At 39.9% G+C, this 72,089-nt stretch overlaps 2 protein-coding genes across 2 annotated transcripts; both read left to right on the top strand.

The window, feature by feature from the left end:
• Positions 1-681: 681 nt before the first annotated feature.
• On the top strand, positions 682-21,491 carry LOC310964673 (cytosolic phospholipase A2 gamma-like). The gene is made up of 13 exons (XM_083937890.1): positions 682-891; positions 2,196-2,306; positions 4,265-4,407; positions 6,689-6,875; positions 6,983-7,088; positions 8,365-8,505; positions 11,286-11,351; positions 11,482-11,622; positions 12,612-12,755; positions 12,873-12,956; positions 15,161-15,315; positions 17,089-17,260; positions 20,565-21,491. Exons 1-13 carry the CDS (start codon positions 784-786, stop codon positions 20,735-20,737), a joined length of 1,731 nt encoding a protein of 576 aa, XP_083794016.1. The 5' UTR covers positions 682-783; the 3' UTR covers positions 20,738-21,491.
• Positions 21,492-62,636: 41,145 nt separating this feature from the next.
• LOC310964875 (uromodulin-like) lies at positions 62,637-69,271 on the top strand. Its single transcript, XM_083938174.1, has 7 exons — positions 62,637-62,756; positions 63,230-63,417; positions 66,924-67,078; positions 67,186-67,431; positions 67,520-67,682; positions 68,517-68,626; positions 68,896-69,271. The coding sequence occupies exons 2-6, from the start codon at positions 63,247-63,249 to the stop codon at positions 68,610-68,612; spliced, it is 831 nt and encodes a 276-aa protein (XP_083794300.1). The 5' UTR covers positions 62,637-62,756; positions 63,230-63,246; the 3' UTR covers positions 68,613-68,626; positions 68,896-69,271.
• The last annotated feature ends 2,818 nt before the right edge of the window (positions 69,272-72,089 follow it).

Raw genomic sequence — 72,089 nt, forward strand, 5'->3', positions numbered from 1 at the left:
TTATTAAAATGGACTTTTCGGCACTAACATACATCAAGACATCGAGACAGTTTTTTTCGTGTAACAATTATTCTCTCTTGCTAACAGCCGGACATGGCTAACGCTGATTAGCTTGGAGCAGTAGTATGGTGATGGCATTAAAACTTCTTTTTTAATCACTAATACTGCTCAAAATAACGTCAAACCTCTGCAGTAGAACGATAAGAGTCCCTACACATAAAACTAATCACCAATGGGCTCCTTCCTTTTGGATTGACTTTGGTAATCCACTTGAATGGACTTTACTATGCGAGGAGCTGGTACCTGGGGCAGTTGATTAGGCTTTTCAAAACACTCTTTTCATTATCTGCTACGTCTCACACCCGTAAAACATAGACATAGAGATTGATGAGGCAGACCCACTGTTGGGTCAGGGGGTAAGCCTTGCCTAGCATACTGCAAAATTAACTGATTTAACAGTTTCATACAACACACTGCCGACCAACGCAATATACAGTAAGCACTGCATACTGTGTTGGTCTGTGAGCTGTAAACGTAGACATAACCCTGCAAGGCTATTGCTGAGGTATGCTTTTATGTTCAGGATTCAGGATTGTCTGAGTGCTACTGTGATCTGTACTTGGGTTCAGCCTGGCCCAGTCGTGTCCGTGCACGCCGGTGTCTGCCCATGTGACTGAAGCCTGAGCAGCTTACATCACAGAAATGTAACTGCGGAGAAGTCAGAACACAGGATTTACCTGTAGCATTTCCTTTAATAGTGAGGGTTGCTTCCACACCCTGAACATGAAGACTGGAAGTACACGCTTTTCAGCCTTGGTGATTTGGCTTCTGATTTCCGTAGTGCTTGCAAAAGTGGATGACAACATGGACGGGAATACAGTCATTTCTAAGGTGAGATTTAGGATATATAATAGTATATATCAACTGCCTCTCTCATGTACTTTACCGGGAAGTTGCATCATAGGTTCCCCTACACTGATAACATGTGTGTTTACTTAGTACTTGTCTATAAAATGGGAAATAAACTTTTGTCTTTTTAATAAAGAAACCAGGAAGTACTTGGCCTTCTTTCCTCATTCTGTGAGCGACTGTTTAAGCGCCCTTAAATCCCTCAGTGGCATGCAGTGTGGCAGGGTGAATACAGTTCAAAATGTCTAACTGTAACACATTGAAATGCTGTAATTTTACTTGGTTTCTGCAAGAAAACCATCAATTTACCATTTGCATATTCATTTATTTCATCTTAAAGGTTGAATATGTATAATCATTATTAAAAGCTATATTTAAAATAATAAAAATACACCCATTGGGCGTTTTAAGTGGTACAGAATGAAAGTATTGCTTTATATTTGGTCTGAATTGATATATGTTTTTAATTAATTAATTTTTGTTTGACAATGACTTTCTATCGTGTTCTGTTCACATTGTAGCAGCCAATAAAATTGGGCATTGCTGGTTGCCAGGGTTGTCTGTTGTTGCTACAGAAAGAAGGAATAATTTTGAGTTTAGAGCTAGCTAATACTTCCAGTTGAAGACTGACTAACTCTAGTTAGTCAATTACTGTTGGAAAATTAATTGATCAGTCCAAATGAGTCTTTGCCCAATATGACTCATCATTGACATGGTGCAGGCTGATCGCTGACACACTCGGCAACCAACCTGGCAACCCGACTGCTGACATTTTTAGAATTTATTATGTTTCACAGTTGGATATTTTATTGTGCTGAATTGTGTCTATTTTAGTTTAGTTTACTGTTTATTTGACGGGGACAATGCACAATGTTACACATGTACCAGAGTTAGCTAACCGCTATTTTGCATCTGCAGTCCCTGAGCAGACAGAAAAACAACAATAAATACGCCATTAAAAACACAACAATGTGTAAAAAAAACATTGGACAGGCAGACAAAGAAAGTAAATACAAAATACAAACAGGACAATACATCAAGTAATTAATATGTATGGGGTATATATGTAAGATATGTGTATTACATATGTTCAGATCTATTTGAAATCTTGGATATTTGTTTCAATGAGTGTAGACGTGTTTTGTCCTGATGTGTATTATTCTGGTTTACTGTGTGAAACTGACTCTGGACTCTGAATAGGAAATAATGATAATCAATAATACAGATTACTTACAAGACACTTTCAAAACAGTTTAAATCAGTTCGCTGTCTTTGATCATTTCCAGAAACCCATCCGTCAGTCTTGGACTCTGTGTGCTGGTGAACAGGAGTATGTTCTCAAGAGAAAACAAGTAGTTCTGGAGTCATTCAGCAGGCTTGGAATCAACTGCACTGCAGTAAGAAAGAAAGACAACGTGTCTTGTCCCTTTGTTTCTTTCACTGAAGGCAATTCTTTTCCTTTAGGAGTGTGTCATTGTGTTGTCCTCGATATTTGCAACGTGTTCTCGTGGACACGTTCGCAGCAAATCCTATGTAAAGTTGTAGGAAATTTGTATGCAAAGAAACACGCTAACGGACTGCAGGACCGGACTGGAAGTGAAAAGACGCGAAACCGCAAGTGCAACAACGCACAAAAAACAACATAACGAGACTGATTTTAGCAAAAGAAATTAAAAGCTCGAGGGCCATGCCATTAATTATTCATAAACTTTAACCTCCAATAAAATAAAAACTAGCCTGGTACAAAGACATGTACTCACCTCAGTGTTGTCATGGAGATATGACTTAAACATACAGACCAGAATGGTTCTTTGTACCAGGCCTTAAATAGGTTTAATTATGCTGTGAAACGGTCTGTTTAACATTGGGGTCAATGAGAAACTGCTCTATTATGAAACCTGAGAACACTCTCTACACTCAGAGAACTGCAATTTTTGGCACTTCCTTATTGGATCAACCAGGAAGTTGCTGTCATTTGGGTTTGGGTTAGGTATGGTTAGGATTAGAAAAAAAAAGCCGTAATGGACCAGAAGTCGTCCGCCGAAAAGGGAGTGCATCAATGCACAAAAAAACAACGATTTAGGGGTGGCCGGTGGAACAGTGGTTAGGGTGGTCGCCCCATGTAAAGATGCTGAAGGTCCTTGAGGCAGTAGACGCGGGCTTGACTCCAACATGTGGCCCTTTGCTGTCTCCCCCTCTCTCTCTCACCCCATCTCCTGTCTGTTCTATATAATAAAGGCTAAAAAAATCGGTATAAACGATTATAGCGAAAAAAAAGGAGACGGTTATGGTTAGGCATGAAAAAGTTGGTTAGGGTTAGAAAAAAGGCCATGATCAATACATACCCATGGTGCTATCAAAAGGCATACGATACAACAAAACAACAGCCCTGAGAGGATGGACATATTATAGTATGGTCAATTTACCGAAAAAAATGGCGCCCATTCATTCCTATGAAAGCTGCTCAGTGGCGGGTGGTTGCTTTAGTGCGTTGCCACTTCCTGGTTGTGTGGTGTTTTCTCGTAGTGCGGGAGTACTGACCAGATGTAGAAATGTTCACGTTCCTGAGCCCATGCCCGAGTAACCCGACGTCCCCAAATGGATTGATTGATTGATTGATGGGAACTCTTGTTTGGAAATATTTTGGGAAGGGGCGGAAATACTGGTTACTGATTGGATAAACCATCTGTCTATCACCAACATACAAGCCAAATCAACCAATCAGATCAACAAACTGTATAACATACTAACAGCATAAACAGCGTAAACAACATGTTGGCAAAGGATATTTGCCGTTTGTGTAGGATAATGCCCGAACCTCAAGCATGAAACAACACAAAAAACAATAGAAAAAACCTTGGACACGATGCACAAAAAATGTGAGCAGAAGAGTTGTGGTTCTGCAGGAGCCTTGCACTTGGCTCTATGGAGACAGGACCTAAGCTGCTGGAAGTGTTTCACTATGGTCTTTTTAGCTGCGCATCCTCCTTCTCATGCCCATAACTCCATTTTGGTAGGGTCTAAAATTATGCTCACCTCTGTTTTTTTAGTACAGGGTCTCAAGATAATTATGAGCCTTTGATTTGTTTCCAGAATTTTTTTCAGAGGTGAAAACACGTTTAACAAGATGGCTCGATAGCACTCCTGACAAAATTTCAACCAACTAACCCTTTGTCCGCTACATTTCACCACTACACCAGCATGTATCATGTCCTGACTTTTAAAAAAGCCTATTGGAGCCATACACTAAACACAACAGGAAGTCAGCCATTTTGGATTTACTGTGCAATTAAAAAAAAACTTTTTTCCCAACGTGCTGTACGTGATTATCTATCTCAACCATGTTTCCAACAAGGATTCGGTTCCCCACATCGCTCTGTTGGCATCAGGTGGGGGTCAAAGGGCAGCTGTGGGTCTGGTAGGCTCCCTCTACCAGATGGAAAAGGAAGATCTGTTGGACACTCTGCTCTACCTGGGAGGAGTTTCTGGTTCAACATGGTAACAATATTCTCACAATCCCACATACAACATGAGTGCATGATTGATAGCTGAAGCCAGAACAATGAGCAGAAGAAATGCTTGGATTCCATTCTGAGATTTATTTACTGGGAAGTAAGACAGTACTGTATTCAACTGAATAGAAGACAGTGTATTTTTCCCCTAAAATTCGCCTGAAAAAGGGGAGTGGTCATATTTTTGGGGTCTAGATTTCGATGGCCAAGTAAGTGCTTCTATAGACAGAGTCACTGATTCACAGTGTAAGAGTTACATGTCAATATACAGTCAAAACAGCAGATGACGCCAAAAATCTGTTAAACGAGTTCCTTTCAATGCCTGTCAATCACAACACAGTTTACAGAGAAACTTTTTACAGAGACAACTAGCTTACCTGGGGCCTGTTTCACAAAGCAGGTTTAGTGAAAACTCTGAGTCTGTTAACCCTGAAATGAGGGAAACTCTGAGTTTTCCGTTTAACAAAGGGAGGTAACTCAAACCAGAGACAGAGGGGTAACTCTAGCCTGTTTCACAAAGAGAGGTAACTTAACTTCTCGGTCAGTTACCATGGTAACATGCTCTCTGAAACTAACCTGGTCGGGACCAGGTTTTTCTCAGAAAACCTTGAGTTTCTCTCTGTCTCCGCCCTCTTTCAGCCACACACGGTGTTTGATTTCCTCATTCATTCAGTCAGCGGGCAAGTTTTGGCGTAGTATAGTTATGTCACTGCAAAAATCATTCAGTAGGCCTACATTAGAAGTTATATTCGGTAGTGACTATTTTACTACCATGGCATGTGCTTTTGATAACGATCCTGTGGATGAAGGTGCAGCAATACTGCACAGATATTTAAATATTCGTCGGGAGATGATTATCAGATCGCGTATAGATGTCCTTAATGTACTGCAGCCATAATTACAAAATGAATTAAATGGATTGTTTCCTAAATATAATCCCAGCTTTTCTTGCAATTCATAGGTTCAAAAGTGTGTGCTTTTAATTTGGTTACCGCTATATAAACTACCCCTATACAGCCTTCTGATCCAGAATATCACCTATAATGCGAGGGGGTGCATTTCACGGCAGGGGTTCGGGATACGCACAACCCCGTTTTATGTCACAGACTATCATTTACATACAGAGCCTCATCCGTCCTTATATTTCCAACATTAACAACCAAAGTAATGCTCTCACATCCCAGCAGATATTGTATGTTGCGCTGCGTTTTTTTGCAAATGGGAGTTTTTTATAGAGAGAACAAAGTTTCCTATCTCAGAGTAGATCAATTCAGAGTTCAGTGTTAGACTCAGAGTTTGGTGAACCTGCTTTGTGAAACAGACCCCTGGACAGGACCATGAGACACGGAGAGACACAGGGATGTCCCCCCAAAAAAGTCAAACAGCTGTCAAGCAGCCGAGAAACAGGAGAGTACCTATGTCCCCCGCTTTGTATGTGACCGAAGAAGTCAAAACCCTTTTTTTTTTTTTTTTTTTAAAGGTGAGATGTTATCTGCTTTTCACAGAAAAGGTCAGATGTTCCCCGGTCTGTCATTTTTTCCACAAATAGTGCCGAATTCCATGGGAAATAGGCCTATTACTACCCCCTAACCCTGACCCTACCCCTTAACCCCTAACCCTAACCCTAACAAAATGCTATTGGTCATGAAGAAAGACTCATTTTGTTTTGGTCGTTGCAATGGTGGGTTTGAAATCATTGGATTACTCATTCGATACTGAATGAATGAATGAATGAATGAATGCTTTATTTCAAACATATGAAAAAAAAAATAATTACACTTGAAACACGAGTCATTAAAAAACACATACTAGTTTTTTTGTCTTGGATCTGGTCTTCAAAAATTATTTTTCTGAAAATTATTCCTAAAAAGGGAGGAATGTCTTATATTCGGGCCAATACGGTATATAACCAATGATACTTGTCGTACTCATACATGGAATGCCATATTGCAAATATGTGTAAAAACTTTATTTGTATTAACCCTGATATAGTTTGCAAGCTGATAGTGACCATAGGTGCAATAGTATTTTGTATGAAGGTATTATAACTAAGGTTCAGGAACAAGACACCTCTCTCTCTCTCACACTAATTAAATCTACTTCACAGTTAGATCTGGTTACCTCACTGTGGGCTGGTTCTCAACCCTTTGTAAAGAGATCTTTTTGATGATCGATCCACGGCCCCTGAACCATCTCTTTCCATAGTCCCCTCCATGCCGTGAATGACCTGCATGACCCTTTCTTTTGACCTACGTCTCCTGTCATAGGTCCATGTCCTCCATCTACAGCGACCCGCAGTGGAGCAACAGCATGGACACAGCATTGTCCAAGCTGTCAGGTCCTGGGGTTGAGTTGGAGGAGGCTTTGGCCTGGTTGAGTGAGAGGGCAAAGGAGGAGCACTTCTCTCTCTCCGATGTCTGGGGAGTTTTGACCTCTGCTGGGATCATGAAACAGGTACCAGGGCAAAGATGCACACACTTGTACTCTTAATAAGTCCCATCTAATATCTGCTCTGTTATGAAAAAGTGAAGCTTTTCAGAGAAGAATCTGTGTTTCATCAGATGGACCTACGTCATCTTTCAGATGAGGCCAGCAGAAATGCCACCAACCCTTACCCCATCTACAGCGCCATAGAGAAGCACTGCTACTCAGATGGACTCATAGAAGGTAAACCCATGCATATGCACTTGTCACATTAGGACCTTAAATGAATACTTTACCAGTTTGCATTAAGCTTTATGTCTTTAGAAACCGAGTCATCTTTTTGAACGGTCATGCATCAATCCCTCATTTCCCCCTGAGACGAAAGAGAGGCGTATCTACCTCTAACACTTCCTGCTTTAAATGCCGTCAAAATTTAAATTGTGCACCATTTTAAGCAGAAGTGTTACCGCGCATTCACACCCAGAGTGATGGAGGTGATTAAATCGCCTGGAGTGTCGCCTTGCTTGATCACATTTGTCACATTTTTGATCATCGCTCCATTGCTTCAATCGCAGGTAGCAGCCGAGGCGGCTAGCTAACTGAAGCTACCCCCGGCTCAGCCTACTCTGCTAAATAGGAAGTTATGCTAGTGCTAACCAGGGATCTGAATGCTTTTAAAAGAACACAAATGAACTTTCAGATGAAGTGTGTGTCTCTTCAAAGAGTCGTTGTCTTGTAGTGAGATGAGGCCGTCAGTGATTTAACCTCTGAAGCCATACAGGTGCTGCCCGGTCTACTGTAGATCAAACCAGGATACACTTCACTCTGCACTGACAGCTTTCTTCTTCTTCTTCTGGCTTTCCAGTACTATAGAGGCCAAAGGGCACCATTATATTATAACCATAACAGTCTGGTTTCCCCCAAGTACTGCAACACTAATGGCTTTGATGACCCCTTGGATGTATCACAGAGAACCTTGTTGAGGCTTACCGCAATCTCAACGCTGATTGGCTGTTGCGGCACAGGGTCACGCAATGCCAGCGTTGAGGTCTTCATAGGCCTATTTGCCGAGATATTCGTCAGTGATTGTGGAAAAAATAACAGACTGGGGAAGAGTCTGTTATTTTTATACATACAAAGCAGGGAATATAGGACCTGGGGAACATAGGACCCGGGAACATAGGACTTGCGGAACAAAGGTCACGGGAAACAATGGACTCTGGGAACATAGGACCCGGTGAACATAGGTACGCTCCAGAAGGGAGGCGTCTACTGCGGCTGCTACAGCCAAGGCAGAGGACATGCCTGAGGATGTGGTGCATTATGGGAGTTGTTGTTTTGCTGCCATAAAGTCACTTTTTGCCTTTTCTCAGTCAAGAAGGCACCATTTTAGAAACTTATGTTACATTTTCGACTCCATTTATGACCCACTTTCAACACAGATTAATGTTTGCACCAGTGAAGTATTCCTTTGATGTGTTATTGACTTGCAAGTGTAAAGAGACTTTCTGTCCTTTAGGGAAATGGTTCGAGGTGAGCCCTCATGAGGCTGGTTTCACAGAGCTGGGTCTCTTCATTGAAACTTCTCTCCTGGGCAGCAAGTTGGAGAATGGAGAGCTGCTGGAGGAGAAGCCAGAGATGGACATGGTCAAACTTCAAGGTTTGTGTTCACGGAGAAGTATGGACATGCAGCAACTCAAGACATGAAAGCCAATTAATACCTGGATTTTATTTTTTAAGGCACAATGAGTAGGATTATCCCCAAAAATACAACATAATGTATCAACTCATGCAAAAATAATCCCTCTAAACTATGATCCACTGGAAGTGTGTGGTAGTCCCTATTGTATTATTTTGCGGGTTTTTTTTATTAGGAAGTTTCTGGGTATCAACCTCTGTGAAAATGTAGTAACCGGTTAAGTTAAGTTAAGAAAATTGCAGACAGTGCAGGGAAAAAGTGTATATTTATATATTTATTTATATATATTTTGTCCACTTAGGGCGTTTTCATCTTAGGTAACATACCAAGTCAGTTCAGACCAAAGATTTGCATCAAAACTTGCAACTACCTGCAATGTGCAGGTCTGCCAACGTTCTGAAACCTGCCAGTTCACACCAATGCGACGAGGTAAGACGATGTATAACTCTATAGCAACTCTCTCTGTTCTTTAGTTCTGACTTTTCAGGTTTTTTTGTAACTGTATATAATTTGTCGCATCATTAAATGTAAATGAGGACAGAGATACTGAGATATTTGCTACATCTGCATTTCTATTTGTGATGAAACATAGAAAATACAGTTTTCTTTACCTGATTGACTGCTTTGTCCTCGATTACGGCACTCCCTCTTCTCATATTTTCTCTAGCTAACTCAACCCTCTCTCTCTCTGTCTCGTTTTCTTTCTCTCTCATGCGCTTGCTGAGCCAGTTTAAAACCGCCATATTGACCAGCTGACAGTTTGTAAGTGACTTTACCAGCTGACTTTGCTACAATCTGATTGGCTGTTGAAACAGGTGACGTTCCTTACATTTTAAAACCAGCTGCTGGTAACTTGAGGAGCTGAGTCGCAGGCGACATCGTCTTTTGGCCTAAGTCAAAACGAAAACAGTTTAGTCCCATCGCCAATCTTTGGTCTGAACTGGGCCGTGTCCAGAAAGGAAGCGATAGATGTGATAAAAGCAGAGTCCAATGCCTCCGAGGTGTGAGTACAGAATATTGAACTTTTCAGCCTAATCACGTGATGCTGTGGCAGTGTCAGCCAATCAGAAGGGAGGAGGGGGTGAGGAGGAGATGCAAGTGATGTGATTCCTCTGCCAGCAGAAGCACTACTTGTCAACAATGGAGGAGACGTATCCCGGACTTCCACAACAGGTTGAATGCAGCAACGGTGGTTAGCTAAACCATGAGAAAAAGGAAACAGTGGGTGAAAAATGTTAAAATAGGCGGGTTCTAGGGCTGCCCCCAAATAGTCGACCAAGCACTGGTTGATCAAAAATTATTAGCTGAGCAAAATGTCATTGGTCCATTGGTCGCAGGAAAAAAAACCATTTGGATTCATGCCATGTCAAAATTATGTGAAAATAGATGTGACTGGTGGCTAGTATTGAGCCTAAAAGGCTGGAGGGCTTTAATTTGAAGGACCAGATACAGGAAGCCTTGGCAGTCAGTCACTGTCAGTGTTCCTGACAGTGTCCCTTCGACATCGGGCTTATTATTATTAGTTAATAATTAATAGCCAATCATGTCGGCAAAGCCGTCTAAAATATGGGATCACTTTGAAAAGAACAAGGATGACCCCAAGAAGGTCACATGCAAACTTTGCAAGAAAAACTTAGCCTCACTCGTCCACGACAAACATGACCTCCCATCTCAACATGTAAGTAACGTTAGCCTAGCCTAGCTACCTGCCAATGTTGCGACAGTCTCCTTGCTGTTTTTTTCGGACACATTTAGAAATAGAATCTGAAGTAATTTGCCGGTGTCATTAACAGGAGGCAGACTTATAGCTCGCGGCTGTGCTCACTTGGTCGACCAAGAAAATCCTTGGTTGGGGGCAGCCCTAGTGGGTTCGCATCATCATCACGTGGATGGCGCAATTGGCACATTTGGGAGACACTAACTGGGAGACAAAAGTTCAGAAAACTCTCAATTTGATTGAAATGAAAAACAATCTACCAGCTGTCATTAGATTTGGATTTAAATACTGTTGAATTTTTAATTAGCTCCACCCACTTTAAGCTTGTGAAATAACCAACATGGTGGGAGAAAATAGTGTTCATTTATTATAAAAAAACAGCAAAGGATAGTCTATTTGGCCAAGGGGTCTCTCTTGGGTCAGAAATCACAGTCATCCTGTGAATCAGCAAAGCTGTTGCTGCAGCCAATGAGCCAGAAAGAGCCCAGAGCCCTCCCTTTACGAAGGATTTATACAGCAATAAAGTTCACTGGGTTATTGTGATTGGTTCAGAATGTTGCTGAGGCAGTCCCTGGTCCAGGCTTTAGACTTTCCATAACTAGACTTAGACTTTCTCATTCGTTCACACCCTACTTTGAAACTTTTCATTTCCAGCCGCAGATCCCCTCTCATCTTAACATGGAGCTTATCTGCAACATCCTTTAATTATGACATCTTTGTTACATTGATAATAATGTGAAAGCATGCTAAATCGTTTTAATTTAACTTCTATATTTACACAGTGAGTAATAACAAAACTAGTTATATTGTGACAAAAATAAACTATTCATGTATACAAATCTCCACAAAGCTCAGTGAGAGAATGTTTTTTTTTTTTTTTTTTTAAATGGTGCAGTTAGTGTCTTTTTATGCTTTTGCATCACAGACTACACATAGAATATCTGCAGGAATTCATTCGGTAGATTGTTGATCATGTGTGCATATTAATCCCAATTGTCAAACTGTGTGTGTTTAAACCATGCAGGTGTTCTAGGTTGTGCGTTGGCTCATGAGGAGGCAATCAGAGAGTTCATCCCTCCCTGGCTGAATGGTGATCACAGTTTGACGCTGTCATACGTAAAATGTATTTTTAGAAGATAAGATACAATAACATAAAACTCTTGCTGTGTGTGTGTGTGTGTGTGTGTGTGTGTGTGTGTGTGTTTGTGTGTTTGCCTCAGTACCGGGACAGATAGACAGTGCTGCTGAAGACTACCTGATTGTATACATTGCCCTTGATACACTTGTAGGCCTCACCAGAAGCAACATTAAGGATCCTACTGCTCTGTCTGACCTGGACAAGCTGCAGGAAATACTAAAAGGTAGTGGCAATGATGAAGTTAAGTATTCTAGTTGTTTCTGTAGATGCAATCTAAGGTTACGTCTACGCGATTGAAAACAACTTTTTTTCCCTCCGTCGTTCTTAAAAGGTTTCCCGTCCACACAGCCTCGGCTCATGAAATACCTGCATCCACAGGAAACCAGTGATACTGACTCAAAACGCTGTAGTACACATGCCAGGCCTGGATGTGGCGCTTTAACTGCAACAACTACACAACAGAGAAGAAGAGACGCTTTGTAGAATACAAACACCGAGAGCTTCTCTCCAAATCTGGAGACTTCAGAAATCCACCTCCATCCTAGAGAGAAATCTGTCGACCGTTTCTGGTGTTATTGGAGACTTTTGGGCTGTTTTGGAGTCTGATGCACGAATCACTCTGCAGTTATTGTCCTCACCGAGCAGAGGGTCCTGCTGTGAGCCCCTTCCTCGTCCCAAAGCACTCACTAGATTTAAAGACTTTTCACACCTTCTTAGCAACTTTATTTATAAAAAGTGACTAGCGACCAATTTAGCACAGAGCATCAGAGTAAAGGAGAAATATATGGTTGGCCTAATTCATTCCCATGCATGTGGCTCAGAATCCAGTTCAGTAAACAGTCTATGGGTCTGTCTCGTTCCTCTCACGCAGCAGCACTGTTTTTGTTATGTGACACCATGGGGTTAGAGGTGAGAGAGATGGGGAGATGACGGGATCGTTTAACAAAGTATGAGGTTTCACCGTCCAGACGACAACGCCACTGGGGGCGGTTCACTCTTGGACCCGGTTTCAAACGATCCCGTTTTCAGGCTCCGATAACGCCGGCTGTGTGCAGATGGTCGGCCATAGCGTTACTAAAGTTGTGCGTTTCAGGAAAACGTGTCTCTGTGCGGACGGGCCCTAATATTGTAGCTACTCTTAAATATTTTATTCCCATTTGCATATCTGTGAAGAAATAATGTCAGTTTTCACTAGTTTATTTTCTTTTCCAGAGAAGGTAACTCATGAGTCAGCGTGGCGCGAGTCAAATAGTTCAGACGATAGAAAAGGTCTTTCTCAGCAGTGGAGTCTCGAGCTGCTGGCAGCAGTAGAGACCTGGAGCCAGAGTCTGGAAGACGGAGCTTTCAAAACACATGGTCAGTGAATTGGAGATTAACAGCCTGGCCGGTCAAAGTTGTTGACGCACACATCCACTCTATTTAAATGAGTTGTAAACACGTCTTGTGTGATTCTTTTCAATGTATTTTCTCCAGTCTCTCTGCTTACTAAGCAAGTCCTTCCCATGATCATGAAATGGGAGTGGGGAACGACCAGAAACTTCCTCTACCAATACCAAGGTGAGAACACACACCTCTTCAGAAATAGTAGCAATGAAAAAAGTAATAATACTTGACATTTTGGATATAAAATTTCCTCACATTCTTGTCGCAATTTAGATTAGAAGGTCGATACTGTCCGGTCTCTACAGTTAAAATGAAGCTATCGAACTTTTTTAAAGTTGTAAACATAAACATTCTACATGTCTCCCGGTTTATTTCCTGTTGCAATGAATATTGTACTGTCATGACAATGATGCTGTTGGTTTATCTTCTATGTTTCATCTTCAAAACTGCACTATAAAAATGTGACACTAAATTTGAAACAGAACATTGTAATTTCTGCATCTATTATTGATTTACTGTGTGTGCCCCTAAAATTTCAGGTTGTGCCCCTAAAATTTTTAGTTGGGGCACACAGTGCTCCTGAGGTCTATAGCCAGCAGCTGATTGGCGTAGCTTAAAGAGGACCTATAATGCTTTTCTGTCTTTTCTGATCTATGAATGTAGTAATAATGTTTTATAGTCATGTTAAATAAAACCAAAGTGTCAAATAATGAAGTCCTTGCATGTAGACGAAAGCCCTGCCGATTGTCTGGGTTGGCTGTATTCAGCTCCGAATGGGAGCGTACCTATGTTCCCCGGGTCCTATGTTCAGTGCTGAGTCCTTTTTTTAAAGAGAGTCAGATGCGGGCATGACCCATATCAGGGCTAAGCCCCAGATTTTCACAATGTCTGGCTCTGCCCCTGGTCTGTCGGTATGAAAACTCTGATTATACGGTGGATATCAGAATTAGAGAACACTTTTAGATCCCTCCTAGTTATTGGCGTTAATCTGGCCTTAGGGCGCACTCACATCCGTACCGTGCCCAAGCATGTCTCACGGTACTGTGCCTAGGTACGCTTGCCGGCCACGGCCCGTTTGGGAGAGGTGGGCTTTTGTAAAGCACGTTTGCACATGTACAAGCACGAGCACGAGGCCTACGGCGATTCTGACATAATTTTATGTGCGCCTGTTCAGACATAGAAAAAAAGAAGGACTGACCATGCGCGGACATTTGAAACAGTGGCGGCGAAAGGAGATGGAGTGTTTACTGCAGACTTGGTCGGATGAAAATATTCAAAAACAGTTGGACAAGACGCACAAAAACTCTGAGGTCTATGGAAAGATTTGTAAACAAAGCGACGCATCGCGATGACGTCAATCAATGCGTGTACCGTGTTACGGCTTGATGACATATAGGCACGCAAAAAGCATTAGCGCGAGGCCTTGGTAGTGTGAGTACAAACGGGCATGGCCCGCGGGGGTAGAGGGAGGGGGGGACAAGTACCCTAAAGCACGGGGCACGGTACGGATGGACAGTGTGAGTGCGCCCTTAATTGTTAGACACATCCTGGCAGCTCTCCTGGTTACTTTGCAAGATGGCGAGCTGTTTTAAGGTGACTAAAACCCTGAGACAGCAGGTTGTCCAGATGAAGGCCAAAGGGATGACCCTCTCAGCCATCAGAGAGAGATTGAGCGTTCACAGTCTGTGATTTCAAGAAAATTTAAACTTTACAAGGACACAGATTCAGTCCCTCAAAAAGGCCGGTCGTCCACGTAAAACACGAGAGGACAGTATTATCATAAGACTATCAATGGGGAATTGGCTCAACACTGCAGCTGGAGTTGGTCCCCAGTTCAGTTCTGAACAGGGCAAGGATCTGTCTCTGCACAGTATCTTGTGGTTTAAGATTTTTTGGACCACTCTGCAGTGACCAAACCTCTTATCAGCAGAAATAATAAAAAGGCTAGACTTGCCTTTGCTGAGGAGCATGTTGTTTGGACAGAGGAGAGCTGGTCCAGAGTGACTTCAGTGATGAGAGGACGTTCAGTTTATTTGGCTCTGATGGACACATTGTTTCGGCGTAGGACTGAGGAAGGACTGAACCCAAAGTGTGTGAAGAAGTCAGTTACAAGTGTCATGGTTTGGGGGATGTTTTCTGCAGCAGGAGTTGGGCCTCTTGTGGCAGGGTGAATGCAAATATTTATGTGAACCCCCTTCAGCGACATGCAATACCACCACTGCAACTGTCTCTCAATCAGCTGCCATTTTCATGCAACACAATGTCTCCTGTCATAGAAGAAAAGAAAATGATAAGTAAGTGAATGAATGATTAAGTTAAAACAAGCTTGCCTGAAGTTTGGTTGATTTGAAAAAATGTTAAATTGTGTTGCTGGGCAGATTCCACGGTTCCACCTTGCCTCCGCTCTAAAGAAAGAGTCCAACTGGTAGATGCCGGGCTGCTGATTAACGTAGCCTACCCTCCATTTCTGGGAGACAAGAGAGACATCGACCTCATTATCGCACCAGAGTACAGTGCTGGAAACATTTTTGAGGTACTGTAGTGTCTGTGTCAATCAAATCAAAGTTACTACAACTATTGTACTATTATAATCTATTTTACTGGATATAATGAAACCAGGTCTATGGTTAATTTTAGATGCTTTAATGAAAACCCTTTGCACCAGTGTCCTCACACCATGGCTCTTCCCTACGAAACTATGCAACTTTCTTTCAAATTTAGAGACTGAAATGCATATGTATTTTAATGCGCAAATGTTTTGTTTCGTCTGTACGCCACCTTTGACTTGAATCTTACGCACAGTTTTATAAACGAGGCCCCAAAGTGTAAGCCTGGGGCTACATTTACACGTGGCTGTGGCTATTTTCACAAATGGACATTTCGCTTAATTTTAATTTTTTTCATTTTAAAAAATATCGTGCACACCTGTCCGTTTTCAGAAACATTTTTGTCTACACTAATTTGTGTTCATATGACGTCAAGAATCCGGAGTGTCAATCGTCCGGAGTTTTTCAAAATCTCTATTCTGGCCGGAGTTTTCAGAAAGAATCGTTTTCAGAAAGAATCGTTTTTAGAAAGAATCGTTTTTAGAAAGAATTGTTTTCAGAAATAATCGAGGAGAATTCGGGAGCCTACCTATGTTTCCGAGCTAATCAATGTTAGCCACGTGCGGCTAACATTGAAAGTGAAAATGGGCGCAGATCTGAGCGCAGAATTGGTCGTATGACAGGACACACGTGTGATTTATGAAACATTTGTATCTGACCAATCTCAGCGTATGAATGAGCGGGCCTTGATAAATGCGGCAGCTGAATTCGATCTTCATTAACATGTTACGCCCTTAAATATTCCTGGTTCGGAGGCCTCGCCCACTGAGGTCAAACATGGAGAGGAGAAACGCTGGTACGAAAAGAAACATTTCCGACACACAGATCTGCATCCTGACATCCGAGATGGAGCAAAATAAAGATGTGCTTTTTGGCAGTCTTAAGAGTGGAATAAAAGGGGCCCATAAAATGCTGTATGAAAAAAGAATAATGGAGGCAGTCAACCCTAAGCAGCGCTCCACTGTGACCCGTGTGCATGTGTGCGCACTGTTGAACCTGCGCTCCTGCTCTGTAGCGGGGTTTGCCAGCGGGGTTATTAGGTATTCCGTTAGGGGATAACCTTTTTCACCTAGAAGAACCATACCAAAATGTTAATCATCTGATAACTTGTTTGATTTAATGCAATTTATCAAGGGTAGCCACTAACCAAAGAGATGACTTTGGCTCTGCAGTGCGCTTTCCTGCAGCCGCGTGCCATTCAATTTCATTCATTCATTCATTCATCTTCAACCGCTTGTCCCTGTCGGGGTCGCGGGGGCTGGAGCCGGGATGTTTTAAAAGCGATAGCTTGGCATCACAAATCACCTGTACATTTATCGAGTGGTAGTTTTTGCGATTGATGAATGCGTAATCATTCATGGATGGTGCCTTCAGACGCACATGAGTACAATCAATTGCTCCAACCACAATTTTTTATTTTTTTTTATTCGTTTTAAGACTCCGTTTTGATCTGTTTTAATATGTGACTGCTTATGCTTAATGACAGCTGAGGTTTGTTCATTATGTTCGTAGCTCCCACTCACGTCCAAATTGATAAATGCCGAAGTTTTCTTGGAAATGGTCGTAAGCACGTTTTTCTGCCGTACGTTCGTTTGATGAATGAGGGCCATTGTGTCTAACTCAAGTGTGATTTATCGCCCAGATGCGGTTCCAGAGCAAGAAAGCTGTGAAACAACGCTCACCCTTTGCTCTCTTCACAGACTCTGACTCTTGCCAGAGACTATGCAGCCAAGGTGAAAAAGGCTTTCCCAGAGATAGATGAGAAAATCCTGCAGGAGCGAGACTGGCCAAAGGACTGCTACGTGTTCGAGGGAAAAGAGAATGAGCCCTGGATCATTTACATGCCGCTCTTCAACAGACGCAACTGCAAAGGTCTGTTACACACCAAGATTTTGTATGACTTTTCTTCTCAGAAGCAGATTTGCTTTGGAGGCAAAAATCATTAAGGGACCATTCAAGTTAGGCAAGACAAATAGAAAACATACAATTGTGTCAATCAATGCATTCTCCTCAGGGCTTGACAATAACTTTTTTACTCACCAGCCACTGTGGCTAGTAGTTTTCAAAAGTTACTAGTCACTCAGCATTCTCACTAGCCACAAATTTGTATATATAGTATATTAAGAACAAAATACCCTACATAAAGGGCAGCTTCTTATCCATATTGAAAAAAATGTTACAGGGATGTAGAAGATTAATTAGAGTGAAAACCTGGCAAGATGAATACTTTCTGATTAAATACATAATTTATCTATAACAATAAACACTGAAGCCTAATGCAATTCAAATACATATAATTCATAAAACATAGAAGATTTAAATATTTGTAATTGAAAGCCGCAGTAATTACTCTATATACAGGATATCTAAGCAGCAATAACGTACAGGTGCATCTCAAAACATTAGACCATCATACACATATATTAGATGAGTTACTGAAACTTCAAGTTCTTTTACAGTTTCAAATTTGAAGTTTGTTTTAGAAATCACAAACTAAACCCCTTTTTTTCCCTGCTGTAAGAAGATCCAATCTGCGCAGTACTTCGTTTTCCTAATGCCATCATATGTCAGCCTCTCTCTACCTGCCTTCCACTTGTCGTTGAAGACTCTTTTCTCTTTCCATCACATATCGGTAGTTGCTATTCACGGCTGGATCTACTTCTCTAGTTGATTCTCAACTTACCTGTTTTTTTGTCCATGCAACACGGAAGTGTTGTATCACTTTGCCAACAGTTTATTAATTCGGGTGACCTTTGACTACAATTAAATTCAACCAGCCAAAGTGGCTAGTAGGAGCAACTGTTTTACCTGCCACAGCTGAAATGGGCGGGTGTTCATGTCAAGCTATGCTTCTCTTTGTACCCAGGTGTCGGTAGCAGAGGTGTTTTCTTGTTTCTAGTTTTGTCATCTAAACCTAACCAAGTAGTTTAGTTGTCTAAATCTAACCAAGTAGTTTGTATGTCTAAACCTAACCAAATAGTTTTTATGTCTAAACCTAACCAAGTAGTGTTTATGTCTAAACCTAACCAAGTGGTTTTTATGTCTAAACCTAACCAAGTAGTTTTGTCGTCTAAATCTAACAAAGTAGTTTTGTCGTCTAAACCTAACCAAGTAGTTTTGTTGTCTAAACCTAACCAAATAATGTTGTTGTCTAAACCTAAACCAAGTATTTTTTTTTGTCTAAACCTAACCAAGTAGTTTTGCTGTCTAAACCCTACCAAGTAGTTCTGTCTTCTATCCTAACCAAGTGTGATCAGTAATTCTAAATGTATGGTCACAGGCGTTTTTTTTCCACAAGTGAAATATATTGAAACAGGTCTGTAATACATTTGCTTACACAAATCAATCAATCAATTGATGTGTTGTGTACCGTAGATCAGACTTTTTTTCATGCATGTTGCAAATTAAGTTCTGGGTTGTCGTTTTTTTGTGTTTATGTAACACAGAGGTCTAAAATTCTCAATAAAGGGACTTAACACACTGGAGTTCCTTTCAAATGCATATCTCAAGATCATCTGGAAAGGCAACAGGCGAGTACACAATCAATATTAGAGTTTGATATGAATAGTAGAAGACTGCACTAATTTAAATCCGGGAGTAAGAAAATAAGGGTGCTGTCACACTAGGGACCTGGGACTGTTCCAGGGCAAGATTGCCCCCAAAGTCCGGATTATATAGTTAGTGTGAACACTGTGTTCCGTTCAAGATTCAAGATTCAAGATTCAAGAAGCTTTATGTATCCAGAGGGAAAGTTGGGAAAGGATCATAGTAACAATAAGCTAACATAATCAAATCAAAATAAAGCTAACATGAAATAAATCAAACAATTCACCAGGTGTGACAGAGTGCAACAGACATTGTGGTTAAGCGTAGGTATATACAATATACAACAATACGCAGCGTGCAGTTTAGCAGCATACTGAAATAAAATAAGTACAAACTAAATAAGTGAGAAGGAGCGATAAGTGATAACAGTGTTAAAAATGTAGCAGCATTTCCTACAGAACTAAATGACAGTATGGCACAGTGAAGTGTAGCAGCATTTCTTACTGAAGTAAGTTAGTTACAGTAAAATACAGTGAAGTGTAGCAGCCTTTCTTACTGAAGTAAGTTACAGTAAGTTACAGTAAAGTACAGTGAAGTGTAGCAGCCTTTCTTACTGAAGTAAGTTACAGTCAGTTACAGTAGAGTACAGTGTAGCAGCGTTTAACTGAGATACGTTAAAGTAAACCACAGTGAAATGTAGCAGCATTTCCTACAGAACTAGGTTACAGAAAAGCACAGTAAAGTGTAGCAGCAGTAAGTTACAGTACCCCTAAATAAAGGTATGTAGTGGTGATATAAAGTGACAGAGTAAAGTGTAGCAGCATTTCTTACTGAAGTAAGTGACAGTACAACTGAATAAAGTGGTGCAGTTATGATATAAAGTGAAAGTTCTCAGGATACAGTGTCTCCACTGTTCCTTACCTGACCGGGGGAGATGAATTATAAAGTTTGATGGCCACCGGAAGAAAAGACTTCCTCCGGCGTTCAGTATTACACCGGGGGAGAATGAGTCTGTGGCTGATCACCGGTCCATGCCCGGGACCACTTGAAAAGTTGGTCCAGGGAATAGTTCAGGGGAATTCGGGCACAGAATGATGCAAGTGTGAGCACAACTCACCAAAGCAGGAGGAGTGCTGTGACAGCGTGACATGATGACATCTGTCCGGTCCAAAACAGCGGCGAAAACATTCAATCACACCTGGACAGCACTCACAAAAACGTATAGATTCACAGTCTAATAAGAGAATATTTGTTTGTGCGTGGGTTCAACAGTACAACTGAACAGCGCCGTGCCAACTAAAGAAACTGAAATTAGACAAAGGGCGACTACCTATTGCTCTGACGACTTGTCCCGTACAACGTAACTGTACCAACTCTAGGGTTCACTGACGAATCACTGGTGTGCTCTGAAACAGAACAGAACAGCAGGTAATGTGCAAGCTGGCTGGCATTGGAGTGGGGGGTGGGGGGGGTGGGGGGATCGTTCTCTGGAACGGAGAAGGAAGGCAACAGTTCCTAACACCCTAAGTACTCATCTCTGCTCATTTTTCCAGAAGAAACTTTAAGCGCTAGTTCTCAAGAAGAAGAACAGGTGATTGGAGCCTAAACAGCTCTTCACTGTTTTTTATAGATGCAGAGGAGGTCAAAGCAAAGATGGCGGAGTTATCCACCTTCCAGCGTCCCTTCAGCCAGGAGAAGATTGAGTTTGTGTTGGAGACGGCCAAAGCCAATATCAATAACAACAAGGGGACTTTGCTGAGGGAGATTGACAAGGCTGTTCTTCGCCGAACAAACAAGAAGTAGGGACTGTTGTGGCACAGTTAATGTAGTTTAATCCAGGGTCTCACATCTGTGTACAGCATGTAACCTGTGGGCTCACTGTCTTCATCTCTCTGAGTTTATGTAATATAATATCATTTGTTGGTGTGAAAGAGCGAGATATCGATGGCTGGTGGATAAAATTGGACATGTCTCTCTTCTCTTTGCTTCCCATCTCCCGATCTACACTTGCTATATAATGGGCAACAATTTGCAGAAAGCCCCTGTACCTAACAATAGTGCCTTGTAAACTTTTCTAATTTGTACAACTAACTAAAGCTATGGTCTACATTCTGAAAATCAAACCCCTCCCCTCTATGTTCCACGATTTCTCCCCCTGAGCTTGTATCACCCTACCTCTCCTCCTAACGACACACCCCCTCTGGCTGAGCAAGAAGTGTTTAAAATAACATGGCTAACGTATGCTAACATGTGTTCACATTCACAGTCATAAGCCAGTATTGGCACCGACTAATGGAGGCTATTTATGTAACATCTACCACAATAAAACGCAAAAATGACCTGTTGAATAAAAAGTCTGCTTTCTCAGCATCTGTTTTCAGTCCCAAATCCTGGCATAGCATTCTCCACCGCTCAAAGGAATCCCCGATTTTGACTCATCTTTGGTTCCTACATAGGTCACATCCTCTTGGTTTCTGCCTTCGAACTCACTCCACTTACGTTTTCTCTACCCTTCTCCGTTCGGGCGAGCAGAGGCCTCTTCTTGGTATTGGTCTTTTCCTTCTCCATGGTAACAAAAGCTCTGGTAGCTGAGCTGCTACGCTTATCACTAGCCACTCAGAGTTTACAGTGAGGGAATGGGAGTTGGAGGAGATGAGGAGCAGGGGGGACGAGGGGATTTGATGGAGGGTACAAGCCAATGGGAGCCTCCCATGATGGATGGCCCATTGTTCAATTTCTATGCAGGCCTACGGCTGATGGACTAAATGGATTTTTTGGTTCTTTTTTGCTATTCATATTGTGTAGATCGGACTACAGGACCACAATCAATGTATAAACGTTGTTCATAATAATTACCAATATTCCAAATGGTAGACCATAGCTTTAATCATCATTATGAGGTGTAGTTTATGAATATAAGTCCTCCTCTGGTAACAAATATATTTTTCTTTTTGTTCCTTCACTTTGATGTTTGAGCTTCATTAGATGCTGTTACATAATTCTTCAAACCAATTGAAATCATTCTGATAAAAATATTTAATACTTCCGGGGGAGATTACCGCTGTCAGGCTGCAGCAGCACTCTGTCCTTGACCATGTGGCTGAGGTGAAGGCGCTGAGGCTGGAGAACAAGGAGAAGGACAAGAAGATCATGTTCTTGGAGAGCAAAGTAGCCGACCTGGAGCGATACACAAGAATGAATGATGTGATTATAACGGGGCTACAAATCAAACCTTGTTAATTTGTACGGGGAGTCACCACTCGCACGTAAGCACAGGCCACAACACCTGACCGCAAGGAGCAGCACGGTGAGTTTACCGAGGCTGTGGAACATCAAGTGGCAGCATTCTTTCAGTCAAAGGGAATCAACTTTGACTGCAACACTATCGAAGCTTGTCACCCTCTGCCCCGCAAAAGCAACACGACAAACCGGCCGTAATAATGAGGTTTGTGAACCGCAAACACAAAATCGCACTACTAAAACAAGGCATGCAGCTGAAGGGGACAGACATCTACATCAACGAACACCTTACAAAACGAAACGCAGATATTGCCAAGAAAGCACGATTCATCAAGAAGCTAAATAAAATACAATCCACTTGGACCACCAACTGCAAAATCTTCATAAAGCTGAATGGAACACCGGAGGAGGCCAAAGTGATGGTGATCAAAGACATTGTTTCAATAAGGCCGACGTGGAATCACAAGTGAGTAAAAACCCTACACAACCATGACACACTCTCAAGGAAATCATTCATCTACATCTGGAGACATTATACCGGTGCCTATAACTTAAATGATTGCTGATAATGAGCATCTGGAACCGAAAACATTTGAATTCAAAGAGCACAATTTGCAAGACATCGAATACAATATTGACCTGGAAAAAAACTTCTTCTTATACATCAGTGAAGACTGTAGCTATTACACAGATGAACAGTACAATAACACCATTAAGGCAGATCAGAAGCTATCATTCATTCTAACAGTAGAAGTCTGTATGCAAATTTTCACATTAAGGAATATTTATGTCAATTTGCACAACCATTTAACATAATTGCAATATCAGAAACTTGGATCAACACGGAAAAGGGTGTGGACTTTTAATTACATGGCTATGAACTCAACTACAAGAACAAAGAGAACAAGACTGGAGGATATGTGGCTATGTATGTGGACAAAAATCTTAATTGCAAGGTGGTAGAAGGAATGACAATTGCATTCGGAAATTTATTTAAATGTTAAACTGTTGAAATCTGCATGGAAAAAAAAACGTAATTGTTAGTTGTATATAGAGCACAGAGTTCCAATATATTCAGGGACTGGATGGAAGAAACACAAGGTCTAATCAAAAAGGTCATTTTCATCTGTGGGGATTTTAATATAGATTTGCTTAATCCGAATAACCACAAACCAACTGAAGACTTTATCAATACAATGTACAGTCTAAGCCTCTACCCAACAATCACCCGACCCAGCAGGATTACGTCTCACTGTGCAACATTGATTGATAACATATTTACAAACCTTATAGACAATAATGCAATACGTGGATTAATGATCAATGACATCAGTGACCATCTGCCAGTGTTTATAGTTTTCAATAATGACTACAAGAAGGAAAAACAGGGGCGTGCATTCAAGTACAGAAGAGTACGGACAGAAGAGTCAATAAATGCTTTAAATAAAGAATTAACAAATCAAAATTGGGAAATATTATATAAAGAAGAAAACATTGACCAGGCTGAAATGTGAAATGTTCTTAGGGACATTTAAATTGTTGAATGATAAACACTGTCCAATAAAGGAAATCAAATTGAAATTTAAATATTCAGATAGTGCGTGGATAACTAAGGGATTAAAAAAATGACTGCAAAAAGAAAGAATCACTACATAAAGAATTCATAAAACTTAAAACCAAAGATGCTGAAAATTAATATAAGAAATATAAAAGTAAGCTAACTATTTTTATGAGAAACAGAAGGAAAGAATATTCCATTAATTTATTAGATAATAATAAAACAATATTAAAGTTCTATGGGATATATTAAATTGTGTTATTGGTAATGGTGCTAGACAAATCAATTATCCACATGACTTTATTAATAATGATATAACTATTGATAACATGGACAATGCAGTTAATGGCTTCAATAATTATTTTTTGAATGTTGGACCAATACTGACTGAGAAAATCCCTGTTTCGATGAGCTCTGAAGACAGGAATGAGGATTTCATAGACATGAATCCAAAATCAATGTTTCTTAGTGTCATGAACGGTACAGGTATATAACACAAAGAGAGTGGACCCAAATGCAGACACGGACACAGGATGAAAGTAAAAACAAACGTTTAATATAAACGACAAACAAAACGTTAAACACTACAGGGTAACAGGAATACTAGGGACTAGACGGTCGAGGAAAACAGGAACGAGGAAACCACGGACGATCAGGGTACAGGACGAGGAGACAGGAACACGGGAAACTACGGAGAAACAAAAGACAACAACGATAAATACAATTAACGACGAGGAGCGCAAAAACCACAAACGAGTAACGGGAGCCAATCCGGGGGAAACAGTTTACCAAGGGAAGCATAACAACGGTCCGGTGCTGCATGGATGTCAGCTCAGGGTATAAGTACTCCATCAGGTGATTAGTGAAACAGGCTGCAGCTGGAGGGAACACGCCTACCGGACCTGGACGACAAAACATAAGAGAGAGACACATTCAGGGAAATACAGTCAGAGCAATACAAACTCACACAAACGGGAGAGAGGAGGGTACTGACAGAACCGACTCTTGACACTTATAGCTGTGGAAGAGAGTGAAATTATAGAGATTGTTCATAAACAAAACTTCTACTGACTACTCACTGACTTCTACTGACTATAATGACATGGAAGACTGTAGATGGACTTAAATGTTAAGAGGAGGATTTTGAATTCAATACGGAACTTGATTGGGAGCCAGTGCAGCTGTTGTAGGACGGGGTTGATGTGGTGGATGGAGGGAGTCCTTGTGATGATGCGGGGAGCTGAGTTCTGGACTAACTGGAGTTTATGGAGGGATTTTTGAGTGATACTGGAGAGGAGAGAATTGCAGGAATCGAGGCTAGAGGTGACAAGGCTATGAACAAGAATAGAAGTGGTATGGGGGGTGAGGGAGGGGCGGAGGCGGTTGATGTTGCGTAGGTGAAAATAAGCAGACTGAGTAATGTTATTGATATGAGAGTGAAAAAGATAAAGTACTGTCGAGGATGACACCCAGACTCTTGAGGGGAGGGGGAGACGGTGGAGGTGGGTTTACTGGAGAGATAGAGCTGGGTGTCATCCGCATAACAGTGGAAACTGATGTACTTAAGGAAGATATTGCAGAGGGGAATAAGGTAAATGATGAAAAGGGCACACCTGAAGTGACGGGGGGATGCTGGGATGTGAAGGATTTGAGTTGTATGAACTGAGTGCGGCCTGAAAGGTAGGATCGGAACCACTTTAGTGGAGTGTGGGTGATGCCGATGGAATGTAATCTATTGAGGAGGGTCCGGTGGCTGATGGTATCAAAGGCCGCACTCAGGTCGAGGAGGATAAGCATAGTGAGTAGACCAGAATCAGCTGTAATGAGGAGGAATTATTGTAGTTGGTAGGATCTGCACCAGGTTTTTCAGGATTTGGGTAATTGCAGCGGTTTTGAATGATGCAGGAACAGTTTCAGTGGTGAGAGAGGAGTGGATGATGGCAGAAATGAGGCGGACCAGAGAGGGGAGGCAGGATTTAACCAGAACTCTGGGGAGGGGGTCGAGCTAACATGTGGTGGGCTTGGACATATGGAAGTAGGTCGGAGATCTCTGAGAGGGTGGGGAGCTTGAAAGAGGAGAAGGGGTGGGCAGGTAGGTGGAGGTCAGAAGTGACCCTGGAGGAGTTTGAACCGAGTTCCTGGTGGATTGTCTGGATTTTGGTGTTGAAGAAATACATAAGAGAGTTACAGAAGGCAGTTGAATACAAGTGGGGTGGTAAAGAAACTGGGGATCGGGTGATATTGTTAAACAGTGAAAAGAGTGACTTGGTGTTACCAACATTTGAACAGATTATGCTGGAGTAATAGTTTGATTTGGATTTAGTAATACAGTCCTGGAAGTGCAGAAAATTATTTTTGTGAACAGTCAATCCAGTTTTATGGTGAAGCCGTTCAAGCTGCCTGCCTTTGTCTTTCATAAGCTGGAGTTCAGGCTTAAACCAGGGAGCAGAGAGGGAGAAAGAGACAGATATGGTTTTTAGTGGAGCCAGGGAGTTGAGGATATCATGAAGTCCAGTGTAATAGTATGAAACCAGCTGGTCAGGGGTCAGTAATTCTTCAATGTCCATGAAATTTTCAATATTAGAGGAGAGAGAGTCCGTGTTTATGCCTTTAATATTGCGAAAGGAGATGAGACGAGGGGACTTAGTGATGGAGTGATGGAGTGAGGTCGATGTTGAATGAGAGGAGGAAGTGGTCGGTGATGGGTAGTTCAGCTGCTGCACAGTCAGTAGGGGTGACACCAGAGCAGCATATTAAATCAAGGATTTGTCCTTTGGAGTGTGTGGGAATATGGGTGTGCTGCTGAAATCCGGCGCTCTCAAGGCAGGATGCAAAGTCTCTGGTAAGAGGATGGTTTATATTGTCAATGTGTATGTTAAAATATCCCAGCAATATAGTGTTCGGTGAGAGAGTGGAAAGGTGTGCGAGAAAAGCAGCAAGGTAATTTAAAAACTCGCTATTTGGTTTCGGGGGTGGTAAACTACAATAGTTGTAGGAGTAGGTCAAGGCAGTTGGCAGACAGTGGATTCGAAGGAGCTGAAGGCAGGGACAGACAGCGGCGAGACCGGTAAATTATCGCAAGACCTCCCCGTCCAGAACAGGGGGGTTTACAGATGTAAACAAACCCCGGAGGAGTTGAGTCTTTGAGTTGGGAAAAGTTGTTGGGCTGTTGCCATGTCTCAGTTAAACAGATAAAATCAAACTTCCGATTACTGAGGAGATCCTGGATGAGATGCCCCTTGCTTGTGAGTGAGCGGATGTTTAGCAGGCCCGAGTTGACGGTGGTGGTGCCGTACTTGTTGGCAACACAGCCGGTGTTGGATGGAGAGCGACGGGAGTTTGACCAGATGGACTCTCGGAAACTTCGGCGGGACCCCCGGTGGATATATCTCCAACGGGGCAGGAAAGCGATGTCAGGGTGGAGGTGTAGTGGAGTCGGCGGAGGCTCGAGCAGCTGGCGTCATCGAGCCAACTGAAAAAATCACAAATTCCCTTGACAAAAAGAATTATGCAGCTGTTGTTTTTATTGATCTAAAAAAACATTTGATACAATAAATCATGACAGATTAATTAATAAATTAGAACGGTATGTTATCATGGGGGTTATATTAAACTGGCTGTGGAGCTTTCTACAAAACAGGCAACAGTTAGTGCAGATGGGTGAATACATGTCATCTTGTTTGGACATTGCTTGTGGTGTCCTCCAGGGGTCAGTGTTGGGGACAATTATTTTTATTCTCTACATAAATGATATATGTAAAACCTCAAATATTCTACAATTTGTGTTATTTGCAGATGACACAAATATTTTTTTGTACGGGAGAGGATTTGCAGCAGCTTCTGGAGTTAATTTCATCTGGAATGAGCAAACTAAAAAGGTGGTTTGACAATATTAGATTATCCTTGAATTTAAGCAAAACAAAAATCATGCTGTTTGGAAATTGGGATTTAAATAATGACGTAAATGTTAAGATAGACGGTGTTAATATTGAAAGAGTATATGTAAATAAATTCCTAGGTGTGACAATCGACCCCAAGCTCTGCTGGAAACCTCACATAAAACATGTTAAATCTGTCACGTAGCATCTCAGTCCTATGCAAAGTAAAGTATATACTGGATCAGAAATCATTGCATATTCTCTACTGTTCAATGATCTTACCTTATTTAAATGACTGTGTGGAGATCTGGGGGACCACTTACAAAAGCTCACTGCTACCACTAGTCGCACTTCAAATACGACCATTAGAACAATCTATAAAGCTGGTTATTATGATCACACCAACCTCCTGTTTTTACATACAAACTGTTACCAGATAATATTCAACCACTTTTTTTTGACAGAGAGGTGGGTTATAATTTGAGCGAAAAATTTAATTTTAAGACGCCAGCAGTTCGCACGACTTTAAAAAGTCAATGCATTTCAATGGCTGGTGTGAAACTGTGGAATGTAATGAGCACGGAGCTAAAGCAATGTCCAAACATGGTCAAGTCTATCGCAGGGGGCAAAACTATTACCCACAGAAGAAAAATAAATAAAATGAAAAGTAGTATAAAGTCACCAATCAGTGCCAATGTCTCATGTTAGCTGGATTCTGTTTTGGAAACTGTTTCATTGGCACATTTTGATCCTTCAGTTTGACAACGGTTTGTTTATAATAGTGTAATATGTAAATATGACATATTTTTCACTTTTCTTGTTGACCTATTTAATGCAATTTGATGTTTGAGTTGTTTGAGAACTCACTTAATGACTTGAGATGGAAACTTTTACAACAAATCGGGGGCGATGATCGGTGCCCAGTTGCATAAACTCCATTAAGTTTTAAACTTAAAGTGTAATTCCGGCGTTAATCATCCCATGGTCTTTTTCGGCACTAACATACATCAAATAAGCCATCAAGATAGTTTTTTTAGTTTATTAACTATTATCAGGGATATCCAGGAGAGTCGCTAACAGCCGGATGTGGCTAACACTGATGAGCTCGTGGCAGTATGGTGAAGACATTAAACTTGATTTTTTTTTAACCACTAATACTGTTTAAAATAACACCAAAGAGAGTCCCTACACATAAAACGAACCATCATCAACATAGTTAGAGAACCCGGAGTTTATTAAAAGAGTGTTTTAAAGACTTACCAACTGGCCCCTGTACCAGCTCCTCTCATAGTAAAGTCCATTCATGACAATTACAAAGTCAATCCAAACAGAAGGAGTCCATTGATGATCCCGTAGGTGAGGACGATTGAATCAAGTTGAGAGACTGGACCTCGACGAAGATGCTATGTCCATTTTTTTTTTATGATATTTATACAGACAGCAGTTTCTTGTAGTTTTTTATAGATTTTAAATACTAGTGAAATAAAAGAAAAATAATATAACATATATATATATATATACTTAAAAGGTTGTGAGATAAAAGGGAATGACCCTCAGATGTCTGTGGTGATTGACATGTCAAAATCCTTTGTGCTTGTTTGGAGGGCCCCCTCTGCGGGTAGAAATTAATAAATAAGAGAATAAATAAAATGAATTAGAATGCACCCATTCAGATCCTAAAACATGCTTAGTGCTGTACATGGACGTCAAATACGTCAAAGTTAAAAATATAGGTAAAATATATATAGGGATAAAATTCATGATAAATCCATCAAACATAATTATAAAATATAATTAATATGGTCAGATCGGAAGGGTTGGGGTTAGGGTCAGGGTTAGTGAGTAGGGTTAGGTCTACATAGGCCTATTTGCCATGGAATTCAGCACTGACTGTGGAAAGAAGAGCAGACTGGAGAACATAGGACAATTTTAGAAAAAGGCGCGGAACATACAAAGCAGGGAACATAAGACCCGGGGTACATACGTATGCTTCCAACTGCTGAGCTAAGCAGATAACATCATCAGTACTGTCCGTCTTATGTTAAGAGACATCATTTATCAAAATGACACAATAACGTCTGAAAAGTCAAGCAGCAATATGGAGTCAGCAGAAACATAACAGACGATAAACAGAACTGGATTAGCATGGAGCAGATCCCTGTTTACACTGGGGAGAACCCTGACTAACAACAAGTGATTCACCAACTGAATCCGAGGTTTAACCTCCTTTATGGAATAATTTAATGTTCACATAAATTCCTGAGCTATACAACACAAGAAAACAAACATAAGTTTGAACATATTTGAGTATTTTCCTGGGTATCTGTATCAGCATCGACTTTGATATTCCAGTATTATGACAACCCTAACGTGGATGAGAAAGCGCTACATCATTTCATCAAAATGTCTTGCACACTTGTTGCTATATTATGACATTGGTTAAGCTGCACCTGTGCCCAAGGTTCATACGCTGGACGGAGGCTATGTTACGCTGACCTGCCATTCCTTTACTATTTCTCTCCATGATCTATTTAAATGATTTATAGGCTATTTCTGGATGTTTTATTTCAAGCAGACTTCACTGTGCAGCTGCTGAAAAAGTTTCTAGGTGTTGCTGCGACGATGTAACCTCTTTCAGAAACCTTCCCAACATGAGTGAATGCAAACTGCAGAGCATCAAACTGTGACATGGCAGAGAGTGAAACACAAACAGATTGCAGACAGAATCCCTTCAGAGCAGGCATGAAGCTAAAATACAGCTAACCTGTTTAAAGTGAAGCGGACCTGAGAGTACCAAATGTGTGTGGAAGTGATGAGAGTGAAGCAGAGCAGCTCTGATATTCTTCCTCAGGCTGATGAGCTGATTGAACGCAGCTTCATTGACTCAACTCTCCTCCATTGTGAACCCAACACAAGAAGCTGTTGACAACCTTTCTCGATACTAAAGATACTGCACAAAGGAATTCAATGGTGCAAACTTCTGCCTTTAAAAGCGTAATGGACGGATAAAAAGTTAGATGTGCATAATTTATTTAGATTTTCTGCCACTAACATTGCACAACACAAATGTGTTTTCCGTTGCGTTTGTGAACATTAGTTGACGCTTAGCTGGGTTCCCAGATGTCACACGAGTTTGTTGCTGAGAAAGAAACAGAACATTTTTACATGCTTTAATGTTCAAAAAAGCTTAAACAAGCCTTAAACAGAAGGAATAGTGGGAGAGAGATGTGAAGAAACATATGCAGCTCTAAACCACATACATCATCACTGAGTTATCTTTTTGAACCCAAATTATTAAATTTCCAATTTATTATTATTCAGTCAAATTGATTTTTTTTAAGCTTACTCCAATATGAACAGACCCTTCAATAAACTAAAATCTTACACACACATATAAGTGTAACAGTGCCTCGTTTCAACGCCACTGACAGTAGCAACAGTCAAACTCTAAGGTGGGACCATGATGTCAACATTAGCTAGCTTAAATGCTGACAGCATTAAAAGGAAACGATATACAGTGGAGTAGAGAATAAAGTATTAACTATTTTTTTTCTGGAATACTGTTATTTTTTATTGTTCAGAATTTGATAGAATATCGGCTGTGGCTAAACCACTTCTGTACAAACATGTTTTTTTTTTTTAAATAAGCAAGGCACTTAAAGAAAACACCTATATATTGTGAGAAAAGCAATGATCAGAACTGGAGAGCACTTTCAGATCCCTCGCAGTTTTTGGTGTTAATCTGACACCTGGTGACAATTGACTTCATTGTTGGACACACCCTATTTATCTTCAGCTCTACTGGTTTCTTTGAAGATGACGAGCTGCTCTAAAGTGAGTGAAACCCTGAGACAGCAGGTTGTCCAGATGAAGGCCAAAGGGATGACCCTCTCAGCCATCAGAAAGAGGTTGGGCGTTCACAGTCTGTGAATTCAAGAAATTTAAACTTTACAAGGACACAGATTCAGTCCCTCAAAAATGCCGGTCGTCCACGTAAAACAAGTGCACGAGAGGACAGGATTATGACAAGACTCTCAATGGGGAATCAGTTCAACACTGCAGCTGGAGTTGGTCTCCAGTTCAGTGCTGAACAGGACAGGGATCTGTCTCTGCACACAGTGTCAAGATTCAACATGCGCTGTGCACTTAAACAGATGAACTGTGATCCCTTGCACAACTACCAAATTACCTTTAAAAAAAAGTTTAAACAACACACGTTTGATTTGTACAGTAGGGAAGATGGGGGGGGGGGGGTTCAATCAATCAATAAACAAATAAATAAATAAAGTACAAATGTAGGAATGTAACTTGGTTTTGTTGTGTTTGTTTTCTTGTTTTTTTTTAACTTATTTATTTATTGTTCTGTGGGTCTTCATGTGGTTATATGTATGTAAATGGTGGATGGAAATTTTAAAGCCATACTTTGTTGGTATGTTGGTGTCTGTAGTTTTTTTTCTGATTGCTGTGGTCTGATGTGAAATAAACCTAAACACAAAAAAACACAACGCCTAAATATTTATTTCATCACAGAGTACACACTGTACCTTTGCCTGTGATAAATATTTCTTTGGAATTATAATTACTCATTGTATGAACACACCCGTTCACTTTGTGGAAAAAAAGCCATCTCATTATGAAAGAACGCAATTCTTTACCAAAGGCGTCAGCAACACCTAAAAGTAGATTCTAGTGTTAAAATATGAAATACTACCATCAGACACAACCACTGGACAAATATGGGACAGGACTGGGGGCTTACCACAGCAGAAGAAAATCTCACAACAAACCACCACCAGAGGTGTCGGCCCACAGCACCTGTTCAACAAAAGAAGAAAAGGAAACCAGTTACCCAAGCAAAATATTTTACATAAATCGCCATACAGAAATATCAACACATCTTAATTCATATACATCAAAAATCTTACAATAACAGAAAATTATAACGACTAAACATTAATGAAAAAAACAACTAATAGAGAACCAGTAACCTCAACAGAAAAAGCCCAATTAATCTAGAAAGAAAGACAGAAATAATATAATCGAAAATAATAAACACTAATAAATGGCAGTGCCTGCTGAAGTTATTAAAACAGGTAGTCCAAGACAAAAGTGGAGAGTTGGAGACAGCGAAGTGTATACTCTGTACAAAATCATCGTACACAGCAACGTTATCTTCACATTGCCGGGGGGTTTTCACCCGAGCAAATACAGTACATGTATGTGATTTTCATTCTGCTGCATTTATCTGAGTGTCATGGGTCTCTGGGGAGAAGCATGTTGTGTGGGCAGAGGAGATCTGGTCCAGAGTTCACATCAGTGATGAGAGGACCTTTGATTTATTTGGGTCTGATGGAAAAATTATTATGGGCGTAGGACTGGGGAAAGACTGAACCCAAAGTGTGTAAAGAAGTCAGTTCCATTTGGAGGAGGAAGTGTCATGGTTTGGGGATGTTTTCTGCAACAGGAGTTTAGCCTCTTGTACAGCTACATGCAGGGTGAATGCAAATATTGGGGAAACCTCCTTTAGCAACATACAATACCTCAACTGCAACTGTCTCCCAATCAGCTGCAATTCTCATGCAAGAAAATGCCCCCTGTCGCACTGCCCAAATGTCCTCTAATTTTGCTCAGTGTTTTTTTTCACGACATAAAAGCATTTGTTGAAATGCCTTGGTTATTTAAAAAAAATGCCGCAGGGAGAAGTTTTTGCTGAACAAGCTTTTTTTCCACTCCCGTCCCTGATACAACTGGGTGATGTCGCTTTATGTGAGGGGCCGTTCTTGATGTGTTACCGTGCTTGTAGGACTTTCTGGTGCCACAGTTCCAACATACCGTGGCAGTTTTGTCCACTGCCCATCTTCCATCATCATTCTGATGTACATAAACTGCATATAAAAAAAGATTCAACATGCGCTGTGAACGTAAGCAGATGAACTGTGATCCATTGCACAACTAGTAAATTACCATTAAAATTTTTTTTAAACAACACGTTTGATTTGTACAGTAGGGAAGGTGGGGGTGGTTCAATCAATCAATAAACAAATAAATAAATAAAGTACAAATGTAGGAATGTCATTTAGTTTTGTTGTGTTGGTTTTCTTGTTTTTTTTTAACTTATTTATTGTTCTGTGGGTCTTCATGGTGTCTTTATATGGTTATGTGTATGTAAATGGTGGATGGAAATTTTAAAGCCATACTTTGTTGGTATGTTGGTATCTGTAGTTTTTTTCTGATTGCTGTGGTCTGGTGTGAAATAAACCTAAACACAAAAAAACACAACGTCTAAATATTTATTTCATCACAGAGTACACACTGTACCTTTGCCTGTGATGAATATTTCTTTGGAATTATAATTACTCATTGTATGAACACACCCGTTCACTTTGTGGAAAGAAAGCCATCTCATTATGAAAGAACGCAATTCTTTACCAAAGGCGTCAGCAACACCTAAAAGTAGATTCTAGTGTTAAAATATGAAAAACTACCATCAGACACAACCTGTGGACAAATATGGGACAGGACTGGGGGCTTACCACAGCAGAAGAAAATCTCACAACACACCACCAACAGGGGTGTCAGCCCACAGCACCTGTTCAACAAAAGAAGAAAAGGAAACAAATTTCCCATGCAAAATATATTACATAAATCCCAATACACAAATATCAACAAATCTAAATTCATATACATCAAAAACCTTACAACAACAGAAGACTATAACGATTAAACATTAATGAACAAAACAATTAACAGAGATCCAGTAACCTCATCAGAAACAGCCCAATTAATCTAGAAAGAAGTTTTTCCTCAATCAGTCTTTTGCCTTGACTACATCTGCTTATTTCAGTCAGTAAATGCATTAAAATTCACCTTACATGGTTACAAAAACAGACACATGAGTTTAATGAAAATCAGATGGGATGTTGTCATTCATCCGTCCCGTGTTTGGATTCAAGCAGCTGTTTGATGATCAAAGTCTTCTCAGTCATTTCAGAATCAAAATCAGAATCAGAATCAACTTTATCGCTAAGTATGTAAGTAAATTACATACCTTGAATTTGAACTGGCAATTTTGTGCAAAGCAGATACAAATATACACATATACAGATAAAAAACACAGAAAGAATACACATAATTTAGCAAGAACAACTAAATAAGAAGAAGACATTAAAATATTATAGGTTCTGCTCCCACTTGAGGTCCTGGCTGATGACTGTACCCAGGAAGCGGAGGGACTGTGGATTCACACAGGGTCACTGGGGAGGGCGGGGCTGCATTCCTTCTCAAGTCTGCAACCATATCCACTGTCTTTAGAGCATTGAGCTTTATTTCAGCACACATTTAAAACAACATGAGATGGTTGATTGCCCATTCAAACATTGTCAATACCATACTAATGTGTACTCAATTCAATGCCCACAATAGTAGGAATCATCCAGACTGTGATGTCTCAGATTTTAGGGATGATGCAGTGAGGGTACAATAAATGCAGGCTTTATTTCTGACACTAGACTCAAGAAATCAGAAACCTTAACATGGCAATCCTTAGTAACCAGACAAGGCTGTGGAAATGGCTGGAGGTACCGGATCAGACGATATACTCTGGCAACAAGACAGGGGAAGATGAGGAACATATACACATGACTCAATCAGGTCATCAGGAAACACAGCAGACCGGTGACACAGGAGGAAGGGCAAGTGACCTGAAATGAAGATTAAGATTAATCTTTCAAAATAAAACATTTGCGTAGCTGGAAAGCATCTCACTTTGCAGACTGGACCGCCTTTGATCACCTTTGGTGGTGGCGGGGACCAAGGTGCTTTCCTTGGCTGGCTTTACTTGACTCATATGGAAGGTGGGGTGAACACGGAGGGGCAAATGCAGTCGAACCGCTGCATGTCTGATGAGCCTGGTGATTGGGAATGGACCCACAAACCATGGTTTCTTAGAGGGCACCCTGAGACGTAGATTCCTGGGCTGAGAGCCAGACCTCCTGGCCGGGCTGGTAGGTGGGGGCAGGCTGCATTTTGCGGTCTGCCGCTTTCTTCATTCGATCCCCCTATTTGTTAAATACCTGTTGGGCGGCTGCCCAAATCCGCTGACAACATTGGAACATGGCATGGGCAGAGGGGACCAACACTTCCATCTTATTCTCGGGGAGATTGGGGGCTGGTACCCTAAGGCACAGTGAAAGGGAGAGAGGCCTGTGTCTGATGTAGGCAGTGAATTATGTGCATATTGCAACCAGACCAGGCATTTGCTCCATGTTGAGGGGTTCTTCTTTGAAGTAAATGTTTGGAAAATAAGCCTGTGAATTTTCTCATTCGTCCAGGTTATCGTTATCCCTAAAGCAATTTCAGTCAAAAGCAACTGGACTTGGTTATTTGTCTAGGAAAATGTTTCACCTCTCATCCAAGAGGCTTCATCAGTTCATGTACGCTGACCAGGCAGGGACTGGTCCAGCTATCTGGTGTAGAGATCCAGGTATTTAACCTCTCACAAGGCCGATGATGTCACCGGAACCCTTCGTTCTCCAAGAGCCAACGACCGTCGTTAAAGTGACAGTGGTTGGTGGGAAGTAGGTTTCAACTTTGTTAGTTCTCTATTGAGTCTAAACGACAGTCGTTGGAGTCACAGGAGGCCCTTTGTAAACAGTTGTTCTTTGAGGTTAGATTGTTTAATCTCCTGGTAAGGGATGAAAGGGCTGCATTGAAAATTGAGGTAAAGTGGTGTCTCAGACCTCATCTGTTTAGCGATGGTTTCTCAACTTTTGCAAAGATGGCTTCTTTTACTCCTCTTTCAAACCATTTGTCCTCTCTGTCCAGGATATGGACATTGTTGTCACCAAAGGAGTGGGCTTTCTCCTTGAGATGTAAGTGTACAGCAGGGTCAAGGCCTGACGAGTTAGCTCCCCCATGTTGGGCCATGCATTTATGCAGTGGTTGTTTTGTTTATCCAATGTAGAGATCTTTGCATTCCTCATTGAATTGGACAGCATAAACCAGATTGCTTTTGTGGGTGTGTGGTCTTCTGTCCTTAGGATGTACTAGTCTCTGTCTGAGTGTGTTACTGGGTTTGAAATACACAGGAATGCAGTGTTTGTTGAAGATCCTCCTGAGTTTCTCCGATACCCCAGCCACATACGGAATGACTATGTTGTTTCTCTTGATTTCTTTTTTTTCTCAAACACTTTTTCTTTCTGGAAGCAGCTGGCATTTTCAGAAAGGTTCAGCTCGGGTAGCCACAAGTTGTAAGGGCGCTTCTCAGGTGCTTGCGTTCTACCACTTGGGCCTGTGAGCTGGTGGGTACGTTATCAGCTCTATGTTGCAGTGTTCTGATAACTCCAAGCTTGTGTTTGAGGGGTTGGTGGGAGTCAAACAGAAGATATTGATCTGTGCGAGTGGGTTTTCTGTATACCCCAATGTGGGGGCTCCTTTCATTCTCCATATGGACATCACAGTTAACCTGTTCTTCGCTGATCCCCCGCCAGCGGGGGCTATCAGGCAGTATAACAACATCCCCCTCTGCAGCAACATGTAGCTTGCATACAGACACACATGCTGCACACCACCAGAAAGCTGATCATCTCTTCTACACGCTCATATAAACCATTTGTATGACCAACAAACACAGTTACAACACCGAGCAATCAAACAATGTGAGGCGAAAAAACTGAAATAAGAGCCACACAGACAAATAAAGCTGGCGCAGTGGCTGCTCTGATGTCAGCAAGATTTCACTGCATCCACTCCATAGCGGAGTCTCCACACATTCCAAAAATACTATTTTTATCCCTCTACGACCAAGTTTCACTGATCCAGCAGCCAAATATGACAGAAAACAACAAGCGCATTTGAAAAACAAAACCAGAAATGGTGTCTTTCCTGCAAAAAGTTTAATCCACAGAAATAAAAACCGCTGAAATGGAAGGACTACATCTCCCAGCATGCTTTGGAGGTCTTTCCGCCTTCTTTGACATGCTTAGCCTGCTTTTCAAAGGCTCTGGGTCAAAGCGCCTGTCCGTCACGTAGTGTAGTGCTTCCTTATCGCTTTGTGATTCGCTAGTCGTGTGGTTTAACTGAAAACAACCTTCATAACTTGATTCTATTGGTTCTTACGATTCCAACGAGGTGTCATGCTTCAAGATTGACCAATGTGGACGGAAGATATTGCCCCGCGTAAGGACGAAGGGGCTCTGTCGCGCTAGCGCCAAAAGGTTGTGACTCACAGTGACACACTGGAGGCTGGCGTGAATACACAGACTGATACTAGACGTTCTGCTGCTTTTATCTACTTTATCTTCCTGTGGCTGTGCAAGCCAAGGATTTGTGTCTTTTAAATAGTTGTTTGCAGAATATTTTGTTGTGCCCTTTGCTGTTGCTATTGCACTTTGTGGTGGCACTTGTTGCTGATTTCCATCATTATTGTTACTATTTTTAATTACTATGTCCCTACTATTATTATATTATTACAGTTATTGTTGTATTACAGTGAATACAGTAATCTGACCCTGTTGGAGACAAATGTAGTCCTTATGTAGGGTTTATGTGTGTGTGTGTGTGTGTAGGGGGGGGGGTTCTATTTTTTTTTTCTTCAAAAACTGTTTTCTCTTAGACCCAAAATGACATTTGAAATAAATTAAATGAATTTTACAACGTGGTACCTCAAATCTCAAATGGCACTAATGGTGCCAAATTGTGCCAGATTGTGTCAAATATGTCAAACTTGAGGACGCCTATACATTTCTGTACTAAAACCTCTATAATTGTTTCTGTGCTTTATTTCAGCAGCATCAAACTTCTCACAGGTGATGTCCAGATGTTGTTCCATGGCTTAATTTAGTTTTTTTGGCTACTGTGGCATTATTTTCAAAGGGATATTTATATAAAATTAAAAAAAATTTAAAGCTAGGGAAGAAATTCTTCCATTTATGCTGTGTTCCATCTGCATTTACTCTGACACAGTTGCATTAATGGTGCTGCTTACACTTCTGATGGAATCTCACAAGTGTTACCTTTATTGTAATACCAAGATAATGCCCATAAAGCTTGTAATTACAGAGATATACCCTATTTATTCTGAGCATGTCTTTTTTGAGCAGGAACCTCAAAAAGGGACTCAGGGAAGAACAGGTTAAAGAAAGGCAAACTATTTTCCTTGACTTCTTCTCTGGTGAACTTGATATTTCTGTCCACAGAGTTTATATGTTCAATAAAAGTTTGCACCTCTTCGGATTTGATTTTAACCCGTGCCGTACACATATCTGAACCAATGGCTTTGAAGGAGTTCAAAGACTTGTCCTCTACCGCCTCCATGTATAGATTTGCCACAATAGGAGATACTGGTGAACCTATGGCACAGCTGTGTTTTTTGTCTGTAAAAAGTGCCATTAAACTGGAAATATGTGGTGTTCAGGCACAAATCCAGAAGTTGGCAAATGTGGTCTGGTTTGCGATATGTTCAGTTGTGTAAGGAGTTGTCCTGTGTGAGCCACTCTTTCTGTGGCCAAAGCCTCCATGGTTGTAATACAAGTGCACAAGGAAGTCACGTCGTAGGATACCAAGGTTTCATCTGGATCCATTTTTAAGTCTTGGACTTTGTTCACAAAGTCTATGGAGTTTTGGATGTGGTGTGGGGTCTTGCCCACCAGTTGTGCCAGGATATTGGCAACGTGCTTGGTAATGTTATAAGTGACTGAGTTTATGCTGCTGACAATGGGCCTGAGCGGGGTACCTTCTTATGGATTTTTGGGAGTCCATATAAGCAGGGGGTTGAGTCCCAGGGATAGAGCCTGTAATATTGTGATTTGTCAATGACTCCTTCTTTTTGTGGTTGCTGTAGACACTCTATAACGTTCTTTTTGTAGCTGCTGGTAGGGTCTTGTTTCAGAGTTTCATAAGTGTTAGAGTCACTGAGTAGTACAGAGATCAGGGGTCCGTTTCACAAAGCAGGTTCAGTGAAAACTCGGAAGTTCCCCCTTATTTCAGGGTTAACAGACTCAGAGTTTTCCGTTTCACAAAGGGAGGTAACTCATACCAGTTATAGAGGGGTAACTCTAGCCTGTTTCACAGAGAGAAACTCTCGGTCAGTTACCATGGTAGCATGCTCTCTGAACCTAACCTGGGGCCCGTTTCACAAAGCAGGTTTAGTGAAAACTCTGAGTCTGTTAACCCTTAAATGAGGGAAACTCTGAGTTTTCAGTTTCACAAAGGGAGGTAACTCAAACCAGAGACAGAGGGGTAACTCTTGCCTGTTTCACAAAGAGAGGTAACTTAACCTCTCGGTCAGTTACCATGGAAACATGCTCTCTGAAACTAACCTGGTCGGGACCAGGTTTTTCTCAGAAAACCTTGAGTTTCTCTCTGTCTCCGCCCTCTTTCAGCCACACACGGTGTTTGATTTCATCATTCATTCAGTCAGCAGGCGAGTTTTGGCGTAGTATAGTTCTGTCTGTTTTTTCAGAAAATCATTGCAAAAATCAGACATTAGAAGTTATATTAGGTGGCGACTATTTCACTACCATGGCGTGTCCTTTTGATAATGATCCCGTGGATGAAGGTGCAGAATTACTGCACAGAGAATTAAATATTTGTCGGGAGATGATTATCAAACTATTGATTATAGATGTTCTTGCATTTCCAGGAAATTCTCTTTTTGAGCGGTACCGTTTCATATCACAGCAGATATTGTGTGTTGCGCTGCGTTTTTTTTGCAAAAGGGAGGTTTTTTTATACAACGTATAAAAATCGTTCAGTAGGCCTATATAGAAGTTATATTAGGTGGTGAATATTTCCTCTACCATGGCATGTCCTTTTGATAACGATCCCGTGGATGAAGGTGACGCATTACAGCAAAGAGAATTAAATATTCGTTGGGAGATGATCAGACCACGGTAGTCCTTAATCTACTGCAGCCATAATTACAAAAAGAATGAAATGGATCTTTTGAGCAAGTTGAATGTATTTAACTAAGCGTTTCCTAAATATAATCCCAGTTTTTCTTGCAATTCATAGGTTCAAAAGTGTGTGCTTTTAATGTGGTTACCGGTATAAAAACTACTCCTATAGGTGGAAACAACAGCCTTCTGATCCAGAATATCATCTATAATGCGAGGGGTGCATTTCACAGCAGGGGTGCTGAATACGGCACAACACCGTTTCATGTCACAGACTATCATTTACATACAGAGCCTCATCCGTCCTTACATTTCCAACATTAACAACCAAAGTCATGCTCTCACATCCGGGCAGATATTGTGTGTTGCGCTGCGTTTTTTTGCAAATGGGAGTTTTTTATACAACATATAAAACAGCCACAACCACTACGTTTAAACTTACGCACTGACCCGAGCAGAAATGTTCTCCCACGGCGTCTCCCTCTCTTTAGCTGCTGCAGCGGTGTTATACTCTCCGTATGAGCGCATCAATATTTCCAATTCCAGTGGTTGCGTGGCGCTCCGCTTCCCCGTTGCTATGGTGACTCGTGGAATCAGGGCTCCATTGATGCTGTCTTTTTTTACTTGTGGTGCACGCGCCTAACTCCCGGTCAAACTACTCTGAGTTGATCAACCTAATGCAAATCTGCTGTTCTGGAACTGAAAACTCAGAGTTTCCTATCTCAGAGTAGATCAACTCAGAGTTCAGGGTTAGACTCAGAGTTTTTTGAACCTGCTTTGTGAAACGGACCCCTGCTTTGTGAAACGGACCCCTTCAGTCAGCAGGCGAGTTTTGGCATACTATAGTTCTGTCGTCTGTTTTTTCAGAAAATCATTGCTAAAATCAGTCATTATAAGTTATATTAGGTGACGACTATTTCCACTACCATGGCATATCTTTTGATAATGATCCCGTGGATGAAGGTGCAGCATTACTGTGCAGAGAATTAAATATTTGTGGGGAGATGATTATCAAACTATTGATTATAGATGTTCTTGCATTTCCAGGCAATTCTCTTTTTGAGCGTTACGGTTTCACGTCACAGTCCATCATTTACATACACAACCTCATCCGTCCTTACATTTCCAACAATAACAACCAAAGTCATGCTCTCATATCCCAGCAGATATTGTGTGTTGTGCTGCATTTCTTTGCAAAGGGAGTTTTTTATACAACGTATAAAACAGCCACTTACGGTAATATTTACTTTACAATGTAAAACATGCTCAAAATGAGCTATCACCATGAGATTGTGCTGAGGTTTTACCTGTTTAAACATTTTTTTTGTTTCATCTTAATCTGCTGCCAAGTGCGCTTCTCCCCCACGGGAATGCACCTAAATGAAATAAACTAATAGGCTCCAACTCAAGCAGTTCCCCCTGTGATATTACTGTGATTGCAACAGGACTACATGTAAACGTACGCATTGACCCGAGCAGCAATGTTCTCCCACGCCGTCTCCCTCTCTTTTGCTGCTGCAGCGGTGTTATACTTTCGGCGAAAAATGTGCTCAAACTCACCGTATGAGCGCATTAATATTTCGAATTCCAGTGGTAGCGTAGCCCTCCTCTTCCCCGTTGCCATGGTGACTCGTCGAATCAGGGCTCTATTGATGCTGTCTTTTTTTACTTTTGGTGCACACGCTTAACTCGAGGTCAAACTACTCCGAGTTGATCAAACTAACGCAAATCTGCTGTTCTGGAACTGAAAACTCAGAGTTTCCTATCTCAGAGTAGATCAACTCAGAGTTCAAGGTTAGACTCAGAGTTTGTTGAACCTGCTTTGTGAAACGGACCTCAGAGCAACCATGTTCATTGCATCCCTCTTGCATTTCATCCAAATCCATTCAGCCATCTATTGATATCCACATCATCAATAAATGTTCAAACACTTCATCTTTGTGGCGTGGTCCTTGCTAGTGTAGTAAGATCATTTAACAGTAGAGATCCAATATATGCTTTGCTTTACTTTACGATGCTACGTGACAGTTCTCTTTTCACACCTAGGAGTTTGTCAACATATACTCTTTCAATACTAACACCATCTATCGGATGCCCATGATAAAGTGATAGTTTGCATTTTACTCTTGAAACAAGACAAAACAGGAAAAGAGTCATATTATGTCGAGGGTTACATAACAATGGTTACAAAACTGATTTTCAGACAATATTATGTTCACAGATCTGGTAAGGTAGTGCCAAGTAACTACATTTAGCCTACAGTTTTGAGGTGTGATTACATGCAATCTATTTCAATATTTACAAAACGATATATATAAATAAAATGAGCACAACCTTTAACATCTACAGCAATAAATTGTAACCTACAAATTAATTCATTCATTAATTCGGCATTATTTTTACTCCAGTGAACAATCGAAATACTTTTCCACGCTGCACCTTTCCCTGTGAGAAATATTTCTTTGCAATTATAATTACTGATTGTATGAACACATCTAATTACTTTGTGCCAAAAAGCCAAGCTCATTATGAAAGAACATAATTCTTTAACAAAGGCGCTGGCAACACTTGACCTGGAAAGGTATGGTATCAGAGGCGTGGTGTTGAGTTGGTTGAACATTTTGTGAACAAAGGTGAGCAAAATCAACATGGGGCTCAGCATTAGCACCAAAATTGTTTATTCTGTCAAACAATCATATAATGTTTCCTGAAGAACATTTGCTTTGGATGTCATTATGAAACAAGAAAATAAAAAAGGGGTCGGATATAAATAGAATACTTTATCATGAAATTGTACAAAACAAACATTATGTTGTTTGAAAACTGTGAAATAAAGACTACAATTCAGGAGAGAATGGTGTTGATATCCCCAACTTTATCGAACGTTTACTTTTCCAATGAGTCATAGTTGCAGCACAGAACAATACTGTATGGAACTTCCTGTTTGTGGCGGCCTGTAGCTTCGGTGCCGGTGTTTCGGATTAACTGGTGACAGTGAGACAGATGTGTACAGTGCTGTGAAAAAGTATTTGCCCCCTGACACTTTTTCCAAACTTTGTTGCATAAAAGACTCAATTGAAAATAGATCAAATTCATATTATTCCTTGTCTACCTACACACAATACATCATAATGACGGAGCAAAAACAGATTTTCAGAAATGTTTGCAAATTTAAAAAAAATAAAAAACTGAAACATCGCCTGTACAAAAGTTTTTTCCCCCTTAACTCGGTGTTGTTGAAGCACCTTTGGAAGTCATTCCAGCCTGGATTCCTCTTGTGTATGAAGCTACAGGCTTTACACACCCATCAACATCGCAACACTCTTTATAGCTGATGTTCAGGGACCCTTATATGAGATTGAAAATTGATTTATTTGGATATGCCCCGTTTTCAAGGTTGTCCAGAACCTAAATACTAACACCTCTCTGCATATGAATGAAACTCTATGATAATTGAGTGCAGGACTAGATTCAGATGTAAATTACACTGGTATAGTGTGGAGCAGGTGGTTGAATAAACAGCAGTAAGTCTTAAAAGGTCTGAAGGATCAAGTGAGCCTCAAACCATCACACTGCTTCCAGATGTGCAGCAGAGGCCGATGGGTCAATTTACAGGTTTCCTCTCCTGACTAATTCTTACAGAGAGTTCAAGAGGAAAATCAAAATCAAAATCCCAGAGAATCAGCCCTTAAAGAAAAACTTTAAAAAAACTTAAATCATCCCAACGTCTTTTTCTGCACTTGCATACATCAATTCAGTCACAGAGACAGTTTTTTTCCTGTTACAACTGTTAACGGAGGAAACCGGGAGAATCGCTAACAGCTTGACGTGGCTAACAGTGATTTGGTTGGGGCAGCACTGTGAAGGGATTCAAACGTCTTTTTTAACCAGTAATATTGCTCAAAATAGTAGAAAACCTCTGCAGCAGCATGATAAGAGTTCTTGCAGATAAAACGAAGCACCAATGGGCTCCTTCCTTTTGGATTGCATTTGGGTTTTTTCAACTTGAATGGACTTAACTATGAGAGGAGCTGGTACAGGGGCCAGTTGGTAAGTCTTTCAAAACACTCTTTAATAAACTCCGGGTTCTCTAACTACGTTGTTGTTACCTCGTTTTATATGAGAAAAAAGTGACCCATTTCTGTGTTTCACACAGGTGCATTAGAAATTCATAATTATGAAAGTCATTTCAATCACTTGTGAATTAATGTTTTTCATTTGGTTAACACAGACAATCTATAAGAGTTGGGTTTTTTTCTATTAAATCCGTGTTACATGTTTTGAAAAGGGTGTGATCAATTCACAACACATTTGAAGAAGATGTCTGCTGTGTCTGAAGATGCCAGTGAAGATCAAGTGGATTCCAGTGTCTGGAATTTTCTTTTCCATTGTCTCTAAAGCAGATGCCTGGGCACACTTTAGTAAACAAAGCATGTGCATCATTGCCACATGGAGTTTTTCACAGTGTGTTTTTTGTATGTTTCCACCTTGGTGAACTGTGTTGTTTTGATGCACAAACAAAACTTGACTTGACAGCTGATGAACAGATACAACCAGTTTGGGGAGTCATAATAGTTAATCCCCAACTCTAGTTAATCTTCAGGACAAAGGCCTTTTATAAAAATACTGACAGAGGGACACATCAGACATATCTGCCTGAGAGATGTAACGACCCAGAGTGGTTCAACGCCAACCTCCATCAGCAGAGGTCTACCCCTGGCTGCCCCACTCAACCTCCAGACGGTAAGACAAACTGGATGCTGTTACTCTGTCTGCCTGGGTTCATGTTGACGTTGCATATTACGCACATTCAGGGTGACTTCAGAATTATTCTGGTTATGCCAAGATGCCAGTCTGGTCCCCAGAAAAACAACTGCTATTGTACATTTCTGCAAACCACAAAAACTTTTAGATTTTTTGCCGCACTTTTATATCTGTATGTAACGTAACAGGCCTTCAACTGACTACTGACTATGATCTAAAATTATCTACATTAATATTGCATATAATGGATGGAGGACGGGGGGGGGGGGGGGGGTGTCAACCACACACCAGACTTTCACCCTTTCTGTCTTTCACGGACATACTTATTTTAACCCAAATCACAATCATTTCCTCAATCTAAGCATGTCATTTTGATTCGTTAACCTAAGTTATGTTAATAGTGTATTTAAAACTGTGATCGTGGAGCTTCAGAAAGTGTCAGTATGTGAAAAGTGGGTAATGAGGAAGGGTTGCAGCAGTTTAGAAACGTAAAGAGTAAACATATATGGGGTTTTCGGAAACGTACAATGCCAACGTTTTACTCTGGACACTGGGTTAAATGTGTATTTATTGACTACCTAAATAGCATTTTAAATGAAACACAGCACCCCTAACACCTTCTTATACATCCACAATACCTATAACGTAACTTCAGAAATAAATTTAAAAAATAAAAATAAATCAACAATATTGACCTAAAATTAGATTGTCTTAAAACTAGATCCAGAGATATTTGTTTGTGTGTTTTAAAGTATGTATATGATTTGTGTTATTTATATTTGGAAATAAAGCAATTTTGCATTATCAAGTACAGTGGCATGTGTTAGGCTACATGCAGGGTCAATTTAACCTCATGAAAACAAATAATTTCAAACATTTCTAAACATTTTAATTGTAAAAGAGATAATAAAAAGAATCATTATACTATAATGTATATATATATATATAATTATAATGATTGTAATTTTAAAGACATGAGCAGCACCAAGTCGTTGAAGTGAGGAGCGGCGTCATAATAATATTCCATTTTTGGAACATGTCTGCACTTAGGGTCTCATTCTCATTTGAGGAGCATGCGTCATAATCAGGGTCCTACATATTTCAAAAATAAACTTTTATATATGATAATGACCTTCATGTCATCCTAAATAACTAAAACAAATGTGTGTGTAAAATATTTACTTGTTATGTGTTTCATTCATGTTTAACATAGCAGCTTAAGGAGACAAAATAAAAAACATTGTAAAAATATAATCATGTCAATTTGAGGTGTCCCCAGTTGTCCCCATGAAGTTAGGAAAATTCATTAAATATAAAGCAAAAAAAATATGACAACCATGTATTTAGAGATGTTAAACATCGCCTTATGAAACCTTATTATGACTATAGTGGGATCATTTTCTTTTGTTCATTAATTACCCAATGCAGCATGCCATAAAGTCTACTGCCCCATATAATGTGTGTATTCGTATGGTGTTGGGTGTAGTTTTAAATAAAGTACTTACACTGTGACCTGTTTCTCTCCAGCAAAGCAACACTTTACGGCTGAGGCTCCGTCATGGTGAAGACAGGTACACTGCTCCTCCTGCTGGCAGGTGAGCAGCCCTCGAAAAGTTTACACCACTTTAGAATAAAACCTTTGTTTTAAAGGCATTTGATGATCAGACTATTTTTCCAGCAGCAGCCTCTACGGAACAATTGATTTTACACTTTTCTGATCAAAATCCATTCAAATGCTTCTTTGCAGTTGAACTGCATGGGATTGAAAGTCAGACGCTCACACAGTGTCCTTAATTAATTAACTATTTTCTGTTTTAGTTTATTTATTTACGTTTTTATTAAGTCTCCTATTTATTTTTTTATTTACTATTTATTTTTTTTCATTTTAAAATAGATACAATTTGAAAAGTAAAAAATGAATAATAAATAAATAAATGCAAAAGCAAATATCAATTAAAGAAAAAATTACAAATATATATAAAAGTGAAAATTAAATATGGAAGTAAATAAATAGGCAAATGAATACAAAGGTAAATAAGGAAACAAGGAAAACTAAAACAGATATTTTATCAATTGATGAATGCCTCCTAATATTATTTTTGGTACATTTTATGGCATAATAATTTATTTATTGAATTAATTATTTTATTTTTTCAGCCTCTTTTTTAACTTCTGCATTCAAAGATTTTCACCGGAAACATTTCCTGAATGATACATTTTCAAAACACATGTTCATCCATTAAATCAACATAAATGAATAAAGATAACATTTGATAAACATAAGGAAATGAAGTCCAGTTTTATAGATTCAGTTCATTCATCAACTTGGACTTAATCTATTACGTTTTTCCATTTATGAATCCAATAATATTGAAGCCAGCTCCTACTCTGTAATGATAATTTTATTTATTTATTCAATATATTTTAATCTTTTAATGAATCAAATCAAATCAAATCAACCTTTATTTATATGGCGTTTGTCATACAGAAAAGTATTGCAAAGTGCCTTACAGAGTTGTACAGAAAAAGAGAAACATCAAATAAAATCAGGAGAAGAAAGTTAAAAGAACCCAACCCTCCCACAGTCATGCACAGAGACATACACAAATGTATATACGTTCATTCACACATTCACATAAACACACACAGCCAGGCAGGCACACAGATACACAGACTCACACCTACATCAACGCTAGCTGTCACTACAGAGACATGGCCGGGCAGCGAGACCTGAGGTACAGAGGAGTCTAGAGGAAGCTACCTTTTGGGGGGCCAACCACACCGGGAGAGATCCCAGTCCAAGGTCACAGGGAGCACCGCCACAGAGACCACCCCAACCCGAGCAGACAGGAGCCTCCGCACCAAGGTGCAGAGCCCCTCGTGGGCGGGAACCGTCCACGGGACAGCACCCCCCCCCCCCCCTCCCCCGCGGCCAAGATCAGAGACAACTCCCAAACTGACAGGCCCCCTGAGGAAACACTGGAGATTAAAAACTGTTGCCTAGAACAGTAAAGGGTTAAAATATGGAGGCTAAAAACGAGGGACTAAAACATAAAAGCATAAAAGCATAGAGGCTAAAACATGAAATAGAAAATAAAAGCATTAGAGCATAAGACATTAGGCCATACAAATAAATAAAAGCATGAAGGCTAAAACACAGAGATTAAAACAGTAAAAAAGGATAAAAAGTGCTCTGATTAGCAATGCCTAAAAGAAATCAATATCATTTTAAGTCAGACGTGAGAATGAACAGTATCAAAGTTGGTCATGATTGATGTTTATTAATATTTATTTGTCCTTTAAATTCACGCTGTAGTTGCTGCCAGCCAGGTTGACCTTTCTCTGTCTCAAACAACAATCACTGGTACAGGACTTGTGGACTTCACCATCTGTCCCCTCTTCTTTTATGGAGCCGAATACACATTGCTGAATGTGAGTAAGATAGTGTGTTTCTCTTCTTATCTGTAATCACCACCTGTTCCACTTCCTCCATCTGCCAGTAGTGTTGCTTTCGTCAACGAAAACGATGACGAAATATCTTCGTCAACGAACCTCTATCACGTGACGAAAACTAGACGAGACGAAACGAAATAACTAAATGACTAAATATATAATGCAATTTCGTTGACGAATAAAAACGAGACGAAATGTCTCTTCATTTTCGTTGAGGAAAACGAGACGTAATTACGTTGTTTCGTCTTGTTTAGTCACGTTATTATTATCATTATTTTGTAGTTTTCTCCCAGTCTCGCGTCTGGGTGACGTCACTTTCTCAATCCCCACACGCGCATTATTTGGATTCTGAAGCTGCCGCTGCTGTGGGTCAGCGTCAACGTTAGAGTTAGGGTTAGCGACAACTAAAGAAACATGAGAACAAAGTGTGACACCAGCCGGGGCTCGTGTTTGGGAGGAAAAGAAGAAATACTTTCATTACACAGACGTGGAAAAGAAAACGGCATGGGTTGTGTAAAAAGAAAGAAATGCAGCCACAAAATCACAGGAAAAAACACCACGAATCTTAAGAGACACCTCAGGGCATCCCATAATGAACTTTAGGTAAGTCAAGACATAACGTAACGATACTTTCTGTTTTACAAAGCTCATGCGACATGAGGCTACGGTTAATGTGTCGGGTTTTAACGCTAGCTTTGGCGTTTGCCACTGGAGGTGAGTGTGCGTGCGTGTGTGCGGGTGTGAGAGAGACTAGCGCGTGTGTGTGTGTGTGTGTAAGAGAGACTAGCGTGTTTGTGAGAGAGACTGGCGTGTGTGTGTGTGTGTGTGTGTAAGAGAGACTAGCGTGTTTGTGAGAGAGACTGGCGTGTGTGTGTGTGTGTGTGTGTGTGTGTGTGTGTGTGTGTGTGTGTGTGTGTGTGTGTGTGTGTGTGTGTGTGTGTGTGTGTGTGTGTGTGTGTGTGTGTGTGTGTGTGTGTGTGTGTCCGCCCGCCCGCGCGCGCGGCTAGCGTGTGTATTTGTATTTATTTGTGAGAGAGTATAAAGTGGGTTTTTAATTCCTACCAGACTGACTCACTCTATAAGTGCACTAAACTTCCCCTTGTTGACCAAATACTTTCACTAGTTTTGTATTTCACAGAGCAAATCACACTGAACTGAATTTGGCATCAACATAAATTGGATTACTTATTCTAGACCTGTACATGCATGTAAACTAAAGATACCTGCATGGGTTTGGCTCAAAGAAAATGTTGGTTTCGTCAATACTACTAGGTACTTTTATTATATTGATTAAATATAATTGCATCACTAAAAAGAGACTAATACACAATTTTCTTTGACTAAAACTAGACTAAAATGTCATAAGTTTTCGTCAGCTAGAACTAGACTAGACTAAAAGTAAAACAGGCCGGCAAAAACAACACTATCTGCCAGCACCTCTAAAGTTCACTATTGCGATTTTGAATATTGTAGATGTGATTTCCTGCATTCTGCTGCATTTTAGTGTGACCTGGTGGAGATCCTACATTTATTATGGTGGGGATCTAATACATAAAAATAAATATATCTATTTATCCATCTATCCAACACAGTATATATGTTTAACAGAAAGGAAATGGGGTTAGAGAAAGATATAGGGAGACATGCAGTAAAGGGCCGCAGGTCGGAGCCGAACCCGCAGCCATCGATAACCTTCAGCCTCTCTACATGGGGCGAATGCTCTTACCACTCAACCACCGGCCACCCCTATTTTATCCTTTTTTTTGTATTTACACAGTAACTGAAACACATTGGTTTCAATGTAAATTATTCATGGTAAATATGAAAAATGGATGATAAAAATATGAAGACAAAGTCAAAGGCGACTTCAAAACAGTTGTTGTTTTTTTGACATCAGAATATTTTATCAACATACATTTTCATAATACTTGTGATGCAAAAAAAGTGTTCTAAAATTAGAACAACTTCATTATGCTTCACCAAGTACAACATGTACTAGACTTACACAGTACTATGAGAGACAGACCACTATTTCGGAAGAACTAAACTATGTCGCCTCACTTTCAGGGAGGAAAATCTATCAGTCACTCGTTTAGGATCTATTTTCTCAACAACATCACTCTCAACATACATCAATGCTAGGTGATGGAGTCTCTTTCGCTCCATGGTCCTTCTGAGCTATCTACAAGCTTATCAACAAGTCTCTGCTGACTAAAACATAAAGCGATTTAAAAAGAGGCATAGAATCATCTTGTGGTTAACTGTCATTTAATATACTACATCTAAAAAACTTGGGATGGAAAAAAACAGATTTGAGGACAAAATATTAAGGTAGGCTAAGGCAAGTTTTCAGTGGGCTAGAGCCCACCCAAAAAGGGCTAGCCTCACCACAGATGTTGCAAATCATCACATTGTGTTTGGGTTTAACTCCCAACTTTACAACAGGGTTGTATTCAACTCAGTGTTGATGGAACAGAGGTTATTCAGATAGGTGCACACTCACTGTTCTAACTAAGGGCAGTCAGGCTTGTTGACCCACCACAACTAAGGGTGTCTCTCTGTTTTCACAGGTGACCATCAATGACGATGCATCAGTTGATATTTGTTTCATCAATAACCAAGGAGAAACTTCAAAAGACTGTCTCTTGTTGTCCCACGGAGGGCATTTAGTCTTTGTGACAGTTTACTACACCACACTAACTGTCCCCATTCTGCCAGGCCAGACATCCAGCTGTGAGGTTTTTCTAAAATTTACTGCTGGTGGTGTAAACGACTATACTGTGAGTCCTCATCACTTCCATGCTTTTAGACTGACTGATCTTTTGTATAAAATGGGGAATAAAAGTCGTTTTTTTTTACTGGACTTATTCCTCTCCAGTAAACAAATCAGTTTTTGAAATGTTCTTTTCGTGTCATTTGAAAGTGAAGCTCATGTGTGTGTGTGTGTGTGTGTGTGTGTGTGTGTTTGTGTGTGTAGCTGTCCGTCAGGCCTTTTGTCCGCAGTACTGCAGTGATCACGAGTTCTGCGGAGAGAGCCTCGGTGAAAGCCACTGCCTATGTCGGGCTACGTTTGCCTCCACGTACAAACCAACAGACGCTTTAGGTACAGTGCAACACGTGGAAAAACTTCCTGAAAGGTTGTGATGTTTCTTTAGAAGGAGAGATGGGTCATCAGGATGAATACCTTTGATTTGTATTTAAGTAAATTAACAGAACAGAATAGAATTAAAACTGAAAAAAACATTTTACTGATTCACAGAAAAGCTACAGATACAAAATATGTTAGTTATGAAGAAACATCTGGCAGCTGTACATCTGTTTTTATGTTTTGGTTCAGAGCCTGTCGTGCCTTTTCAGTCTGATGTCCCAAAGACCAGAAAAAACATAATTTTTTCCTCTCTGATTATTATTTCGTAAAAAACTGGACATGTTTCTGCCTCCTATAGCTCAAAATCTAATTTTATTTTATTCAAAAGATAACGTCAACAGGGTAGCCATTACTTATTGAGCACCTCAACCACAGATACATCCACAATGGGTTCGTGATATTTTGACTTTGTCTTGTTGGGTGTTCAGGCGATCCAACAGTCTGCATGGAGAGCTCTGCCACTCTGACTCTGGCTGAATGTCTGCTGGCAGAGAAAGGCATCGACTACTCCACCTTACACCTCAATGACCCCAACTGCAAAGGAGGAAAGGATGAAGAGACCCACATGGTGACTTTCAGCTTCAACAGCAGCAACACCTGCGGGACAGAGGTTATGGTGGGTGCCCGTCTCTATGTTTGAAGATCTCAACAAGCACAACAAACTTGCAGTTATTGCTCCTCACTACCCTGTTAGGTGGCTCTTTATATGAAAAAAACACCTAACCCAGCTGTTTTTTTGTATTATTAGGTGTTCTTAACATACTAAAAGTTTACCCAAGATAGACCACTAGAAACTTGCCATTTTTAAGATGGCTCAAGATTGGCAGGAAGCCCATAAAAAATCCTAACTCCTTCATTATTTGACCTAGCCAAGTAATCATGGTGTCTAACCCCATGTTTTCTGGGTGTATGAATCCATTGGACTTGTCTAAATTGCACTGACATGATTACATACTTGTGGAATACATATATGTTTGTTTGGGAGGAACTAGATATGTAAATGATTTAGCATATGTAATGTTTTTGGACACATACACTTTTTTTGCTAAAACACAGACTTGACATTCAATCTAAAAGTAATTGCACCTAAAACGAAAACTTAAATTGGAGTTTTATAACTTTAATCATAAACAACTTTGAATCAGCCTGAACAGATTCTTGTGTGTGAACTCTCTAAAATGGTAACTCATTTCAATTTGAATAAGGTAATACATACAGTCGAGATCAAGTTTAGATAATAAAGTATTAATTCTTGATTTATTATGAAATTCTGTTGTTTTTTTTCAGAATTTGATAGATTATTCACTGTGGCTTTACCACTGCTGTAATAGCATGTTGTTTTTTTAAATAATCAAGGCACGTCCATAAAAACGTTTATTTTGGGAAAAAAGTAGTGAGCAAAATGAGAGATAACTAACCGTTTTGTCAGAAGATTTCAACGATGTCTTCTTAGGGCTATAGGATTCAAAAAGTGTAGAGGTCCTTGCTTTGAATGACTTCAGAAGGGAGCAGACCTATGGTCCCCAGGTCCTATGTTCCTCGCTATGTATGTTACCGGGGAACATCAGACCCTTTTTTAATCCCTTTGTCACAGAAAGGCTCCTATGTTCCCTGGTCTGTTATTTTTTTCCACAATCAATGCTGAATTCCAGGGCAACTGGGCTTATGTAGACCCTGAGCCTAATCCTGACCCTAACCGTAACCCAAAACCATAACAAAATGCTGAATTAAATCAACCAAGGCATAGGCTTATGCGACCGGGAAACATCGGACCCTTTTGGGGAAAAGGGTCCCCAAGCAGAGAACATAGGCACCGGGGAACATAGGGATGACCCCCTTCAGCATATCTGCGCCCAAAGGACATCACTAGTTTCTCACACCGCTCTAGTTTGATCTTGGTCCATTTTTCTTGCAGTCTCTTCCAGTTTGGTAACTGTAGTGGGTTTCTTAGCTATTCATTTGTTGCCAAGGATTTTCCAGAGATTTAATATAGGGTTAAGATCTGTACTGTGGGCTGACCATTTCATTGTTTCAATATTCTTAGCTTCAAGGAACTGCTTAATCTGTTTTGCAGTGTGACAGGGGGCATTGTCTTGCATGAAAGTTGCAGCTGATTGGGAGACAATTGCAGTGAAGGTATTGCATGTTGCTGAAGGAGGTTCACATAAATATTTGCATTCACCCTGCCATGTAGCTTTACAAGTGCCCCAACTTCTGCTGCACTTACACTTCCTCCTCCAAAGTGAACTGACTTCTTTACACACTGTGCGTTCAGTCTTTCCACAGTCCTACGCCCAACATACTGTTTCCATCAGACCCAAATACATTGGGTCGGATATAAATAGAATACTTTATCATGAAATTGTACAAAACAAACATTATGTTGTTTGAAAATTGTGAAATAAACACTACAATTCAGGAGAGAATGGTGTTGATATCCCCAACTTTATCGAACGTTTACTTTTCCAATGAGTCATAGTTGCAGCACAGAACAATACTGTATGGAACTTCCTGTTTGTGGCGGCCTGTAGCTTCGGTGCCGGTGTTTCGGATTAACTGGTGACAGTGAGACAGATGTGTACAGTGCTGTGAAAAAGTATTTGCCCCCTGACACTTTTTCCAAACTTTGTTGCATAAAAGACTCAATTGAAAATCATATTCATATTATTCCTTGTCTACCTACACACAATACATCATAATGACGGAGCAAAAACAGATTTTCAGAAATGTTTGCAAATTTAAAAAAAATAAAAAACTGAAACATCGCCTGTACAAAAGTTTTTTCCCCCTTAACTCGGTGTTGTTGAAGCACCTTTGGAAGTCATTCCAGCCTGGATTCCTCTTGTGTATGAAGCTACAGGCTTTACACACCCATCAACATCGCAACACTCTTTATAGCTGATGTTCAGGGACCCTTATATGAGATTGAAAATTAGTTTATTTGGATATGCCCCGTTTTCAAGGTTGTCCAGAACCTAAATACTAACACCTCTCTGCATATGAATGAAACTCTATGATAATTGAGTGCAGGACTAGATTCAGATGTAAATTACACTGGTATAGTGTGGAGCAGGTGGTTGAATAAACAGCAGTAAGTCTTAAAAGGTCTGAAGGATCAAGTGAGCCTCGAACCATCACACTGCTTCCAGATGTGCAGCAGAGGCCGATGGGTCACTTAACAGGTTTCCTCTCCTGACTAATTCTTACAGAGAGTTCAAGAGGAAAATCAAAATCAAAATCCCAGAGAATCAGCCCTTAAAGAAAAACTTTAAAAAAACTTAAATCATCCCAACGTCTTTTTCTGCACTTGCATACATCAATTCAGTCACAGAGACAGTTTTTTTCCTGTTACAACTGTTAACGGAGGAAACCGGGAGAATCGCTAACAGCTTGACGTGGCTAACAGTGATTTGGTTGGGGCAGCACAGTGAAGGGATTCAAACGTCTTTTTTAACCAGTAATATTGCTCAAAATAGTAGAAAACCTCTGCAGCAGCATGATAAGAGTTCTTGCAGATAAAACGAAGCACCAATGGGCTCCTTCCTTTTGGATTGCATTTGGGTTTTTTCAACTTGAATGGACTTAACTATGAGAGGAGCTGGTACAGGGGCCAGTTGGTAAGTCTTTCAAAACACTCTTTAATAAACTCCGGGTTCTCTAACTACGTTGTTGTTACCTCGTTTTATATGAGAAAAAAGTGACCCATTTCTGTGTTTCACACAGGTGCATTAGAAATTCATAATTATGAAAGTCATTTCAATCACTTGTGAATTAATGTTTTTCATTTGGTTAACACAGACAATCTATAAGAGTTGGGTTTTTTTCTATTAAATCCGTGTTACATGTTTTGAAAAGGGTGTGATCAATTCACAACACATTTGAAGAAGATGTCTGCTGTGTCTGAAGATGCCAGTGAAGATCAAGTGGATTCCAGTGTCTGGAATTTTCTTTTCCATTGTCTCTAAAGCAGATGCCTGGGCACACTTTAGTAAACAAAGCATGTGCATCATTGCCACATGGAGTTTTTCACAGTGTGTTTTTTGTATGTTTCCACCTTGGTGAACTGTGTTGTTTTGATGCACAAACAAAACTTGACTTGACAGCTGATGAACAGATACAACCAGTTTGGGGAGTCATAATAGTTAATCCCCAACTCTAGTTAATCTTCAGGACAAAGGCCTTTTATAAAAATACTGACAGAGGGACACATCAGACACATCTGCCTGAGAGCTGAAACGACCCAGAGTGGTTCAACGCCAACCTCCATCAGCAGAGGTCTACCCCTGGCTGCCCCACTCAACCTCCAGACGGTAAGACAAACTGGATGCTGTTACTCTGTCTGCCTGGGTTCATGTTGACGTTGCATATTACGCACATTCAGGGTGACTTCAGAATTATTCTGGTTATGCCAAGATGCCAGTCTGGTCCCCAGAAAAACAACTGCTATTGTACATTTCTGCAAACCACAAAAACTTTTAGATTTTTTGCCGCACTTTTATATCTGTATGTAACGTAACAGGCCTTCAACTGACTACTGACTACGATCTAAAATTATCTACATTAATATTGCATATAATGGATGGAGGACGGGGGGGGGGGGGTGTCAACCACACACCAGACTTTCACCCTTTCTGTCTTTCACGGACATACTTATTTTAACCCAAATCACAATCATTTCCTCAATCTAACCATGTCATTTTGATTCGTTAACCTAAGTTATGTTAATAGTGTATTTAAAACTGTGATCGTGGAGCTTCAGAAAGTGTCAGTATGTGAAAAGTGGGTAATGAGGAAGGGTTGCAGCAGTTTAGAAACGTAAAGAGTAAACATATATGGGGTTTTCGGAAACGTACAATGCCAACGTTTTACTCTGGACACTGGGTTAAATGTGTATTTATTGACTACCTAAATAGCATTTTAAATGAAACACAGCACCCCTAACACCTTCTTATACATCCACAATACCTATAACGTAACTTCAGAAATAAATTTAAAAAATAAAAATAAATCAACAATATTGACCTAAAATTAGATTGTCTTAAAATTAGATCCAGAGATATTTGTTTGTGTGTTTTAAAGTATGTATATGATTTGTGTTATTTATATTTGGAAATAAAGCAATTTTGCATTATCAAGTACAGTAGCATGTGTTAGGCTACATGCAGGGTCAATTTAACCTCATGAAAACAAATAATTTCAAACATTTCTAAACATTTTAATTGTAAAAGAGATAATAAAAACAATCATTATACTATAATTTATATATATATATATAATTATAATGATTGTAATTTTAAAGACATGAGCAGCACCAAGTCGTTGAAGTGAGGAGCGGCGTCATAATAATATTCCATTTTTGGAACATGTCTGCACTTAGGGTCTCATTCTCATTTGAGGAGCATGCGTCATAATCAGGGTCCTACATATTTCAAAAATAAACTTTTATATATGATAATGACCTTCATGTCATCCTAAATAACTAAAACAAATGTGTGTGTAAAATATTTACTTGTTATGTGTTTCATTCATGTTTAACATAGCAGCTTAAGGAGACAAAATAAAAAACATTGTAAAAATATAATCATGTCAATTTGAGGTGTCCCCAGTTGTCCCCATGAAGTTAGGAAAATTCATTAAATATAAAGCAAAAAAAATATGACAACCATGTATTTAGAGATGTTAAACATCGCCTTATGAAACCTTATTATGACTATAGTGGGATCATTTTCTTTTGTTCATTAATTACCCAATGCAGCATGCCATAAAGTCTACTGCCCCATATAATGTGTGTATTCGTATGGTGTTGGGTGTAGTTTTAAATAAAGTACTTACACTGTGACCTGTTTCTCTCCAGCAAAGCAACACTTTACGGCTGAGGCTCCGTCATGGTGAAGACAGGTACACTGCTCCTCCTGCTGGCAGGTGAGCAGCCCTCGAAAAGTTTACACCACTTTAGAATAAAACCTTTGTTTTAAAGGCATTTGATGATCAGACTATTTTTCCAGCAGCAGCCTCTACGGAACAATTGATTTTACACTTTTCTGATCAAAATCCATTCAAATGCTTCTTTGCAGTTGAACTGCATGGGATTGAAAGTCAGACGCTCACACAGTGTCCTTAATTAATTAACTATTTTCTGTTTTAGTTTATTTATTTACGTTTTTATTAAGTCTCCTATTTATTTTTTTATTTACTATTTATTTTTTTTCATTTTAAAATAGATACAATTTGAAAAGTAAAAAATGAATAATAAATAAATAAATGCAAAAGCAAATATCAATTAAAGAAAAAATTACAAATATATATAAAAGTGAAAATTAAATATGGAAGTAAATAAATAGGCAAATGAATACAAAGGTAAATAAGGAAACAAGGAAAACTAAAACAGATATTTTATCAATTGATGAATGCCTCCTAATATTATTTTTGGTACATTTTATGGCATAATAATTTATTTATTGAATTAATTATTTTATTTTTTCAGCCTCTTTTTTAACTTCTGCATTCAAAGATTTTCACCGGAAACATTTCCTGAATGATACATTTTCAAAACACATGTTCATCCATTAAATCAACATAAATGAATAAAGATAACATTTGATAAACATAAGGAAATGAAGTCCAGTTTTATAGATTCAGTTCATTCATCAACTTGGACTTAATCTATTACGTTTTTCCATTTATGAATCCAATAATATTGAAGCCAGCTCCTACTCTGTAATGATAATTTTATTTATTTATTCAATATATTTTAATCTTTTAATGAATCAAATCAAATCAAATCAACCTTTATTTATATGGCGTTTGTCATACAGAAAAGTATTGCAAAGTGCCTTACAGAGTTGTACAGAAAAAGAGAAACATCAAATAAAATCAGGAGAAGAAAGTTAAAAGAACCCAACCCTCCCACAGTCATGCACAGAGACATACACAAATGTATATACGTTCATTCACACATTCACATAAACACACACAGCCAGGCAGGCACACAGATACACAGACTCACACCTACATCAACGCTAGCTGTCACTACAGAGACATGGCCGGGCAGCGAGACCTGAGGTACAGAGGAGTCTAGAGGAAGCTACCTTTTGGGGGGCCAACCACACCGGGAGAGATCCCAGTCCAAGGTCACAGGGAGCACCGCCACAGAGACCACCCCAACCCGAGCAGACAGGAGCCTCCGCACCAAGGTGCAGAGCCCCTCGTGGGCGGGAACCGTCCACGGGACAGCACCCCCCCCCCCCCTCCCCCGCGGCCAAGATCAGAGACAACTCCCAAACTGACAGGCCCCCTGAGGAAACACTGGAGATTAAAAACTGTTGCCTAGAACAGTAAAGGGTTAAAATATGGAGGCTAAAAACGAGGGACTAAAACATAAAAGCATAAAAGCATAGAGGCTAAAACATGAAATAGAAAATAAAAGCATTAGAGCATAAGACATTAGGCCATACAAATAAATAAAAGCATGAAGGCTAAAACACAGAGATTAAAACAGTAAAAAAGGATAAAAAGTGCTCTGATTAGCAATGCCTAAAAGAAATCAATATCATTTTAAGTCAGACGTGAGAATGAACAGTATCAAAGTTGGTCATGATTGATGTTTATTAATATTTATTTGTCCTTTAAATTCACGCTGTAGTTGCTGCCAGCCAGGTTGACCTTTCTCTGTCTCAAACAACAATCACTGGTACAGGACTTGTGGACTTCACCATCTGTCCCCTCTTCTTTTATGGAGCCGAATACACATTGCTGAATGTGAGTAAGATAGTGTGTTTCTCTTCTTATCTGTAATCACCACCTGTTCCACTTCCTCCATCTGCCAGTAGTGTTGCTTTCGTCAACGAAAACGATGACGAAATATCTTCGTCAACGAACCTCTATCACGTGACGAAAACTAGACGAGACGAAACGAAATAACTAAATGACTAAATATATAATGCAATTTCGTTGACGAATAAAAACGAGACGAAATGTCTCTTCATTTTCGTTGAGGAAAACGAGACGTAATTACGTTGTTTCGTCTTGTTTAGTCACGTTATTATTATCATTATTTTGTAGTTTTCTCCCAGTCTCGCGTCTGGGTGACGTCACTTTCTCAATCCCCACACGCGCATTATTTGGATTCTGAAGCTGCCGCTGCTGTGGGTCAGCGTCAACGTTAGAGTTAGGGTTAGCGACAACTAAAGAAACATGAGAACAAAGTGTGACACCAGCCGGGGCTCGTGTTTGGGAGGAAAAGAAGAAATACTTTCATTACACAGACGTGGAAAAGAAAACGGCATGGGTTGTGTAAAAAGAAAGAAATGCAGCCACAAAATCACAGGAAAAAACACCACGAATCTTAAGAGACACCTCAGGGCATCCCATAATGAACTTTAGGTAAGTCAAGACATAACGTAACGATACTTTCTGTTTTACAAAGCTCATGCGACATGAGGCTACGGTTAATGTGTCGGGTTTTAACGCTAGCTTTGGCGTTTGCCACTGGAGGTGAGTGTGCGTGCGTGTGTGCGGGTGTGAGAGAGACTAGCGCGTGTGTGTGTGTGTGTGTAAGAGAGACTAGCGTGTTTGTGAGAGAGACTGGCGTGTGTGTGTGTGTGTGTGTGTAAGAGAGACTAGCGTGTTTGTGAGAGAGACTGGCGTGTGTGTGTGTGTGTGTGTGTGTGTGTGTGTGTGTGTGTGTGTGTGTGTGTGTGTGTGTGTGTGTGTGTGTGTGTGTGTGTGTGTGTGTGTGTGTGTGTGTGTGTGTGTGTGTGTGTGTGTGTCCGCCCGCCCGCGCGCGCGGCTAGCGTGTGTATTTGTATTTATTTGTGAGAGAGTATAAAGTGGGTTTTTAATTCCTACCAGACTGACTCACTCTATAAGTGCACTAAACTTCCCCTTGTTGACCAAATACTTTCACTAGTTTTGTATTTCACAGAGCAAATCACACTGAACTGAATTTGGCATCAACATAAATTGGATTACTTATTCTAGACCTGTACATGCATGTAAACTAAAGATACCTGCATGGGTTTGGCTCAAAGAAAATGTTGGTTTCGTCAATACTACTAGGTACTTTTATTATATTGATTAAATATAATTGCATCACTAAAAAGAGACTAATACACAATTTTCTTTGACTAAAACTAGACTAAAATGTCATAAGTTTTCGTCAGCTAGAACTAGACTAGACTAAAAGTAAAACAGGCCGGCAAAAACAACACTATCTGCCAGCACCTCTAAAGTTCACTATTGCGATTTTGAATATTGTAGATGTGATTTCCTGCATTCTGCTGCATTTTAGTGTGACCTGGTGGAGATCCTACATTTATTATGGTGGGGATCTAATACATAAAAATAAATATATCTATTTATCCATCTATCCAACACAGTATATATGTTTAACAGAAAGGAAATGGGGTTAGAGAAAGATATAGGGAGACATGCAGTAAAGGGCCGCAGGTCGGAGCCGAACCCGCAGCCATCGATAACCTTCAGCCTCTCTACATGGGGCGAATGCTCTTACCACTCAACCACCGGCCACCCCTATTTTATCCTTTTTTTTGTATTTACACAGTAACTGAAACACATTGGTTTCAATGTAAATTATTCATGGTAAATATGAAAAATGGATGATAAAAATATGAAGACAAAGTCAAAGGCGACTTCAAAACAGTTGTTGTTTTTTTGACATCAGAATATTTTATCAACATACATTTTCATAATACTTGTGATGCAAAAAAAGTGTTCTAAAATTAGAACAACTTCATTATGCTTCACCAAGTACAACATGTACTAGACTTACACAGTACTATGAGAGACAGACCACTATTTCGGAAGAACTAAACTATGTCGCCTCACTTTCAGGGAGGAAAATCTATCAGTCACTCGTTTAGGATCTATTTTCTCAACAACATCACTCTCAACATACATCAATGCTAGGTGATGGAGTCTCTTTCGCTCCATGGTCCTTCTGAGCTATCTACAAGCTTATCAACAAGTCTCTGCTGACTAAAACATAAAGCGATTTAAAAAGAGGCATAGAATCATCTTGTGGTTAACTGTCATTTAATATACTACATCTAAAAAACTTGGGATGGAAAAAAACAGATTTGAGGACAAAATATTAAGGTAGGCTAAGGCAAGTTTTCAGTGGGCTAGAGCCCACCCAAAAAGGGCTAGCCTCACCACAGATGTTGCAAATCATCACATTGTGTTTGGGTTTAACTCCCAACTTTACAACAGGGTTGTATTCAACTCAGTGTTGATGGAACAGAGGTTATTCAGATAGGTGCACACTCACTGTTCTAACTAAGGGCAGTCAGGCTTGTTGACCCACCACAACTAAGGGTGTCTCTCTGTTTTCACAGGTGACCATCAATGACGATGCATCAGTTGATATTTGTTTCATCAATAACCAAGGAGAAACTTCAAAAGACTGTCTCTTGTTGTCCCACGGAGGGCATTTAGTCTTTGTGACAGTTTACTACACCACACTAACTGTCCCCATTCTGCCAGGCCAGACATCCAGCTGTGAGGTTTTTCTAAAATTTACTGCTGGTGGTGTAAACGACTATACTGTGAGTCCTCATCACTTCCATGCTTTTAGACTGACTGATCTTTTGTATAAAATGGGGAATAAAAGTCGTTTTTTTTTACTGGACTTATTCCTCTCCAGTAAACAAATCAGTTTTTGAAATGTTCTTTTCGTGTCATTTGAAAGTGAAGCTCATGTGTGTGTGTGTGTGTGTGTGTGTGTGTGTGTTTGTGTGTGTAGCTGTCCGTCAGGCCTTTTGTCCGCAGTACTGCAGTGATCACGAGTTCTGCGGAGAGAGCCTCGGTGAAAGCCACTGCCTATGTCGGGCTACGTTTGCCTCCACGTACAAACCAACAGACGCTTTAGGTACAGTGCAACACGTGGAAAAACTTCCTGAAAGGTTGTGATGTTTCTTTAGAAGGAGAGATGGGTCATCAGGATGAATACCTTTGATTTGTATTTAAGTAAATTAACAGAACAGAATAGAATTAAAACTGAAAAAAACATTTTACTGATTCACAGAAAAGCTACAGATACAAAATATGTTAGTTATGAAGAAACATCTGGCAGCTGTACATCTGTTTTTATGTTTTGGTTCAGAGCCTGTCGTGCCTTTTCAGTCTGATGTCCCAAAGACCAGAAAAAACATAATTTTTTCCTCTCTGATTATTATTTCGTAAAAAACTGGACATGTTTCTGCCTCCTATAGCTCAAAATCTAATTTTATTTTATTCAAAAGATAACGTCAACAGGGTAGCCATTACTTATTGAGCACCTCAACCACAGATACATCCACAATGGGTTCGTGATATTTTGACTTTGTCTTGTTGGGTGTTCAGGCGATCCAACAGTCTGCATGGAGAGCTCTGCCACTCTGACTCTGGCTGAATGTCTGCTGGCAGAGAAAGGCATCGACTACTCCACCTTACACCTCAATGACCCCAACTGCAAAGGAGGAAAGGATGAAGAGACCCACATGGTGACTTTCAGCTTCAACAGCAGCAACACCTGCGGGACAGAGGTTATGGTGGGTGCCCGTCTCTATGTTTGAAGATCTCAACAAGCACAACAAACTTGCAGTTATTGCTCCTCACTACCCTGTTAGGTGGCTCTTTATATGAAAAAAACACCTAACCCAGCTGTTTTTTTGTATTATTAGGTGTTCTTAACATACTAAAAGTTTACCCAAGATAGACCACTAGAAACTTGCCATTTTTAAGATGGCTCAAGATTGGCAGGAAGCCCATAAAAAATCCTAACTCCTTCATTATTTGACCTAGCCAAGTAATCATGGTGTCTAACCCCATGTTTTCTGGGTGTATGAATCCATTGGACTTGTCTAAATTGCACTGACATGATTACATACTTGTGGAATACATATATGTTTGTTTGGGAGGAACTAGATATGTAAATGATTTAGCATATGTAATGTTTTTGGACACATACACTTTTTTTGCTAAAACACAGACTTGACATTCAATCTAAAAGTAATTGCACCTAAAACGAAAACTTAAATTGGAGTTTTATAACTTTAATCATAAACAACTTTGAATCAGCCTGAACAGATTCTTGTGTGTGAACTCTCTAAAATGGTAACTCATTTCAATTTGAATAAGGTAATACATACAGTCGAGATCAAGTTTAGATAATAAAGTATTAATTCTTGATTTATTATGAAATTCTGTTGTTTTTTTTCAGAATTTGATAGATTATTCACTGTGGCTTTACCACTGCTGTAATAGCATGTTGTTTTTTTAAATAATCAAGGCACGTCCATAAAAACGTTTATTTTGGGAAAAAAGTAGTGAGCAAAATGAGAGATAACTAACCGTTTTGTCAGAAGATTTCAACGATGTCTTCTTAGGGCTATAGGATTCAAAAAGTGTAGAGGTCCTTGCTTTGAATGACTTCAGAAGGGAGCAGACCTATGGTCCCCAGGTCCTATGTTCCTCGCTATGTATGTTACCGGGGAACATCAGACCCTTTTTTAATCCCTTTGTCACAGAAAGGCTCCTATGTTCCCTGGTCTGTTATTTTTTTCCACAATCAATGCTGAATTCCAGGGCAACTGGGCTTATGTAGACCCTGAGCCTAATCCTGACCCTAACCGTAACCCAAAACCATAACAAAATGCTGAATTAAATCAACCAAGGCATAGGCTTATGCGACCGGGAAACATCGGACCCTTTTGGGGAAAAGGGTCCCCAAGCAGAGAACATAGGCACCGGGGAACATAGGGATGACCCCCTTCAGCATATCTGCGCCCAAAGGACATCACTAGTTTCTCACACCGCTCTAGTTTGATCTTGGTCCATTTTTCTTGCAGTCTCTTCCAGTTTGGTAACTGTAGTGGGTTTCTTAGCTATTCATTTGTTGCCAAGGATTTTCCAGAGATTTAATATAGGGTTAAGATCTGTACTGTGGGCTGACCATTTCATTGTTTCAATATTCTTAGCTTCAAGGAACTGCTTAATCTGTTTTGCAGTGTGACAGGGGGCATTGTCTTGCATGAAAGTTGCAGCTGATTGGGAGACAATTGCAGTGAAGGTATTGCATGTTGCTGAAGGAGGTTCACATAAATATTTGCATTCACCCTGCCATGTAGCTTTACAAGTGCCCCAACTTCTGCTGCACTTACACTTCCTCCTCCAAAGTGAACTGACTTCTTTACACACTGTGCGTTCAGTCTTTCCACAGTCCTACGCCCAACATACTGTTTCCATCAGACCCAAATACATTGAACATCCACTCATCACTGAAGTGCACTCTGGGCCAGTTCTCATCTGTCCTGCTCCTCAGCAAAGCCAAGTCTAGCCTTTTTATGCTTTCCACTGATTAGAGGTTTGTTCACTGCAGAGTAGGTGCCAGATAATTAGGGTGTGTCCAACAATTAAGTCACTTGTCACCAGGTTTCATATTAACACCAATAACTGAGAGGGATCTGATAATGTTCTTAAATTTTGCTCACTGTTCTTTTCACCAAATAAAGTTTTTTTGCTGAAGTGCCTTAGTTATTTAAAAGAACAAAAACATGCTAGTACAGAAGTGGTATAGCCACAGCGGATATTCTTTTAAAATCTGAACAATAGGGGCTGCCGGTGGCCCAGTCGTTAGAGCAGTGGCCTCATTTAAAGAGGCTGATGTTTCTCAAGGCAGGTTTGACTCTGACCTGCGGCCCTTTGCTGCATCTCTCCCCCCATTTCCTGTCTGTTGTATATAATAAAGGCTTGAAAAACTGCCAAAAAATAATCTAAACGCCCTGCAACGGTGCAGTTGCAGGGCATATGGACTACCATACATGCCTGCTTGTGGACCATATCAAGTAGGTAATTGTGATAATCACTATAATCACCCTCCGTGGGAGGAAGAGTGTGGTGACTAATCGTGAATCTGGTCTATGTCACAGTGTAAAAAAGTATAGCAAATAAACCATAATAAGAAAGCCTTACTGAGCCTTCATGTGGCAGCCCTGTTTTGACACATTTTACAGTATCACACAGTTCTAATTCATATTCTTTATTGAAATCAAAATAATGGTTCTGAACCACATAACCCACCAACACTATACAAAACAATATGAGAAAGGAGAACTATGCATTTACTTGGAGAATTGTACTTATTTTTTCGCATTAACATGCTTGTAACCAATTGCTTTATATATAATTGTACTTGTTATCGCTTATCTATCATGCAGATATGCTAATAAGAATATCACAAGCCAAAACATGTATCAGGAACCAGCGTTCCTGGTCTAAGAGGAATAGAAAGGAGTAATGGAGTCATTTTAAGGACCTAGCAGCCGCCATTTTGAAATTGGGGCCTTTTCTGGAGTCAAACTTTCGTAAACGTTTAGTATGTTTGTAAGTACATCTGATACTACTGTAAACCACTGAGAAGAAACTTTGTTAGAATTTATTTTGGGTCAACATTTCCAGCTGACTATGTAGACTCATGACAAAGTAATGATGAGGCTGAGGCTGGGTTTTTTGAATACTACGCATTGGCTTCTTTATTTGTTATGGTCTGTGAGCAAATTGGGGGCTCGTCAGTACTAAGAATGATGTTGTGAGTTATGTAGATGGATGGTTTTTGCTGTAGAAGAAGTATTTGTAGTGGTAAGGTAGTGTTGTACCACAACATCTGACTTATTGTCACTTTATGAAGTTGCTATTGTGAATGTGAAGCAGTAACATCACATAGAAGAGCTGAATGTGTTTTATTCTGCCTTGAGTTTGGGAGTACATTTTCCACCACTTTATTTCATTATAAAAGAAAGATATGTAAACCTTATATAAGTTATATAGTGTGGTCTTAACCTACTCCATATGTAAAGTGTCCTGAGATAACCTTTGTTAGAATAGAAAAGAATAGAATAGAAATACTTCATTGATCCCGAGCTGGGAAATTGCAGAATGGTATGAGTTGCCACTGTAAATGAAATTGAATTTAATTAAATTTTAAACTTTAAGAACTGGGTGATGAAGATATGGATGTTTCCCCTGAAAACACATATGTGTTCCTGTCACAATGTAGAACAACAACAGCCAACTCATGTATATGAACACCATCACGACAGGCAACAACAGCTCTGGTGTCATCAACCGCAACACTGACGTAAACATCGACTTCTCCTGCTACTACACTGTGCCAGAAGATGTCCAGAGTGTATCCTTCAAGATCAAGGACAGGTGTGTGTGGAGCTTCATGTGGTTGTTAGTGTTCAGCTTGTTGAAGTTAAAGTTTAAGACAGCTGTAGTGTGTGTGTGTGTGTGTGTGTTTGTTTGTTTGTTTTTAGCTCTGTGGTGAAGGAGATTGTATCTGGAGTTTGGAATTACACTTTGTTGATGAACGCCTACACCGACTCTGGCCTCATGAACCTTGTCGGGCCGGAAACTGAGATCCTGCTGAACCAGCCCATCTGGGTGGAGCTGAAAACGGAGGGGCTGGATGAAAATATGGTGGCCATAGTGACCGACTCCTGCTGGGCAACCGCACAGTCTCCATCTGACAGCACTCCACGATACGACCTTGTTACTGATGGGTGAGAAACACTGTAAGACTTTAACTGCTGTAAGAATCAGCTGCTGATGAAGCTGATGTCATCGTGTCTGTTTTCTGCTTTTGAGCAGATGTGCAAACTCAGCTGACATGACGGTGTCAGTCTTGGAAAACGGACTGGGAACGTACAACGCCGTCTCTTTCAGAATGTTCGAGTTCCCTGGTCAAAGTAATGAAGTCTACCTGCACTGCGAAGTGGAACTGTGCCCCACACTGGGCCAATCTTGTGCTCCGGTAAGCAGGGTAGTAGTTATACAACAAGGTCAACCTCACAGAATCAAAGTACGTGTTATGCTATTTGTTTCCTTCTATGGTGATATCAAAGGATTGTTATCAGTGATGCATTCATATGTGGGTAGCATACTTGTAGTTAGCTGAGGTGGAGCAGAGTATTTTATAGTGTTGTGCAGTTAAACGTGTAGAACTCCACCAGAGTTTTTTTTCTTGCTTGGAAATCTTTCGGGAAGGGGCGAAGATACTGGTTGTTGATTGGGTAAACCATCTGTCTATCACCACCTATGTTGTTCAGATCAACGAGGCGTATGACGTCATAACAGAGCGTCGGGGAAAAGCTCAGAAAGAAAACAATATGTGGGTAAAGGATATATGCCATTTGTGTAACGCAAATTCCTTATTTCAACAGAAGGATCTAAGAGAAATTATTAATATTTGAAAATCATTTTGAAAATCAGTTGAAATACTTGCAAATATTATTTTCCATACTTTTGTCTTTATTTTTCTATATTTAAGTGTTATTTTAATTATTTCACTTCATATTCCCATATTTATTATTTTATGTTTTATTAGAACACATTATGCTTTATGTAATAATGTATGTATTTTAATTTATTTCCATATTTATTTGTGTATATATTTATTCTGTTGTAAAAAAAAGAACATGAATTTGTATATAATGACAATCTGACCATCAGGTCAATACAATTTGTCTCATCGGGGATGACACTATGGGGGCCTCACATGTATAATGTTAATTATAACATTTCTAATGTTAATGTATTTAGCTTACGTCGGTAAAGTTTCACAGCTAACATCCTCTCTGTTTTACAGACCTGTGGTGGAGGTGATTCTAGGAAGCGCAGAGCTTTCAGGACTAAATTTGCAGATGGGAACGCAGCCCTCATCACTATGGGCTGGAACAATTAAAGACCCATTACATGGTGTGTATGAACCGAATGAGTTGTTTAAGTCAGATGATTTGATCATACTGATGATCCAGCTGCTCTTGGAGCTAAAAAATGTCCCGTTTGTCCTGTTGGTGATGTCAGAGGAAAGCTCACTGGGTCATTCAAATCAAAATGATTCATCCTCTCAGTAGCAGGGGTGTGATGAGTAAAGTTTGCAACAGTTTGACTATTTGAGCTTTGAACCTTCATCAGAGATAAAGTATAAATCCTGACTTATCACAGTTTTGTCTCCTCGTTCTCAGATGATTCCTGTCTTCTGATTCGTCCCAATAAGGAGCCTAAAATCCCACTGCTGTCAAAGAATGTTTGAAGTTATTGTTGCTGTGAAACAACGCTGGCAGGGCATCTTCATTTGATCCACCTGAGATGGCAAATATTCTTCCTGAAAAATCTGTGGGCTAATGATTTAATCCACGAATCATGCTTATTATTCATTTTGAAATAAAACATAATCTTTGGTGTAATCATAGAAGTGAAGTGTGCAATGAAGAACACATATAATCAAAGAAGGGATAAGAGGGTTTGATTTACTTAATGCACTACTTCCTGGTACTGTGGGTTCAAATTTCTATAATGTCTTCGTTAATATGAACTATCCTTCAAATGTACACAGCCTAGATGCTACTGACTCACTGCAGAAACAGAATTTGTGTGTTTTAGTGACATGAAGTTCAATGAAGTTTGTCAGGCTCAGCTGAAAGCTGAGCTTTGCAGCAAGAAGGAAGATAGTGATTGGAATGTGAACAGTAAAGTTCCTGCAAATGAAGATTGTCAGTTAAAACCGTGTCTGAGAATAACCTGAGACATGCTGTTGTACCATTATTATGTCTTTAATACTACGAGCAAAAGAAAGACCAAAAAAAATCAATAAAGGTTGTGGGTAAACAAACACGTCCATCCTGAATATTCTGTGTATTTTGTCGTATTGAGAATACGGCTCCTTCGTAGTACTGCAGGGGGTTTCTGCTGCTGCTCTGCCGCTCTCCAGGTTCTGCTGCTGCTCCATACTGGTACTAGTCCTTTTTTTTTTTTTAAACATGTATATATAGATATATGTATATAGATATATATATAGATATAGATATATCTATATTTATAAAGATATATATATATATAGATATATATATCTATATATATAGATATATATAGATATAGATATATATCTATAGATATATATAGATATATATATGGATAGATATATATATATATATCTATATATATATATATATCTATAGATATATATAGATATATATAGATATAGATATATATCTATAGATATATATAGATAGATATATATATATAGATATATATATATAGATATATATATAGATAGCTATATATAGATATAGATATATATAGATATAGATATACTGTATATAGATATTGAACAGTCCCAGTGTGGAAGGGGGAGGGGGTGACGTCAGTAGTCGGGTGTGTGGGTCGGCGCAGGTGAGGGTTGTGAATGTGTCCTGGCAGCCATCAAAGCAGCAGCCAAACACATTGAGGGCGGCCAGTTGATGACTCTCACAGTGTGGGGATGTTCCTCTGCAGCCTGATTGATTCACATCAACTCCTGCATGAATGAAAACACTCCACCCTCAAATGTCCAGGAGCTGGAAAAGACTGAATGATAGTGGAGAGAGATCGTTTGCACCGTGGATAGTCTCCATTTTTAAATAGGTGAATAAAAATCAAAAGGCAGCAAAATATCTTTTTTTGAACAGTTAAAAAGGTCAAAGTTTACGGTGGCGTGTAAAACTTACTTGCACAATCAATCAGTGATTCTTTTTTCATATTTATAACGGCCTATCATCAGCTCATCATGATGAGACACACAACATGATTTAACTACGCCTCTGCAAACAGAACACAGTAGGCTCATCAGTAATCAGGTTACTGGTATAACGTGATTACTCTATGCTCATATAAAAACACCCCTGACATAACTAACTCATGTATGATTATAACTGGGATATTCATATTAAAAAACACTCAATTAATAATAATTTTGATTTGCAAAGTGGTTCTACGACTCAGTGAATATTTCACTTGATTTGGACCTCAGATTTAGCATAAAGTATTATGGAGATAATGAAGATAGAGCACTTGGAGTAATTATCAGTTCTGTTCCACTTACAAACACATTATTGTAGAGAAACAAACCACAGCACTGGTCAAAGACACTCTGCCCATTAAAGTGAAATGCCAGTGTAAAATCACCCCAGGCTCTTTTTTGGCAAATACACTCACCAAATAAGCCTTTGAGACTTTTTTTTTACACATAAAACGAAGCACCAACAATGTATTTCGTGAACACAGAGTTTATTAAAAGAGTGTTTTTGAAGACTTACCGACCAGCTCCTCTCATAGTAAAGTCCATTCATGTCAGTTCCAAATGAAATCCAAAAGGCAGGAGCCCATTGATGATTTATTCCAGCAAAGACGTACATGTTGTGGCAGTTGGTTGAAATATAAGTTAATAATAGATGGTAAAAGGTTAGGAAAAGTCCCACACGGCATCTTTCCTGCAGCACCGAAAAGTCACAATAAATCTCAGGGTGCATGTGTTGCCAGAGGACGCAAAGGTAAAGCCGACTAGCCTGAAACTTGAAGGGAAGAGAGACAGAATGGTTCATGTTTGTATCTTTCGCGGCAGTGAAACAAAAATTAAAGCTTCCAACCCAGAAACTTTTCATAGGCTGCCATTGCGGTACAATCACCGTGCTCTGATAAACCAGTGGCTTATTGTTTTGAATCTGGACATTGAAATGCTGATCGAGACGCTTAGCAAACATTTGGAAATGGACGACTTCATAATTCCTAGAAGAGCTTCTGACCAAAAGAATCCAAAGAAGGCGTGCTTGAAGAATGCCATTGCACAAGTGCAGCAGTTTTTCTGGAATAAATCATCAATGGGCTCCTTTCTTTTGGACTGTATTTGTAATCAATTTGAATGGACTTTAGTATGAGAGGAGCTGGTACCGGGGCCAGTAGGTAAGTCTTTACACTTAACACTCTTTAAGCTATGTTGTTGGTGCTTCAGTTAATGTGTAAGGACTCTTATGCTACTGCAGAGGGCTGGTTTTAGCATGAGCAGTATTAGTGGATGAAAAGGCTGTTTTAATGCGCAACTTGCAGCCTCAAGCTAATAAATGTTAGCCGCATTTGTCTGTTAGCGGCTGTTAGTGTCTGGATTTCTCGGAGTATATGTCTCACCAGCCGAAAATGCAAAAACATATATAAGTCGCACTAAAGTATAAGTCGCATTTTTTGGAGAAATTTAATTGATAAAATCCAACACCAAGCATAGACATTTCATCTTGAAAGGCAATTTAAAATAAAAATAGAATAGAGAACAACAGGCTGAATAAGTGTACGTTATATGACACATAAACAACGAACTAAGAACGTGCCTGGTATGTTAATCGTAACATAT

The sequence above is a fragment of the Echiichthys vipera genome (genome assembly GCF_963691815.1).
Source record: "Echiichthys vipera genome assembly, chromosome: 23".
In the NCBI taxonomy this organism is placed as follows: domain Eukaryota; kingdom Metazoa; phylum Chordata; class Actinopteri; order Perciformes; family Trachinidae; genus Echiichthys; species Echiichthys vipera.

Excerpts from the sequence above, each read along its gene's own strand:
- LOC310964673 (XM_083937890.1), top strand. The coding sequence starts at position 784 with ATGAAGACTGGAAGTACACGCTTTTCAGCCTTGGTGATTTGGCTTCTG. Across the intron at positions 892-2,195 it reads GGAATACAGTCATTTCTAAG|AAACCCATCCGTCAGTCTTG; the intron begins GTGAGATTTAGG and ends GATCATTTCCAG. Across the intron at positions 12,957-15,160 it reads CTTCCTCTACCAATACCAAG|ATTCCACGGTTCCACCTTGC; the intron begins GTGAGAACACAC and ends GTTGCTGGGCAG.
- LOC310964875 (XM_083938174.1), top strand. The coding sequence starts at position 63,247 with ATGGAGAGCTCTGCCACTCTGACTCTGGCTGAATGTCTGCTGGCAGAG. Across the intron at positions 63,418-66,923 it reads CCTGCGGGACAGAGGTTATG|AACAACAACAGCCAACTCAT; the intron begins GTGGGTGCCCGT and ends GTCACAATGTAG. Across the intron at positions 67,432-67,519 it reads TACGACCTTGTTACTGATGG|ATGTGCAAACTCAGCTGACA; the intron begins GTGAGAAACACT and ends GCTTTTGAGCAG.